Source organism: Telopea speciosissima, chromosome 2 (genome assembly GCF_018873765.1).
Source record: "Telopea speciosissima isolate NSW1024214 ecotype Mountain lineage chromosome 2, Tspe_v1, whole genome shotgun sequence".
Taxonomy (NCBI): Eukaryota; Viridiplantae; Streptophyta; class Magnoliopsida; order Proteales; family Proteaceae; genus Telopea; species Telopea speciosissima.
Genome location: NC_057917.1, coordinates 17,490,839 through 17,562,927, shown reverse-complemented (window position 1 = coordinate 17,562,927; position 72,089 = coordinate 17,490,839). Strand labels below are relative to the sequence as shown.

At 41.9% G+C, this 72,089-nt stretch overlaps 1 protein-coding gene across 1 annotated transcript; it reads left to right on the top strand.

The window, feature by feature from the left end:
• Positions 1-35,555: 35,555 nt before the first annotated feature.
• LOC122652145 (DEAD-box ATP-dependent RNA helicase 6-like) lies at positions 35,556-71,578 on the top strand. The gene is made up of 9 exons (XM_043845817.1): positions 35,556-36,018; positions 36,720-36,780; positions 52,271-52,505; positions 64,177-64,415; positions 67,735-67,986; positions 68,072-68,252; positions 71,115-71,203; positions 71,295-71,368; positions 71,467-71,578. The coding sequence occupies exons 1-9, from the start codon at positions 35,795-35,797 to the stop codon at positions 71,543-71,545; spliced, it is 1,434 nt and encodes a 477-aa protein (XP_043701752.1). The 5' UTR covers positions 35,556-35,794; the 3' UTR covers positions 71,546-71,578.
• Positions 71,579-72,089: the final 511 nt, after the last annotated feature.

Genomic DNA, 72,089 nt, shown 5'->3' with positions numbered 1-72,089 from the left:
GAGAAGAAGGGGGCTAGGATTTGGTTTTCTTCACTGTGAGAATGGGGAATGGGGGAAGGTTACGGCTGCTAGGGTTTGAATTAAATGGGAAACGAAGAGAATGGGATTCTGCGTTTTTTCTTGTTTTTAGACTTCACTTCATTTGGGTTTTTTGTATTAACTATTAACTTTGAGTTTTGGACCGGTTTCTACAACAACAACAAAAAAAAAAGGTTTTGGACGTGTCTGATCATTTTATAATTTGATAGTTAAAGCATAGTTGGACACTTGAATCAGGTTTTAACTCGGTCAAGATGAGTCACCAAGTTGATTAAAAAATATCATAAAATCTGATCAAGAGTCATGGACTCATGGACATTCGTCATTTGTCAATCTTAGAAAATGACCAGACGCGGTGTTGATCAGTCTATATTTCCCTTGAATCGGTGATTTTGTCCTATTCCAAAAAAAAATTACCGAGTTTGGTCATTTATAGTTGGCTCATTGCAATCAGTCTAAGTTTCGTTCTCTCTTACTCTCGCTTTTTGCTTCTATAACATCTATGTCTTACTTTCCCCGATTTCCCCTGATTGTGGAGGTTGATGCCTTGATGGGTATAGTATAGCACTAGAGGTCTAGAGAGCTAAACCAAATATGGTTTTTTGGTTTTGAATCGACCCACGTCATAATTTTACTAATTCAATTCTCTATTGACATGGTTTGATTTTACTGGATATAAAATCTGATTCTTGCTTTGTTTTATTGGTCGCTCGTTGATGTTTCGCCGACAACATTGTTGGCTAGGCGTCGCCTTGTAGATCAAGGTTCTCACCTTTCTTATTGTTTTCTTGTTTGTTTGTTTTTAAAAATATAGTAGGAAAATCGAGCCTTATTTGATTCGACTCGTCTTTCGGAAAGAAAAAAAAACCTGGTGACTCAGCCTTGTAAAACTCGGTCAAGATGAGTCACATTTTTTTTTAAAATTTTAAATGCTATAAATATGATTATATTTATATCATTATATGACTTGGACAATTTATGACCCTCGTTGTCACTGGTCCCTTGTTATTGTTGGTCGTTTGTCGAGTTTATCACGACTCAGGTAAAATACCGAGTCTTATTTGACTCGGACAATTTTTTACCCAATCTAGTCAATTTTTACCCTGACCTAGTCTATATAGTACAGAGTGTACAAACTCTGCACTTCTATAATCTATATGACTGTTGACCAGGTTTTCCAAAATTTTGACTCAACTTGGGTGACTCACCCCAAATAAAAACCCGATTTTTCAACTATGCTATAAAATAATTATATAATGTACTTAGAGGTCAAATTTATGAACCCTATTTTTTATTTTAAAAAAATCAAAATAATAGAAAAAGATTCGTTGGTGACTTGGTATCATATTATGATATTTTGTAATATAATATCTCATATAATATTATATCATATTATAATTAATTCATTATATATAATCAAGGCCAAGACCAGGACTAGGGTCAAAATCAGGGTCAAAACCAGGGTCAAAATCAGGGCCATAATCAGGGCAAAAAATCAAGGCCAAAATCAGGGTTGGGCCGACCCTAGGACTCAACCCTGACCTGACCCGACCCTGACTCAGGGTCAGGAATTTTTTACCCTAACCCGCCCTCAGGGCCAGAAATCTTAGCTCAGGCCCTGTTCGGGCTCAGGGCGGGTTCGGGCCGACAGGGCCAAACTTGCACCCCTATGTGGTATGCTCGCAATGACCTTTTATTCTCTCGCAAAAGGTGGACTCCAATGGAAGTAATTGTTGCTGCACAACGGGCATGTGATGAGTTTCTCCATTCGGCCCCTCCTCCTACGACCATGGCTACGATCTCGACTTCGTTACAGTCTCCCTTATGGAACCCACCACCTCCTTCAGTTTACAAACTTAACTGTGATGCCTCAATAATTAAGGATAAGCAACGTGGGGGTTGGGATTTCTCATCAGAGATCATTTGGGCGCTTGTAAGATTGCGGTCTCCAATCCAATTGCTTGTGATAACGTCTTAATCGATGAAGCTATGGCAATCAGGGAAGGATTACTTGAAGCAATCTCTAAAGGAACTTATAGTTTGATCGTTGAAAGCGATAATATGGAGGTCATCTCATTCCTGCAATCGTGCAATAATCGTCCCACTTTGCAAGTTCGTTCCATCATTGATGATATTCACCATCTTCAATCTTTGTTTGATAGCTGTATTTTTCAGTTTATTCCAAGGGCAGCTAATTCTGTAGCTGATGGTCTTGCCAGGAGGGCCCTATCCTTAACGAGTAGGATGGTTTGGCCTAATTCCGATCCCTGTTTAACTAACCAGTTGGTTACAGTTTCCAGGAGTGTAACTCGTTTATCTGAGTAAATTTCCCATTACCAAAAAAATTGATTAACAATGTAATTATTGCGAGCTTTCCAAATTTGCCAAATTAAAGTCACCCATTGTAAAATAGCATCCTCCGGGTCCAGGAATAAGAAAGAAACAACCAAAAATTGTTGAACAAAGTCAATCATAGAGTTTTCCTGCAAAAAAAACTCAAGTTCACTCTAAAGAAGAGGCTTTCCAACATTCTGAAGCAAAATCACAGCAAATCAGCGTATGAACAATTGTTTCCTAAACCTTACCACAAATATGACACAATGAACTAGGAGATATATGCCTCGTGAATAAAATTTGCCTAACAACAATTGGACTAATGCAACATCTCCAATGAAAAAACCTTGAACTTAGGAAGCAATTTAAAATTCCACAATAATTTCCAAAAAGGGTGCCAAGTCGAAGAGGAACCAAGAGAGTCAGTCTATCTTTGAATGTTCAAAGCTAACAAATAGGACGACTTACAGAAAACACCCAGATATCAAAGCTTTCTCAAACCAAGAATCACATCTGGGAGTTAATCCAAGAGGAATATTGAACATTGCCACAACCTCTAGGGATGACAATGCTTTATGAACTAGATCTTCCCTCTAACAAGCAAATCTGGAATCTGTTAAATCTGAAACAAACTCCAGTTTTAGAGTAGGAGAACTCAATATCTACCATTCGTAAGAGATGGTACTCATGCATCCTAATAGAACTTTGTGAAAGCTCCATCCCCAATCTTCCTGCATAAACTTTGGATAGGAGTTCACGGCCTTTCAAAAGGTTGTGCCAAGCCTAGGAGCAACACTTTTCATGAGGTGCATTAAGAAAATCCAAAATAGATATATAACATGTAGGGGTGAGAGGGCTAAAGTTAATGTTGGATTTCCCAAGGTTTAGTTATTGTCCAGACACATTACAATCTTGAATAGTTTTAGAGATTTCTCGACATTCATGCAGATTTGGAGAAGAAAAGTTATCTCCTGTAAAGAAAAGGTAAAATACTTTAGGGCTCAGTCTATTGGTTTGAATGCTAGAAATGGATAAGGACTACTTAACCTAAATTAATATTGAAGAGATGGCTTCTTGATATAAAAGAACAAGATAGGGGGCTAAGTGGCACCCCTGTCTGAGCCCTCTAGAGGGCTTAACTGAGCCAATAGCCCCACTATTTAATTTCACATGAGATTCGACCATAGAGACACATTACATGATCCAATTGATCTAGATCCCATTAAAACCCATTATAAGAAGTTTCTCTAAGAAAACCCACTCAATTCTATTATAGGTCTTACTAAGATCCAATTTCAAAACCATATAGCCCTTCTTACTCTTACTTTGGCGCATTTGATGCAATATTTCATGTACCACATAGATATTATCAGAATGGCACGAGAAGGGACAAATGCACTCTATAAAGGACTAATAAGGCTATTTAACAATGGCTTTTCAGTCTATTTACCAAACATTTAGTAATAACTTTGTAAATAATAGAGCAAAGGGTGATGGGTCTAAATTAGATTATACTCTCAGGGTGATTTGTCTTAGGATGAAGAGAATGACAATCTTATTGAATTCTCTAAGCATAAATCCATTGGTAAAGAATCTGTGGACAATTTGAGTAATTGTAGGGCCAACAATAGACCAATGAACTTGGAAGAATCTCCCAAGGAATCCATCAAGGCCAGGGGCATTTTAAACCCCAATCTGAAACATGGCAGTCTTAATTTCCTCACTAGACATGACAACTCTACATTTTAGGTCGATGTAACTCTAGGGGTCACACAATCAAGAAATATGTCCACATTTACAAGATTAGAGCTACTGTACAGGTCAGAAAAAGAAGAAACAATGTGGGAAACAGTGTCACGTCTATACTGAATCCACAAACCCGAGCTGTCTTTGAGTCTAGTGATGCGATTAATTTAACCTTCTATAGGAAGTACAGGTATGGAAGAAAATGATATTTTTATCACCAGCTTTCAACCATTTAATTCTAAACTTTTGCGCCCAATAAAGTTCCTCTTAATGTATAAGGTTCTCAAGCTTTTTACATAATTCTAACCCTTGGTCAAATAAAGAGTCTCTTGAGGGATCAAATTGGATTTTTTCCAGTTCCCCCTTAACCTTACAAATCTATAGTCTTGCATTCTTAAATTCCTTTTCTACTCCATCTTCTCAACTGAGAAACACATTCTTTTAATTGTACCCTTCAAATTGAACAAAGAGGAACCCATAGGGCTAATATGTCGAGCCCCAACAATAATGTGCTATAAATCTGTGTGATCCTCCCATTTTGCCTCAAATATGAAGCTAGGAGGGATATTTCTACTAAGGATGGATGATGTTAACGACTGAAGGAGTATGATCTGATCCTAGCATAGTATGTTTATGAACATTGACATAATTTAACCGACACAAAAAAAGCACTATTCCCAAATACTTTGTCAAGTCATAATTAAATCAGAACCTTTTCTTTTATTTGACCACGAAGACTGAGGACCCATGAAAGGCAATTCAGACAAACTACAATAATTAATACCAATATTGAAATCTAAAAGTTGGGAGAAAGTTCTGGGAGTACCTCCAAACTTTTCAGATGGCTTTAAAAACTCAGTAAAATCTCTAAGATAGATCCACACATCAGATATAGACTAGCCCAATCCCCTCCAAAGATATGTCTTTGGTAATGTCAAGGATCTCCCTAGATGAAGGAAATGCGAAGGGGGACTGCAAAGAAACTAGCATTAGCAACAAGATTAATAGCTTGAATATGTTTCCTTGATTTTGATTTCTCTCAATAGAGAATATATAAGCAATACAAGTGGTGAGATCCTAGTTGATCTAAGCTAGGAAAGAAATACAGAGAATATTGTGTTTACATGTGTAAGAGATTGTATCAATATAGGGAAAGATTTTATCATCACATGTGAAGATTTATTATCACATGTGATAAACTGAGAAAGGAAAGAAATATGATACGGTTGGTTCTTTCTCTCAATACACCCCCTTAAGGTGGAGAATCAGTAGGCCAAATCTTCAACTTATCCCTCAAGAATGCAAAGCGCGTTGAAGCAAGAGGCTTAGTAAGAGTAGCTGCAAGCTGATCTTGTGTAGAGATAAATTGAACTTGCAATTGCCGTTTGGACACACGATCATGAACAAAATGGAAATCTATTTCCATGTGCTTGATGCGCGCATGAAACACTGGATTAGCAGAGAGATAGGTGGCACCAATATTGTCACACCATAAGATCAGTGGACCAGCCAAGGGGTAACCAAGCTCACGCATAAGGGACTCCAACCAGACTAGCTAGGCCGATGCATCTATCAGGGCTTTGTACTCGGCCTCGGTGGAGGAGCGTGCTACAGTTCTTTGTTTCCTAGAGGTCCAAGAAATTAAATTGGGACCAAGAAAGATTGCAAATCCCCCTGTGGACTTGCGATCAGCAGTGTCACCAACCCAGTCAGCGTCAAAGAAGGCCTGAAGAGAGTGAATAGGAGAGCGCTCAATAAGAAGGCCATGTGATCGGATACTATTGAGATAACGAAGAATACGTTTGATAAGTTGCCAGTGGTCCTCTGTGGGAGCATGCATAAATTGACAAGCCCGATTGACAGAAAAGCTAACATCCGGTCGAGTGAGGGTGACATATTAAAGAGCACCAACAACAGACCGATATTTAGTGGGGTCAGACATGAGAGCACCCCCTAAATCTGAAGGCTTAACTAATGTAGCCATAGGTGTCTTGACCGACTTGCAATCAACCATACCAGTGCGCTTTAAGAGATCAGAAATATATCGAGATCGGGTCAAGACTAGCCCATGGGAATGAGGAACAACTTCAATACCCAAGAAAAAATTGAGCTTGTCAAGATCTTTGATGGAGAATTCCCCAGATAGTTGTTGGAGGAGAGATGTAACCATGTCAGTGTCACTGCCTGTTATTATAATATCATCAACGTAGATAAGAATATAACAGACATGATTGCCCGTATGTCGAATAAATAGTGAAGTGTCAGTCTTGGAGCCATGAAAACCAAGACGAGAAAGAAAGTCAGACAAGCGGGCAAACCAGGCACGGGGTGGCTATTTCAATCCATAAAGTGATTTATGCAATTTGCAAATAGGATGGGGATGAGATGCATCAATAAAAACCCAGTGGCTGAGTCATGTAAACTTCCTCAGTCAATAAACCGTGCAGAAAAGCATTGCTAACATCAAGCTGTCTGATGGACAACCCTTGGGACACAACTATTGAGAGAACCATGCGAATGGTAGTGGGCTAAATAATAGGGCTAAAAGTTTCTCCACAATCAAGCCCGTGCTGTTGGTGAAACCCCTTAGCTACTAACCGCACTTTATAGCGCTCAAGAGACCCATTGGCCTATCTTTTAATATGGTACATCCATTTGTAAACAATAATATTCATATGGGGTGACCTTGGAACAAGAGACCAAGTCTCGTTTTGAAGTAAAGCATTAAATTCTTCTGTCATTGCAACCCACCATTTTGAAATCTTATTTTCCTGTGAAAAATAAGTCGGTTTAGTAGGAACAGTAATTGCAATGAGAGCATGTGGCTTGGACCTCAGTTGCATGGGATGGCGGGTGTGAGGTTGGGAGGGTTAGGGTGCAGCCGGGGTGGGAATGGTTAGGGGTGGGTAAAGCTCATAAAGGGGATGGGTTTTAAGGAGTGGGGAGTCAAGGGAAGGGGTAGGGCTAGGGACGGCTGGGGAAGGCTCATTGAAAGGGGATACAGGTGTAGGGTTGGTACACCCCACTGGGGATAATGGTGCCTGGGGTTGCAGTGCTGGTAATGGCGTGGACATGGGAGGAGGGGGGGAAGGAACCCGAATAGGGGCAGAGGCCCACGGTGAAGAGATAATAGGAGAAGAGGGTGGGGGTCCTAGAATTGAGACAGAAAAGGGGAAGGACCCCTCATCAAACCTAATGTGGCACGCAATGATAATTCGATTAGTGGTAAGATTGAGACAGTGATACCCAAAATGAGAGGGGCTATAGCCTAGGAACACATATGGCGATGAACGATAATCCATTTTATGCTCATTAAAAGGACGCAAGTATGAAAAACAGAGGCAACCAAAAACTTTAAGAAAAGAATAATCCGGACTGCGATGAAAAATAAGTTGAAAGGGAGAGATCCCAAGAGAGACCAGAGTAAGCATGCGATTAATCAAGTAAACAGCCGTTTCAAAAGCCAAGTGCCAATATATGTGAGGAACCGACCCATGAGCTAAAAGAGAGGGTCCTGTCTCAACGATGTGTCTGTGACGACGTTCAACAAAACCTTACTGCTCATGAGTGTGGGGGGCAGAAATACGACGAGAAATTCCAAGTTTTGAAAAATAAGTAGGTAAAGTGCGATATTTGCCTCCCCAATCAGTCTGAATGGTTATTAATTTGCAACCAAGCAGACGTTCAACAAGAGCTTGAAACTTAAGAAAGACATCAAAAACATCAGAAATACGAATAAGTGGATAAAACCAAATAAATTTAGTGTTATCGTCCACAAGAATTACATAAAAACAATGTCCATCAACAGAAGCAGTAGGGGAGGGACCCTAAACATCACTAAAAATAATATCCAAGGGAAATAAACTCCTATGATCCGTTGTAGGTAAAGATAAATGACTCGCTTTGCCCAATTGACAAGCCTTACAAATACTACTAAGACGAGAAGACTGAGAAGGTAAATTATTTATTTTTATCATATAGCAGAGAAGTTGCTCATGTGGGTGTCCTAGACGATGATGCCAAATGTCAAGAGAGGTGCGAACAGCATGGTGGGTAGATGGAGAACGTAAGGGGTGAAGCTCGTAGAGGCCTCCTTTACTCGGACCGGAAAGGAGAATTGACTTGGTGACCTGATCCTTCACAAGAAAGTGAGAGGGGTGAAACTCAAAGAATACATTATTATCACAAGTAAATTTTTGAACAAAAAGAAGTCATTTAGACATAGAAAGAACATGTAAGACATTATGTAAAGAAAATAAACGAGAAGAATTAGAAGGAAGAGAAGAAGATCCAATGTGAGTGATGGGTAAGCCCTTACCATTACCAACATGCAATTGATCCTGACCATTATATTCATCATAGTGTGATAGGGATGGAATATCAGGAGTTACATGATGACTAGCACCAGTGTCAGGGTACCAGGGAAGTGAGGGAGACGGTGATGGGTTAAGCAAAAGGGGTGGAATGGGATGATGGTAGGAGGGTGGGTGGGTAGCATATGACGGGTATGTGGGGTAGGTGTAGTGAGCAGCTGACAGGGAGTTAGGAGAAGGGTAAGAAAAATTATTTGGGGGAGGATAACCAGGCTATTGATGATAATAGCACTGATCCGTGGAGTGATTTGTGCGCCGACAAATAGAACACCAGAAACCGCCAGGTTGCTGATTCGGGAAGCCACGACTGCGACCACCACGGCCCCTACCCCCAACCACCACGACCACCCCGATGAGGAGAGGGAGAACCACGAGGACCAGGGGAGGAGAAACGTTGAACAGTATTTGCAGTTGGGGAAGATCCAGTGGAAGTAGCATTAGTGACCGTAAGCTTATTTAGAGATGTGCCATGAAGAAACTCATGGCTTAATAACATCACATGAAGATCATCATAGGAGATGGGATCAGTCCTTGTCAATAGAGAGGAGACCATGTCCTGGAACTCAGCCTTGAGGCCTTTGTAGATATGCAGATTAAAAGTGCTAGGGCGGAGAGTGTGACCAGCAGCATTTAGTTCAGCAACAATGGACTTTGCACACTGCAAAAATTGTGACATAGGTTCATCGAGTTTCTATTGAATCTCCTATAAAGCCATGGTGAGGGACATAATATGACTTTCAGAAGGAGAAGAGAATACAGTAGAAAGGGTCTGCCATATTACTTGACTAGTACGCTTGGCAAGAATAAGTGGAAACACCTCCTCAGAGAGGGAGGCAATAAGGAAGCTTCGAATCAGAGAATCCTAGCGATGCCAAGAAGCAGCTGCAACAGATTCACTTGGACAGGGAATGGTTCCATCGAGATAACCAAATAAATTCTGCCGATCCAAAAAGGGCTCAATTTGAGTTTGCCAGAAAAGAAGATTCTTGGATGTGAGCTTGATTGAAACATAGTGATGGGCATTATGAAAGGAGGAAGAAGAACCGGTGGTGAGAGATGATGAAGGCTCAACCATGGTGGTGGAGAGAGGGGAGCATGATTCGTTTCCCATGGAGAGGAATAGAAAAAAAAAAAAAAAAAAAAAAAGGAAGGGAGAACTCGGTGGAGTTTAAATGGCTCTTGATACCATAATAGCTTGAATATGTTTCCTTGATTCTGATTTCTCTCAATGGAGAATATATAAGCAATACAAGTGGTGAGATCCTAGTTGATCTAAGCTAGGAAAGAAATACAGAGAATATTGTGTTTACATGTGCAAGAGATTGTATCAATACAGGAAAAGATTTTATCATCACATGTGATAAACTGAGAAAGGAAAGAAATATGATACGGTTGGTTCTTTCTCTCAATAAAGATCAAACATCATAATTGGAAAAAAAAAAAAAAAAAACAAAGGAAATAGACATGTCAGAAATCCAAAACAAGGAAATGCCACCAAAATGCCCATCAAGCTCTATGATATGACTATTAGAGAACCCCATTTTGCATTGAAGTTTGAGTTGTTGATCTTGATTTTGTTTGGTTTAAAAAAGAATCACCATACAGGGTCGAGCTAGGGCACATAAATGCCCCAAATATTAAATTGTCAAGGGCCAAACATTTCCCTGATAATTCCAACATAAAAGACTCATGGCCCCTTGGGGGACTATGGAAGGGCAGCCACTCAACCCCTTTGTAGTAAAATAGAATAAAAAACTAGAGGCAGCCTCCTGCTTGAAGCTTAAGTGTTACCTTCTAGTTATAATCTTCTTTCGTGACTGATAAATGTCACTCCAGCAGAGAAGGTCTACAGGGACCTTGGAAAATACAGTAGGGGGAGAACCAGTGGGGGGAGATACGAAACTTTTTGAGTTTGTGCAGAACTGGGCTTAGAACCTCACACATCCTCCTTTTAGTACACACTACTTGTGGGGAACACTCGGGGTTATCCAGTTCCTCAATAATAACATGAGAGTCTTTTATAGGAGATCGAGACCCCTCAGTAACTACTACGACTATGTTTGGTTGGAAAGGGAATTAAAGGGAAGGGAAGTGAAATTTTCATACATAAAAAAGAAACTTCTGTAATCATTATCCCATGTGACTACATCACTAATAGTCTAATACTAAATCATGCCATATTTGGTTATTAAATTTTACTTTACATTGCATCCATTTCTCTTTGGTTTAAAATGTAAAATAAAAATTACATGTAAAATGTATCATTACTAAATACGGTAAAAAAAATTAAGTAATATATACAATCACATGGGATAATGATTACAAAAGTTTCTTTTTTTAAGTACAAAAATTTCCGTTCCCTTCCCTTTAATTCCCCTTGCTACCAAACAAAGCCTACAATTCTGGAAACCAGAGACAAAGCAGTATTAGTTGCTACCTTAAAAGGCATTCTCAAGGAGCACAAGGTCCTGCAATGGGAACTGTGATTAGGGGTGTCAATTCTAGGACCAGCCCTCCAGGCCCGACCGGTTAAAGCCCGGCCCGGCCCGGCTTGATTACTAAACATATCGGGCGGTCCAGGTGTGGGGTCCTAGCCCGTCGGGCACCCAACCGGACCAATCGATTCAAGGCCTGACCTAGACTGCCCGATTACAGCCCGACCTAGCCTGACCCTTTAACTTATAAACTTCCCCTCCCCTTCCCTCCAAATTGCCTTTTTTTTGTTTGTTTCTTTGTTGGTCTTTGACATTTATTGGTTAGATGGTTAGATACACTTAACGTAGGTGAGATGAGGCTTAGTTTTAGTTTTTATATCTTACTTTGTTAGATGTGCTTCTATTCAGTGTTGTGTTGCTATTTTTTTATTTTCCTCTACTTACTTTGTTAGATGTGTTTCTATTCGGCGTTGTGCTGCTATTATTTTTCCCTCTACTTACTTTGTTAGATGTGCTTCTATTCGGTGTTGTGCTGCTATTTTAGTTGGGCTAAGCTTTATTTGACTTTGAGTTGAGGTGTACCATGACTGCCCCAACGATGTGATGGTTTGAACTTAAAATTCTGGTTGCATGAAAATTAGTAAGCCCACACCGTTTAGAGTTAAATCGCTCATTATACCGTTTTGGACCCGATTTAGGCCCGTTTAGCCCGAATAAGGCTAACCCGATTAAAGACCGAACACCGACCGACCAACCAAAATGAAACCGTATCATGCCCACCCTAGGCAAGCCCGAATGCCTAAATGGTCGGACACGGTGCAGCCTGTAAAATTGGTGAGGCCCGGCTAGGCCCGACCGGTTGACACCCCTAACTGGTGATAACTCTTTCTTTAGGACGTGATTGGTTTGGCAAACCAACTGGTGGTGTATCAGTGGATACATGAATCTGAATTTAAAAAATTGTTTGGTTCAAATTGTTGGTGAACGGATTCGGGTTCATGAATCTGAGTGATTCCACTTTTTCTATGTAAATGTGCATCAATTTTCACAAAAATCTAACCCTACTATAAATACCATTTTTGTTTGTGAATCTACTATGATTCACAAAACTATCGGGCAGAAGAACCACAACCCTTGATTGTTCATCTCATGAGAAGGGAAGAGAACAATAGAAACGGAAAGTTGCAACTACGAACCCTGAGGTAAGATCACGACTCTCTCTCTCTTTCTCTCTCTGTCTCTCTCGTTATCTCTCTCTGTCTCTCTCATTATATCTCTCCATCTTTGTATCTCTCTCTCTCTCTCTCTGTCTATCTATTGCTCGCTATATCTCTCTCTCTCTCTCTCACATTCTGTCTTTGATTATGTATACCTAGGGTTTAACCTTAGCAGGTTCTGAGTTTTGAATGTTGAAATTGCAGGTCAGGTTCTGGGTTTTCCATATCCTTTCCATATTTTTCCATACCTGAACCTTGTCAATCCTCTATCTATTTGGTTGCAAATCTGTTCAAGCTTTTGTTTCTAAAATAAAAACTAATTTTATGAACTTCATTGTTGCAGGGAAAATAGAAGAGTGTCTTAGATCTTCATCCTGCAACTAGGGTTTTAGGTGTTGCCGAAATAGTGATCTTTTGTTCTCAACTCTCGCTTTAGGTACAATCGAGATTTCATGCCCTCACCCTTGTTCCATCATTCTGTTATATTTTGGACCACCTTTTTCTTTTCTTGTTTTAATTCATCTTTTTTTTCTTTCTTTTAGCTTTTGCTGGAAATTGATGGTTGGGTTTCTTGATTTTGCACACCCCCCCTGAAAAATACTATTTTTTCTTCAAGTTTCTGCTGATTTGAAAGATGGCTTTCCATGGAATGATTTGAAATTGATTCATTATTGAATTGAGTGTGTTGATTCCTATTGAGATGCTTACCTTGCTCTTACTCGAATCAATTGGGAGTATATATTTGATATCCCAGCCTGAACTTAGGTAGGAATTGGAGTTTTGATGAAGTTCACATTTGGTATTTGGTGGATTTTGGTTGAAATGCAAGGCTGTGTACATTATATGGTCTCATTTTTTTTAATCCCGAATATTACCTGGGACCCGGGCTGGCCCCCACCATTTTATTATCAACATTATATGGTCTCATTATATGGCTAGTAATTGGATGAATCATTGTCTATTTGTGTCCCTTGTAGGTGGGAGAATGCTATTTGTTAAGTGAAATAACAAATTTCTAGGAGCTGACTTGCTGCTTGATGCTTGATGCATCTGCAAACGGAATAGGAACTGAATTCAAGTAACAGAACTAAAGTGTCCGAATATTGAAAGCCATTTGTATTCTTGTTGTTGAGTACGAACCGTAGGGGGTATTAAATCATTACCAGTAAATCTAAGTACTACTATCCCTTGTAAAACTTTTTCATCAAATGTGCATTTATAGGGGAATAAGGTAAGGCCTTGTTTTGTTAGTAACAAAGTGGGATTTGGAGAACTAATAATCATGTGTGGTTTTTTAGAGGAGTCTTCTTAAGTGGCTGAATACTAAAACAGAAGTTGGAATTTTTAGTGAAGGATAATTACTAGAAACCGGAATTTTATCTGATGCTGATGCCATTGGATAAATTCCTTCTTACCATCCCATTTTGCTAGTTAATTTTTTGTAAGGGTATTTATGTAATACCCCTTCATATGTTCTAATATAATCCTACTTGTATTAATACTCAGGCTATGAGGGGCAATCTAGTAATTAGTCCATCTAACCTAAACCCTAGTTTTCCTATAAATACTAGCTAGAGGTAGCAGTCTGGGTATTCCAAACTAGATACTCAGGGTGTAATGCTTTAAACAACCTTGTGCTTAAACCCTAAACCATAACAATCTTAAAGCATTAGGATTTTCGTTTATCTGCGTTCAAGATCGGCTTTGAATTTTTGGATTTTGGAATCAAGTTTGCGGTTGATCGTACATCAAGATTCTATAGATTTTTCTTTTGAGAGATCGGCGCAGGTTTTTCTTTTGAGAGATCGGGTTCAGCTTCGACTTTTAAAACACATCTGCAAAATTACTCTGTTTTTGTTCGTACGCGTCTGATTTTTGAATCACTGCTTCGGACGTGACAATCTATAGTTTTTTGATCAGGTTTTCCCTGATTATTTTAAACCAAAAGAAAAAGTCCTTGCAATCCATGTGACTTTACTTATCAAGTAAGTCATCCTCATCGAGATCCAGGTTCAACCGTTCTCCTCCATCTTCACCATTCTCTGTAATTTGTCAAATATGAATTTCATAAGATAATATGAATTCAATCATTTGCACAATAGTATCTAGTTCAACAATAAGAACTTAGTACATTCCATATATGGCTGAAGGTAAATAAAAAACAAAAAGCATCATCATCAAGTTTATTTACAAGAACTCGATTCTATATAGTCTCTATCACAAGGACCATACCATGTTTCCATTTGGAATACTATGTTCGTCATATCAGTCATAGATTTATGTTGTATCATCAAATCTGGAATGGTACACCATACTATGAAAGACATGTCATCAAATTTGGAATAATATAAAGACTAGCACAATATCATTGAAACATATCAAACATTTTCCATATTTCTTTGTGGAATAACAAAGTAAGAAAACTTCACATGAAAAATTTGCTACACCATCAAGTTTGGAATGGTTTCACAAACCCCCATACTTAGTAACCTAACTAAGTTATTTGAAACATGTAAACTGTCCCGAATGCTTTTCAAGGCTAAATGAGATTCGAATAATTAAAAATAATACTGGGTTAGGTTAAGACCTAACTAAATGGTCTTTAACCCCATCTCCCCCGTAGTTTTGAATGTTCGATATGTGTTCAATCCCTTTGTAAGGGCATCTGTTATATTATCCTTTGATCTCACATCAATCAAAGTGATAATCCCTTGTTTTGTTCGATAATTCAGCATGACCTGTTTCAGCCTGATGTGTCTCCTCTTACCATTAAAGAGTGAGTTATTCACTATTGTCTTTGTTGCTTGATTATCACAGAATATAGATATAGAATTTAACTTAAAACTCCTCAATGGAATATCCATGATCAGATCCTTTATCCACTCTGCTTCATCTCCCGCAGAAGCTAGAGCATAAAGTTTAGATTTCATAGATGACAGAGCAATACCAGTCTGTCTCTTGGATGAGTAAAGTCACATGGATTGCAAGGACTTTTCCTTTTGATTATTTCTTTTGGTTTAGCCACTTGCATGTGGAACTTCGAATTTATTGTTGGGTTTAGTTTTGACCTAAAACCCTAGTTTTATTTCATGAAGTTTACTTATTTGATTTATTAGATTATTGATATTCAGCTTATTCAATTTATATTGATTCAATTACTGATTGAACAATGGTTTCTATACATGTGTGGTGGATATATGTAGAACATAGAAGGAGATTGTAAGGGTATTTATATAATATCCCTTCATATGTTCTAATATAATTCTACTTGTATTAATACTCAGGCTGTGAGGGGCAATCTAGTAATTAGCCCATCTGACCTAGACCCTAGTTTTCCTATAAATACTAGCTAGAGGCAGCAGTCTGGGTATTCCAAACTAGATACTCAGGGTGTAATGCTTCAACCTTGTGTTTAAACCCTAAACCATAACATTTTCTTGATTGGAATATTGATATCAGCAAGGATGCCCCAACTTGTAGAGAGTTGACTTGGCATGGGTTTCACTGTCAGTATTTTGGCCTCTTTCTTTTAAAATTTTCAATACTCTTGGAGTAATCTTGTTCTTTCCTGATGTTTTTGGTAAGATCTAAGTCTGCTACTAGAATGAGCATGACAATCTTTGTCATCGACAGAATCCACCAATAAGGGTTGCCAGAAATTCTGCAATTGAAATCTTGAACACCATGATCTTTGACATTAGATCTAGAGCCCTGTTCAATAAGTAAGAGCTTATGTTTCAGATAAAAGAAGAAGTAAAAAAAAGATTTCAACTCAACTAAACTGCCAGTATATTTGGGATGTTTACTTCACTCCCCCTCCCCCCCCCCCCCCCCCCAATGGTTCTTGTGAACTGTGGGCTTCAATTCAAAATTGGAGAATTAACTTGGAAAGGATTTGAATGAGTATGGTGGTAGCATAGGATTTGTTTTTTGTTAGTTATCAAGTTGGGTTTTGTTAACTGGACTAGGTTTGGAATTTGGGCCTTAGAATGCCCATGAATTAGTCTTAATGTGTATTTTATTATAATAAGAGGATAGAATGTCAAGGTTTTGTGGCAAGGTCTCATGGTTATTTGTAAATTCCAAGCTCCACTAGATGGGTCTTTAGCTCAAAGTAGAGCACTTGGAATATGAGTATGTTCCAGGGATGGTGGTTCGAATCCACCAAAGCCTTTTTTATTCAACTATTCAAAGCATAGTTAGTTATGACAATAATATACTCAATTTCAAATGGTATTTTGCATTATCTTTTTCTCTCTCACACTTCAATTTCTTTCTTTGGGATATATGGATCACAAAAAGATGTCATTAAAACTATTCAAAAGCTTGACTTCAACAAAGGAGGCAATAAAACCATGTGTGGGCTTTCTGATGTGTTCGGTTTTCTTTTTTTAAATTTCATTTTACAATTTGGTAGTTGAACTATAATAACTACTCAAGTGATAATGTCTGGGAGGAGGGAAGAGGATGTCACCAATAGTATAAGAACTTCTTTAATTGTATTTTATTCATGTAATGGATGATAATGACAGTTATTGGATAGGAACTCTATTAACTACTATTTTAATTCAAGTTTAAACATTAGTTGCATGCAAATTTCTTCATAATTGTAAAGGATGGCAATCTGACGAGAATAAAAATCCCACAGTCAACTTACGTTGAGCAGTTGGATAAGCTGAGGCTTGCGCTATTGGGGAGGGTAAACTTCAGGTTTACAATGATGATCAGGCTTCATGAGGCAACACGGTCTTGGGCGCTGAAGGACAGTGTTCTTCTAAAGTCCATTGGCAAGGGATTCGTAATCTTTCATTTCAGTAATGCAGAGGACATGACATCTATATGGAGGCGAGGCCCGCTTCGAGTTGATGGCCAAACGTTGAGATTGCAGCAGTGGAGAAAAGACTTTAGGGTTCATGATCAATCAATCACCCACAGGTTAATCTGGGTTCGTTTCTCGAATCTACCTCATGAATATTGGCACGATGACATTCTTCTTTCCATTGCTAAAGCAATGGGATGGCCGGTAGCTATTGATTGGCGTACAAAGGACTCGCACTATGGCCACTTCGCGAGGGTGTGCATCGACGTTGATGTGTCTGTTCCACGGGTGGAGGAGGTCTTTGTTGAAAGGGAGCAGGAGGGCACGTCTGAATTATTTGTTTTCAAGCAAGAGGTGGTTTTTGAGGAGCCACCGTCTTGATGTGCAGGTTGTCACCGCTATGGACATAAGAAGGAGGACTGTCAAGCGAAGGAAAGGGTGGAAGCCACAGCTGAGCCAATTCCAGGGGCTTCTTACATTGACCCACAGCAGCAACGTTCCAGGGAGGAGAGCCAGAGAGATCCACCGGCAGGGGAGACGATGGAGGGCAGTGATGTAGAGCGCCAAGGGTGCACACATGTACACGCTGTTGCTGGTTTGGGGGAGCATAATAGGGAGTTACAAGCTCACGTGCATGAGGTGGAGTCCAACTCAAATTCTGTTTCACGGGTGAGTGACTTGCTTCCTGATAATAACATGGGTGGAACGGTTAGGGATTTCATGTTTCACGTGAGTCTTGGCTTGGCGATTAGAGATGACTCTCTGATGGACACGCAAGCCCCTTTGGGCCACAACCACGTTCAGATGTTGGCCGGTTCAATTCAGTCCAGACAGGCAGCAGAGAACCGAGTTGGTTTACTGCAGGAAGGGGGTTCTCTTGAGGTGGTTTTATCGCCTATTTCTGTGGCAAGCCATGATGAAGGTAGAATCGCAGTGGTAACGCATTTTAGTTCTGCAGATCTGGCACAAGGTGGGGTAAGTATGGATGAGGCACCCTTCGTTAATGTGAAGCGACGAGGGCAGGGGCGCAAGAATCATATCCAACAATCAAATATTATGTCAGGTTCTCGTCGACGAGGGCAAGACGCCTTGGAGACTACCTTGGTTGACAAGGAACTGCTTGGAGTACGAAGAGAGGGTGCCTCTAATGAGCACCAAGACATCTCATCAGACTTCTAATCATGAAGTGTCTCTTCTGGAATGTAAGAGGAATTGGAAACCATCGGGCTCACGCGCATTTGTGATGCATTTTAAAGGAGAATAATCCAGACTTTTTATGTTTGGTTGAACCCAAGATTGAAGTTCATAACTGCCCTTTGCAGTTGTTCGCAAGGCATGGGTTGTAGACTGAGGTTATTAGCAACAAGCGTGACACAGGGGCTCCAAATATTTGGTTTTTATGGAGGGCAGGGCCGCCTAGGCCAACAGTCATTCTGGACTCGGACAAACACATCTCATTGTAGGTGGAGTTACAGGGAGTTAAAAGCGTCATCTCGGTTGTTCATGCCAGTTATTTTTTAGCGACGCGGCGGCAGCTTTGGTGTGATCTAGCTTCAATTGCAGGGGTTAATTGTCCATGGTTGATGGTTGGTGATTTTAATGCTTATTTATTTGCTTCAGACAAACGGGGTCCGGGTGGCTTCAATTGGGCTCGGTGGAGGATTTTGTTGCAATGGTAAAATTGGCTTCTCTCTTGCAGGTACCTTCCATTGGCATCAAGTACACTTGGTCTAACAATCAACGAGTGGGTAATGTTCGGGCAGTTCTAGACCACAGTTTTTGTAATGAAGCATGGTGGAATCAATTTAAGGGGAGTGTGCAGCGGGTGCTCGTTAAGGGGTCTTCAGATCATTCCCCTTTAGTCATCTCGTGTCAAAAGATGGCTTGCCCTTCTAATGCCCCTTTCAGGATGCAGTGCTTCTAGACTAAGAATGAGAATTTTTGCAGGTTTGTACAGCACTCATGGGTTGAACCAGTTAGAGGCACTCCGCTTTATGTGGTAGCAGCAAAGCTCAAAAGACTTAAGGGTCCACTGCGGGAATGGGCACGCAAGGAGTTCCCCCACATAGACAATGAGGTTGCTCAGTCACGAGAGAGTTTAGAGGCATTACAGGCTGCTTTGGATAGTGATGGGTTCTCTAAAGAGCTGTTTGACAGAGAATTACAGGCTAGAGGGAAATATGATCAGACAATTCTGTTGCAGGAGAAGCTATGGAGTGAGAAGTCCAGGGATAAGTGGATTAAGCAGGGAGATAGGTGCTCAAAATACTTTCACATGCCTGCTCAGATCAGAAGGGTTTGAAATAGCATTCGGGAATTAAAGCTAGAGGATGGGGTGGTGTTATCGGATGTTGGGGCAATTGGAAATTGTATGGCGACATATTTTGAAACCTTTTTCCGACGTGGGGTGACCACCAGGAAAGAGAGTTTACTTTCACCAGTTACAAAATTGGTTTCTAATGAGGACAATGAGATGCTTTCCAGGATCCCCTCTCAGGAAGAGATTAAAGCAGCAGTGTTTGATCTGGACCCCTCTAGTGCGCTAGGACCGGATGGGTTCCCAGGCACCTTCTACAGAGTTTGCTGGGAAATTGTGGGAGCAGATGTATGTAAGGGTATCCAAAACTTCTTTAGGGAAGGAATAGTCACAAGGGGCATCAACAACAACTTTTTAAGCCTAGTGCCAAAGGTGGAGAATACAAACAAAGTGGGGCAGTTCCATCCAATATGCTTGGGGAACTTCTCTTTTAAGTTAATCCCTAAAATCATGGCCACACGGCTGTCCAAAATATTGCATAAGCTAATCTCCTCTGAACAGGGCGCGTTCCAGAAGGGTAAGGTGATCTTTGAAAGCATTGGCATGGCATCAGAGCTAGCCAACATCATGTCACGGAAGTGCTGGGGTGGTGGATTGGGCATGAAGCTGGATATTTAAAAGGCGTTTGACTCTCTTGATTGGGGGTTTATCTTTGATGTCTTGAGGGCTTTTGGCTTCTCTCATTTATGGATCTCATGGGTTCAACAAATTTTGCAGTCTACAAAGATCTCCATCCTAGTTAATGGAAGACCGGTGGGTTTCTTTGGGATGGAGAGGGGGCTGCATCAGGGAGACCCTCTATCCCCGCTGTTATTTATTCTCTCTGAGGAGGTCCTGTGTCGAGGTCTAACAGAGTTACGCAGGAGGGGAGAGATCACGGCTCTTCTAGGCCCACGACAGGTAGATACCCCATCTCACCTCCTATACGCTGATGACCTATTTATTTTCATGAAAGCAGGATTGAAAAGTGTGAAGCGGGTGAAGCAGTTCTTAGAGGACTATGGGTCCTACTCGGGTCAAGTGATCAATCTTTCAATAAGCAAGGTTTTTATGGGAAGAATTTCAGTGTCCAGAAAGCAGCAGTTGACTGCAGCGCTCCAAATTCCTATCTGCAAGCTACCTACTCGGTATTTGGGAGTGGACTTAATGCAAGGAAGGGTGACTAGGGAGGTACTCATGCCAATGATAGATAAATTTAAAAGAAGACTATCAGCTTGGAAAGGGCGCCAGCTATCCATGGCTGGCCGGGTGGAACTCGTGAGATCTGTAATGTGTAGTATACCGATTCATATTTTCTCGGTCTACCTTTGGCCGGCATCAATCATAGACTGCTTGGAAAGATGGATCCAAAATTTTATTTGGATGGGTGAAGCGGACAAGTCCAAGGCCATTACTATTTGATGGGACAATCTATGCAAGCCCAAGGAGGAAGGAGGATTAGGCATTCGTCATCTGCGAGAATTAAATTTGGCTCTAATTGCTAAATTTACATGGTTAATAAAAATAGAGAAGTCAAATTTTGCTGGTTTTTTGAGAGGGAGGTTGTTGAAAAAGGACGGAACTCCAAAGAGTGTTGTTGGATCGTCAACAGTGCTCCCTGGGCTATGAAGGGTTTGGGAGTTTGTTCAATCTGCAGAGCACTGGATTGTTAGAGATGGAACGTCTATACGGTTCTGGTATGACAGATGGGTAGGAGAGCATAGTGTGGAAGACCTGTTGAAGCCTAGTCGGATCCCACAACATCTCACTGCCACGGTCTCAGATTTCTTGGAGGGAGAGCATTGGGAATTCCCTAATGCCTCAGCTCCAGCACTGCAGGCTATTTTCACAAAGATCAAGGAGTTTGGAATTGCAGCTTCGGAAAGGGATGATTTCCTGGTTTGGGCTCACTAAAAAACAGGGAGTTTTACAGTGAAGTCCGCATGGGAAGGTTTGAGGTTGAGAGCTGCCAAGCCAGAGTGGTGTTGGGCGATATGGCAGAGGGAGCTACACCCTCGCAGCTCTATATTTGGGTGGAGGATGGTCCATGGTGCCCTCCCCACAGATGAGAAAGTGAGACAAAGATCAGTTCCCATAGTCTCAAGATGTGAGCTCTGCCATGCGGCAATTGAAACCAGCCATCACATCTTTATAGACTGCCCTTTCTCTGTTCAAATGTGGTCAAAAATGCTTAGCTACTTTAAGGAAAATTAGACAGGCTTCCCAACGAAAGACCTGTTCTTTTCTTGGTGGAGAAGGAAGGCAAAATGCGTCTCATTGGGCCGAGTGTGGGGATTACACCTCATAATAGGCTATCAGCATCTATGACTAGAGCGCAACAGAAGAAGGTTGGACAACCTGAAGGGAACTCCGAGGTAAGTGGTGAAACGATGCTTGCGTGATCTCTCAAACAGTTCTTGACTCGGTGGGGTCAAAGTGAAATTGGTGGAGGATCTAGTCATGGCCAGGCAATTTCAAGTGGCAATTGCAAGATCGTCGGCATGCTCAGCTTTAGAAGTAAAGTGGCATCACCCACCTCAAGGTTGGACAAAACTTAACATTGATGGCTCGTCATTTGGAAATTCGGGGAGCTCAGGCGCAGGAGGGATATTCAAAAATCATGTGGGTTCTCCAGTCAAATGTTTTGCAACCTTTCATGGAGTGGGAACGAACTTTAACGCTGAAATGGCAGCCTTTTTCGAAGGAGTCAAAGAAGTAAAAGAGTTATAAATAGATAGATTGTGGGTGGAATGTGACTTTACATCTGTGGTATCTTCAATTCTCTCAACTACATTTCCTTGGTACTTCATGCAACAATGGTGGAATGTATCCAGCTTTCTATGTTCCATCCAATGGCGCATCACTCACTATTTTCGTGAAGTAAATTCTGCAGCGGACGCCCTAGCTAGAAGAGCAGCAACCCTTCAACAATCCTTCTCTTGGACCATAGCCCCTTCTTTTGTTCACCATGCAATCGAGTGGGAAGCGTTGGGTAGACCCTATTACAGATTCCACGAATGAAGGTTCACTAGATACCTGAATTGCTAAGGATGGATAGGAACGAACATATTTGGTGTTCGTCTTTTCTCATGTAACATTCTCATTTTATTTCTAATATATACATTGCTGATATTTACCCAAAAAAATTCTATCTGAACCAAACAGTTTTTCATATAAATTCAAATAAATCCAACTAACAAACTCAGGGAAACCAAACAGTTTTTCATATAGATTCAAGTAGAATCCAACTGACAGACTCACGGTAACCAAACAGTTTTTCAGGAAGATTCAGCTAACAAACTCAGGGTAACCAAACAATTAATCTGACAGGACAACAGATCAAGTGGTGCACCACCAATGGATGCCTCACCAATATCAATGTAACCACCACTTGGTTTACGCAACCAAACACGCCCTTAGAGATCCCATAACCAAGGCCCCAAAAGGGATTCATCTAGCTGCGGGCTCATCAGCTCTGCCTAAATCTTCAGATAAAACTGTCCTAGGACCAGGATCTTATGATTTAAAATGAGCCAAGGACCCAACTGTGTTAGGTCCACCTCGAGGAGAGGTAGAGGCGCCATGCCCCTGAGAAAGCCGGGTCTTAAGGGAAAGGACCACATGAAGTGGACCCAAAGGCACTACAGATCATAGTTAGTAAATAAGCGTAGTATACGCGTACCCAAATGTTTGGATGAAAAAAATGCCATATTGCATATAATACTTTAGATTCGGATAAATTCATGTATTTTAAGGGTTGCTGATTGATACTCGAATAATACGTGTATTATATGCGTATTATACTTTTACATGTATATTAAAAAAAAAAAATTCAGTCTTAACCGTTAGATTAAAAGAAACTTAAAATCTAATATAACCGTTAGATAAAAAACCTAAAATCTACCCAAGTACCCAACGTTGTTCATTCATCTTCTCCAGCGGGTGGTTCCCTTCCTAGTTCCCCTTCTCCATTCCTCTCTATCTCGTCTTCCTCTTCTTGCGTTCTGCCCTGCCGACGATTGCAGTGGTGTTTTTTGCGGTCATCAAGCCGACGATTGGATCGGTGCTTACGGTAGTTTCCTAAAACCTTTTCCCCTCCTCCATTCTTCTCCATCAATCATGAGACACGCATGTAGTTGTGTGGTTTGGGCTTGAGTTTATCAGGGATGTTTTCTCCCATCATGTGGAGGGTGCAAACTTAGCCCTTGTAGGGTGGTGTTTGAGGTTGAGTAGTGAATCAGAGCTTGGACTAATGGTGATGGGATCTTGTTACATGTTTCTGTTGATTTGATTTCTAGAATTGGAGATAATGGGTTGTACTGGAAAGAAGAAGGTAAGAAGCTTGACCTGAACATCAAGAGGAGGAAAGCAAGGAAGAAACCAAAGATGAGAAGCTTGACCTAAATAGGCAATTGAGAGTTGCAGATCCCATTTTTGAACTGTGTTCGAATTGGTTTCCTGAGGGTATTTTCCTGTTTGGGTTGGGATTGGAAGTAAAGAGAAGGGGAGAAATTTCTTGGGACTCAAAGTCTGGGTATAGGTGATGGGTGAGACAATTGTTGAGACTTTCCCTTAGCCGTTACAGTGTCTTAACTCCTAATTGAGGGAAGCACAGTCAGGGTTGTGCTCCTTTGGTTAAATTAATTGGATTAGAATCTTTGGATAACAACTAAGTGTCTTGTCTCTAAATCTTTGGAATATTAGAATCCTATCTGTTGCGTCAAGAAATCGTCGAGCAGTCCTGCGAGTGCCGTCACCTACAAAAGGATCAAGGGGTCACCAGAGAGAACCGGTGTGGTTCCGGCCTAGGGCTCTCCGATGCTAAAGTGAGATCTCCTAAGAAAACAGATGAATAGAGATTATTCAAGATGGGTTGAGAGTGTGAGATACCTCCTCTTTTATAGCGGTGCATGGCGGAGTGGAGAGTCCCTAGTTGATGTGGAGTCTTCTTCGTAGATGGAAGAGTGAACCATAGAGTGGATAGAGTCCCTGAGTAGCAGGGCTCCTCCCTGGTTGGTTGTCTTCCCGTGAGACTTAGTGTCCCAGTAGGGTTGTCCTTCTTGATGGATAGATCCATCTATATGGTAGATAGGGTCCCTAGTGCTTGAGTCCATCTAGGTTACGCACGTGGTAGGTGAGGTTCGGAGCCTTCGTGGTGGTGTGTATCTTATTGGCGATGTGGTGGTCATGTAGTCCAGCTTGTACTTGCACCCTATCGAGGTCCCAACTCTTCAGTGGATAAGGCCTGAGGGGGAAGGATGTACAAGTCAACATTGGCCCAATGGGGATGATGGCCAAGTGTGGGTGATGCCCTAGTGGGTAACGCCCAAGTGTGGGTGACCCCCCAGTAGATCTCATGCTGTTGGTGTCCAGGTGATCTCCCGCTGTTCCAAGACACGTGGTATCTTCTAATAGGTTGGGATGATTTGTGGTTCATCATTTGCCCCCACTCTCTTGGAACAATGTGCTCAAGAGAGTCCTCCATACACTTGTAAATTATCCAGGGGGTTGGTAGGAAATAATTTCTCTCAGGGGGTAGGTCTGCGACTTGGGGGATGAGGGAGAGGTTGTGGGTTCAAACCTCTCCTCTCACACCTTTTTACCTTTTTATTTTTTATTTTTTATAGAGATACACATTCTCCTTTTCCCCATTCACTTTCCATTTCCACTCATTTCTTTTTCTCCTCTTGTCTTCTTCCTTTCACTTTTTTGTCTTTTGGCTCTTCTCTCTACCTTGTTTTTTGTCCTTCTTTTGGTGTGCCCCCCCAAGTGTTTGTAACATGTCCTCCTTTGCCCATTAGCCTTGGGACTTGGTGTCTTGTGGCTTGCCTTTGTGGTGCCTTATGGCTTGCTTGTTCGTCGCCGTTCGGCATCAGTTGCACGCCCTCTTGTCTAACGTGCCCGTCATGCCCATTGTGCCCCGTCGCGCCCCCGGACCAGCCACACCTGTCGCGCCCTATCCATCACGCCCGCGATCCGTCACGCCCATCGCGCCTGCGATCTGTCAAACTCATCGCCCCCATTCCGTCACGCCCATCGCGCCCATTCTGTCATGTTGGTCATGCCCTGTCGTGCCCGCTAGTACGTCATCACGCTCGCCTTATCGCGGTCCTTATCACGGTCTAGGCCACGATCACAGTCACTCCCGCCTGCCGTCGTCACGCCTGCTTTGTCATGATCATGGTCTCTTGGTCATTTTTCTCTCCTTTGTTTTTTTTTTTTTTTTTTGAGGTGTCTTTCCCTGATCAGTTCACATGTTGGTGGTTATAGGTTGACATCCCTCTTCGATCATTGGAGATTTGTTGCTCCGAGTAAGTAGCTTGATCCCTCCTTCTTCATTCATGTCCTCTCCTGACGACTCTGATCCGGCGACGGCCCCGCTTGAGTCTCCTAGGGGGTCTTTATCTGGGTCTTCTTCCCCTACGGGTACTACCTTATCACTGCCCTCTGCCCCTGCCAGTGATGGGGAGGAGGAGGTTCCTAGAGGCTCTGCCTCTGGTGTCAGTAGGGGTCGCAGGGTTCCCCATGCTTCGTTTGGGGACCCTCACAGTATGTTGGCCCAGACTGCTAGTGTCTTGACCACCTCGGACCTAGCTTCCATCCGTCACGAGTTTCATATCTCTCCCGAGATCGTTCTTCGTGTCCCTGGTCCTAACGACCGTGCCTACTCCCATAGAGCGGATGAGGTTTGCCTTTACCTTGTTTTCTTCACCTATGGTCTTCGTCTTCCCGTCTCCCGCTTTGTGGAGTTGGTCTTGGAGCACTGGTGCCTTACCCCTGGGCAGGTGCCACCCAACTCATGGCGGATTGTTTTAGGAGTGCATGTGTTTTTTGCCTGGGCGGGGCGTGCTGCCACTGTTCCCTTATTTTCGTACTTCTATAAGCTGAGGAAGGGAGATGGCGGGTGTTACCACTTCACCCGTCGTGTTCCCAAGGGGGCTCTTGCTACATTTGATCCTATTACGGGAATTACCGACTCGGTGAAGTGCTGGAGGGATCGCTTCTTTTTTGTTATGGTCCCTCGATGTGCGTTGCGGTCTACCTGGGAGGCCATTGATATCAAGGGGGTGAACCGCCCTCTCACGCTGAGTGACTCTGACCTTGATACCCTCCGACAGTGCCAGGGACGTGATCTGTTTGACGTCCATCAGTTGGATTTCGAAGCCTTCTTGTGCCTCTGGAAGTTGAGTCCTGGTAAGATTTTTCCTTTTTTGCTTGCATCCACGTTTATCTTCTAATTTGTCAGTGGTTTGACTTGTCCTGTAGTCTTGGTTTGATGTTGTTATATAGTGAGTATACGGTCGGACCTTGATGTTTATCGGTCCCGCATGCGGAGGAAGGGCTCTTCGATCGTTCCTCCTGAGAGTGGTTCTGGTTCTGGAGCTGCTGGTGTCGACGTTCACCCGGTCCCTGCTTCTTCTTCTCTGGCGATCGCTGGGACCAAGCGGAGGGGTGGTCCGGACTCTTCCAGTGTGATGAGGTCCGGCGTACGTGTCATTTTTCCACGCTCTCCTTCTTCGATCGTTGCTGCTTCAGGACCTCCTGCTCTGCTTCCCACTGTTGCTCCCCCAGGGCCTTCTACTCTATCCCCCTCTAAGGGGAAGGGGGAGAGTTCTTCGGTCGGCACAGCTATCGATCCGCCAGTCGCTTCGTCGATGGTGCTTTCCTTGGACCTTGAGGAGGGTGCGACACTGTCTGGGTAGGGCGTACCCTGGAAGTGGTCGGATAAGGGTAGGCTCCCTGCTGTGAGTTTAGCCCTATAGGGGCTTAGTGACGCGTGTTTGGCACAGACCCTCTATCATGACATGGCCTCTATGAGTTATTCTTCTCATTCTCTTTACATCATTGCCACTCTTGTACTTGGGGTGTTCACTGTCTGCTATGTTGGTGATAGGTCCAGCACCATGTTACTGAGTTACTGAGGCGGTGCTTCGACTGGAGGGTTATGCCTTCTGTGAGATCTAGATAAAGCGTGCACTGTAGAACGTAGAGAGGGAGATTCAGGGGCATACTGCTGCCCGCGAGAGGGCTGAGGTGTTTGGGAAGCTCGTGGTGGTGTCCAAGGAGCTCCGAGTGGCGTCTGCTGCGGTGGCCGAGAGTTCGACTAGAGTCCGTGCCCTGGAGGAGGAGGTCCTTGAGTTGAGGGAGAGTCGTGAGGTTGAGCTATCAGTGGCTGGGGAGCGAGCTGTGGCTGAGTTTCGAGGGTCTCGGGCGATGATAGACTTGTTCCACGAGAGTACCCAGGACGTATATGAGGGGGGTGTCCGTGATTTGGCGACTCTTGTTTTGAAGGAGACCCCTGGCTATGATTTCTCTAGATTCTCTGAGTTTACCCAGTGTTGTCTGCGATGACTCACGCTCCCACTGGGGATGATGCTGCTGTGCCTGGAGCGAGTGCAATCTTTCCTGAGTAGTCCGTGGCCTTGCATGAGTAGGGCGTGGTCATGCCCGGGGGAGAGTGTGGCTCATCCTCCTGAGGATGACATGATGTCCCCCACAGGGTCTGACGAGACTCCTACTGTCGACGCCCCATGATTTTATATGTATTTGTGAACAGCGAACCTTTGAGATATTGAACTTGGCTGTACTTGATCCGTCACTTGTAGTAGATTTGTTTTCCTTCTACTTGCCTTCTTACTACGTAGGATCTTGATGGTCTTCGGTCCTTAGCAGTCGAGGGATACAGGAGGCCTCCTGCTGTATTGGTTGTCAGACCTTGATGGTCGTTAGGCCTGGGTGGCCTTATGCTGTGGTGGCCTACGGGCCTTGGTAGTCAACGGTCTTGGGTGGCGTTATGCCTTGGTGGTCAGTAGACCTTGGTGGCCTTACGCCTTGGTGGTCAGTGGACCTCGATGGTATTACGCCTTGGTGGTCAGCGGACCTTGGTGGCATTACTCCTTAGTGGCCTACGGGCCTTAGCGGTCATCGGACCTGGGTGGTCTTACGCCTCGGTGGTCATTGGACCTTAATGGTAGTCGGCCAACAAGCAGGAGTAGATAAGTGTCTCCCAATTTCCCAATATAAATTTCAAATAAAATTTTCAAATAACTCTTAAAAATCCAAATCTACTGTGTATCATGACTGACTGGCGACTCTGCAATTGCTACTTGGCTGACTAGTGACTCTGCTACTTCTACTGCTGCTAGTGTTTCTCTTACTGGTAGTACTTCTTTAGGTGTTCTGAGTTCCAAGTGCGCTCTACCTTCTTGCCCCCTTGAGTCTTCAAGCGGTAGGTCCTTAGACGTATCTGCTTGGAGACTATGTATGGTCCTTCCCAGTTGGCTGATAGCTTTCCTTCTTTCCTTGGTTGGGAAGCACTGGCCCTTCTCAGGACTAGGTCTCCCTGGTGGAACAACCTCTCTCTTACCCTGGTGTTGTAGTATTTGGTGGTTTGTTGCTGGTAGGCTACATTCCTTAGGAGTGTTTTCTCTCGGACTTCATCGATGAAGTCTAGGTTCACCCGTAATCCATCAACGTAGGTGCGCTCGTTGAAGTGTAGGACTCAATGGGACATAGCAATGACTTTGACTGGTGCCAGTGCCTCTTGCCATATGCCAGGCGGAATGGCCTCTCCCCTGTGGGTATCCTGACAGTGGTTCGGTATACCCACAGTACACTTGGTAGTTCCTCGACCCACTTCCCCTTAGCGCCCTCTAGCCTCTTCTTGACCCCTTCTAGTAATGTTCTGTTGGTCACCTCCACTTAACCATTGGCCTGTGGGTAAGCTACCGAGACAAGCCGATAGTCAATGTTATAGCTCTGACAGAATGCCCTGAACTTGGGGTTATCAAAGTATTTGCCGTTGTCCGATACTAGGATTTGTGGCACATTGAATCTATAGATGACTTCGTCGCGGACGAATTTCTCCATTTCACTCTCCGTTATCTTGGCCAAGGGCTTAGCCTCGACCCACTTGGTGAAGTAGTCAATGGTAACGACCAGGTACTTCCTGTTTCCTGATGCTGCCGTGAAGTCGCCTAGGATATCCATCCCCCACATGGCAAAGGGTATGGGGTTGAGGATTGATGTCAGTTTGGTGGCGGGTAGATGGGGTACTGGGGGGAATAACTGACACTGCTCGCACTTCCTGATATACTGTATGGCCTCCTCTTGCATTCGTGGCCAATAGAGTCCCTGGCAGAGGACCTTGTAGGCTAGGGCTCATCCTCCCATGTGGCTATCGTATATCCCCTCGTGGACTTCTACCAGGGCGTACTCGGCTCCCTTAGGTCCCAGGCACCGGAGTAGTGGTGCTGTGACACCCCGCTTGTATAGCACCCCATCCAAGACGGTATACTTTGCAGCTCTCATCCTTATTTTTCTTGCCTCGATCTTGTCTTCTGGTAAGACATTGTTCTGTAAGTAGTTGAGTATAGGGTCCATCCAGCTGGGCCCTTCTTCGATGGCATTGACCTGTTTCTCTTGGTATGTTGGTTCATATAGTACTTCAATGTACACTGCCCCTGCCAGGTTCTGAAATTCATCATTGGCTAGCCTGGATAGAGCATCAGCAGCTATGTTTTCGATCCTGGGAACACAAACCATCTCGAACTTCATGAACCCCTCGATCAATGATCGGGCATGTGCTAGGTATGCCGCCATTCGCTCGTCCTTTGCCTCATGTTCTCCATTCACCTGATTCACTACGAGCTGGGTGTCACTTCGGATGGATAGGTATGTTACTTGGATGGCCTTGGCCACCCGGAGCCCAGCCAGTAGTGCTTCATACTCTGCTTCATTGTTGGATGCCGGGAAGGTGAATCGAAGTACATACTGGATCTAGAATCCCTCGGGGCTAGTGAGTATGAGGCCTGCCCCACTTCCTGTTGCATTACTCGAACCATCCATGAACATTGTCCATGATCCGCGGTCCTATTCCTCTGGTTCCTCTTCCTCTGGTTCAATCTTAGATAGGGTGCACTCGGCGATGAAGTCTGCCAGAGCTTGACCTTTGATGGCTATCCGGGATTGGAACCTGATGTCATGTTCACTTAGCTCTACCGCCCAGGCCACCAGTCGCCTAGAGACGTTTGGCTTATGTAGCACCTTCTGCAGAGGTAAGTCAGTGAGGACCCTGACGGTATGGGCTTGGAAGTATGGCCATAGCTTCCTGGCTGCTACCACTAGTGCGTAGGCTACCTTCTTGATCCTGGTGTACCTGGCCTCTGCGTCAATCAGAATATGATTGACATAGTAGATAGGTCTCTAGACCTTGCCTTCCTCTTTTAGGAGTACTGCGCTTATGATGATCGGGGTGCCGGCTAGGTAGACCTGTAGGTCGTCGTTGGGTTCTGGTCGCCCTAGTAGTGGCGGGCTCTCTAGGTACTCCTTCAGTTGTTCGAACGCCTTCTCGCACTCCTCTGTCCATGTGAAGTCCTTTGGACTTCTGAGGCTCTTCAATGTCTTGAAGAACGGCAAGCACTTATCGCCCGACTGTGACACGAACCTCAAAAGGGCTGCAACCCTTCTATTCAGTCTCTGCACCTCTCTGACTGTCCGAGGAGGTGCCATCTCCTGGATGGCCTTGATCTTGGATGGGTTGGCTTCTATTCCTCATACTAAGACCATGAACCCCAAGAATTTTCTTGAGGTTACCCCGAAGGTGCACTTTGCGGGGTTCAGCTTAATTTGATTCCTTCTTAGTACTGTGAAGGCTTCCTCTAGGTCGGTGAGGTACTGGTGGGCTTGGATGCTTTTCATGAGCATGTCATCCACGTACACCTCCATGTTGCGTCCAATTTGTTCCTCGAACATCTTGTTGACCATCCTCTGGTAAGTGGCCCTTGCATTCTTTAGCCTGAACGGCATGACACGGTAGCAATAGTTCTCCTGGTCCATCCGAAATGCCGTGTAGGGCTCATCATCCTCATGCATGAGGATCTGGTCGTACCCTGAGTAGGCATCCATGAAGCTCAACATCTCATAGTGGCGGTAGCGTTGATCAGCAAGTCGATCCTGGGCAGGGGTTACTCATCCTTCGGGCATGCTTTGTTCAGGTCTTTGTAGTCGACGCACATCCTCCACTTTCCATTAGGCTTAGGTACCATAACCACGTTCGCGAGCCAAGTGGGGAACTTCTTTTTTCGGATGAACCCCGATTGGCTTAATTTCTCTACCTCTTCTTTGATGGTTGCCTATCGGTCGAGGGCGAAGTTACGCCTCTTCTGCTGGATGGGCTTCCTGGTAGAGCATGGTATGCTTGGCATGTCAGAGGTCGACTATGCGAAGACATCTATGTTGGCTTGGAGGAGGTGCCCAAGGTTGTTCTTCTACTCTTCACTCAATAGTGAGCCTATCTGCATAACCTTGGAGGGGTCATCCTTGCTAAGTGGCCATGGGACGAGGTCCTCCACCGGTCTACCTCTCCTCTCTGTCAGTTCATCTCTCTGGTCGCTGACCAGGTTTTCTAGGCAGAGTGCCATTCCTCGGGTGTTGCCATTGTTCTTCTTTATAAAGGTCGCATAGCACTCCCTTGCTTTCTTCTGATCTCGTCGGACCTCACCTACCCCATTATCGATGGGGAACTTCATCTTCAGGTGGAGTGGTGATATGACTCCTCTGAGGGCTATCAGGGATGGTCGCCCTAGGAGGCCATTAAATGACACCACGGACTTGACAACCATGAAGTTCACCATGATCATCACTTGTTGAGGGTATACTCCGAAGGTGACTGGTAACTCTATGGTGCCTCTGATGGAGGCAGTCGCCCTCGAGAATCCATGGAGGTAGGTAGGTTCTGGCTTGAGCTGATCGTCTCTGAACCCGAACTGTCAGTAGGTGTCTAAGGAGAGCACGTCTACAGATGCCCCTGTGTCTATCAGTACCATGTGTACAGGTCAGTTGGCTACCTCCACCTGTACCACCAGGACATCCTCATGTGGGAAGCTTAGTCCTTCCAGGTCTTCATCCGAGAAGGAGATCACCGTCTCGGTCGGCTTCTCTATAATTCCCACAAACCGGGCATGGGCTTTGGCCTTCCTGGTGGACTCCTGCCCCGGTCCTCCTAGTATGGTGAGAATGGGGGCTCCCTTGGTGCCACTAGGCTCTGATGCATCTGTCCTCTCTTCTAGGTGGTCCCGATCTGTTCTCCTTTCTTCTCTTCTGGGTCCTTCTCTGTCTTGGTCACGACCCCTATCACCCTGACCCGAACGACCATCATGTCTTCCTTTAATGTACTTATTCAAACTCCCTACTTCTTGCACAAGGCCTTCTATCTCCCTCTTGAGTTGGTAGCAGTCCTCTGTATCATGCCCATTCTCCTTGTGGAAGAGATAGTACTTGTTAGGGTTACGCTTCTCTGGTCCCGCTAACATGGGTCGTGGCCAAAGGAGTAGGTCACGGCCTTGGATCTGCATGAGTATCTGGGACCTGGTGATGTTCAGTGGTGTGAACTTAGGGCTGCCTGCTCTTTCACTCTTCTCTGGTCGACGGTCTGTCCGCCTAGATGGGCGGTCATCCTTCTGTTGGCGGCGCTCGGTCCTGGACCTCTTACTTTCTTTACGGTCATCTGGTGCTGACCTCTTGCTGTCTTGCGGCTTGGCCTCGATCACCTTCTTCCTGGCCTGTAGCACCTTGGCCATGTTGGCAAATTTGTTACACCGCTCCAGGAGCTCCTTCATGGTCCTGATCTGGTGACGTGCCAGGTCCTTGATCAGGTCTAGGTCCCTAATGCCCCCTGCCAAGGCAGCATGCTGGGTCTGGTCGTCCAAGTCTTGAACTTCCAAGGACTCTTTGGTGAACCTGCTGACATATTCCTTGAGAGATTCCCCAGGGTTCTGTACCACGTTCAGTAGATTGATGGTGGTCTTATTTTGTTTGACGCTGCTCTGGAAGTGGATGACAAATTGTTCACACAACTTCGCGAACGAACCTATGGACCTCGGTCGTAGCCTGGAGAACCATGAGGTAGTTGCACCCTTGAGGGATGCAGGGAATGCTCGACAGGAGATGACGTCCGATTCCCCGTATAGGGTCATCATCCCATTGAAGTAGTTGATATGGTCATTAGGGTCGGTGGTACCACTGTAGAGCTCAAAGGTAGGCAACCTGAACCTGGAGGGCATTGTGGCGGACATGATCTCCGTGGAGAACGGATGCTGACCTGGTATGGAATATGTCTGGCCCTTGGTCTGCTTCTTCAACCCTTCCAGCTTCTCGTCTAGGTCGCACAGTCTTCGATCTAGCTCCTCATCTCGTGTCTGTCCTTCATGCCTGACAGGACATTCATTGTGACCTTGTTCCCGTCCTCTCCTTGAAGTTCCCTCCCGCCTTGAGTGTTGGCGGGATGGTGAGTGGTCGCGTCGTGACGAACCCTGGTGCGAAGGTGAGGGGCTCTCCTCCCTATAGGTCCGGCTACGTGGTGGTATGGGACTTCCTCCCAGTTGACCTTCGAACACGGACCTCCGGATGGATCTCTCCGGGCTTGGCACCCTTGTCCGGGGTGTTGGTGTCCTCCCACGCTCTGACCTTACTAGGAGGTCTGCCGTTCTTCTGGGATGTTAGGATGGATCCCCCTACTGGTGTACAAGACTTGCTCGTCCTACAACTCTCCCCGATCTATCACCCCTGGGAGAAGACCTCCTAGGGTTTGATTCTTGTCGTAGTACAGGCTCTGCTCTTAGTGATGACGATGTTTTACGGCAGTGGGACATCGCCCGCTGCCTCAGGTAGTCTTGAAAGAGTCGCTATTCATTGAGGATCTGTCTCTGCAGGTCATTAATCTGACCCATGGTGGCTGGTGCATTGGGGTCAGGTACCACCTCTATCACTACGTCGTTTGCATCGTCGTTGTTGGGCTCATCTACCGCAACTTGGTCATCATGTGAGATCTCTTCCTCCGGGGGGACATGGTCTTGGTCATTGGCACTGTGCCGAGAGCACTCTGGAGGGGGTGATCCGTTTCTTGCTATGTGGTTGGTGGAGGCAACGGTCTTCCTTCGTGGCGGCATTGTATGAGTATGGAAGCGAGCTAGTAGATATGATGGCTAGCGTCGGTTCCCACAGACGGTGCCAATCTGTTGCATCAAGAAATCGTCGAGCGGTCCTGTGAGTGCCGTCACCTGCAAAAGAACCAAGGGGTCACTAGAGAGAACCGGTGTGGTTCCGGCCTAGGGCTCTCCGATGCCAAAGTGAGATCTCCTGAGCAAACAGATGAATAGAGATTATTCAAGATGGATTGAGGGTGTGAGATACCTCCTCTTTTATAGCGGTGCATGGCGGAGTGGAGAGTCCCTCATCGATGTGGAGTCTTCTTCGTAGATGGAAGAGTGAACCACAGAGTGGATAGAGTCCCTGAGTAGCAGGGCTCCTCCCTGGTTGGTTGTCTTCCCGTGAGACTTAGTGTCCCAGTAGGGTTGTCCTTCTTGACGGATAGATCCTTCTATGTGGTAGATAGGGTCCCTGGTGCTTGAGTCCATCTAGGTTATGCAAGTGGTAGGTGAGGGCCCGGAGCCTTCGTGGTGGTGTGTATCTTGTTGGCGACGTGGTGGTCATGTAGTCCAGCTCGTACTAGCACCTTGTCGAGGTCCCAACTCTTCAGTGGATAAGGCCTGAGGGGGAAAGATGTACAAGTCAACATTGGCCCAAGGGGGATGACGCCCAAGTGTGGCTGACCCCCCAGTGGATCTCATGCTGTCAGTGTTCAGGTGATCTCTCGCTGTTCCAGGACACATGGTTTCTTCTGATAGGTTGGGATGATTTGCGGTTCATCATTATCTAACCTTCATTATTTAAATTTGCCTCCCATTTATGTAACTGCTTCCTTGTTTTAATATGGTTTAGGTGTTACTTAAATTTAGGCACATTAGTAAATGCTATTATTGTGTTTCTTAGGTGTACATGTCTATTGCATAGTGAATATATGCCCGTATTTTTGCTCCTGGATTTTTACAGTGCAATCGTATTATAAACGTATTAAACACGTAATGTATTATTGCTGTAGCGTTTTATTGCATTGAATTTTTGGAAAAGTATTATTGTCGTATAGTCCATTTGACGGCCGTACGTATCCGTTCCCATATTGCTGCCGTTCCCGAACTTACTAACTATGCTACAGATAAGCCCAAAGAAGGGTCACAAGGTCCATTGCCAGATCCTAGAAATAGGAAGCCCAACCGAACCACACCTGCAAAGGTTTAAGTTAAAATTCACCTGAAAAGTGAAAAGTGGTTCGCTGCCCTTCAGAGGCCCACCATTCAAGGCCAGGTCAAAAGAAAGAAGGCCCATCGGTCCATCCAAATGATTTATTATGCTACCCGTCGGCACACGATTGGTGGAACTAATTTTAACCGGCAGGATCAATTTCTGTCCTCCTCTCGGTTTTCATGTCACTGTCGTTTCCGACGCCCCGGTCTGAGGCTCTGAGCTTACCCCCGACCAAACCGCAAAATCCAAGGAAACGAAGAAATAAGATCATGGTGGCATCTCTTCTAATCTATCTGTTTACAGTTATAATCTGATAGAACCCTAGAAAATTTTCAGATCCGAAGAAGTTGGATATATAGTCGAGAAATCGCAAAGCTGAGATATCTGTCGCCATGAATTCAAGAGGCAGGTTTGGTCCTGGGACGATGCATGGTCGTGGGTATCCATACATTCAACCGAATTACGTTCAGAGAAATCCTCTGCATTCAAATCTTCAGCATATTTCGCAACAACAATGGCCTCGACGCAACCAGGCCGAAGCCGAAACGGCTTCCATCGACGATATAAATCCGAAGGAGGAAGAAAAAAGGGTTCAATCCGAAGGCATCGACTTAAGGTACTTCGATATCCTGTTTTTCCTTAGGCACTATCCTTCTTTGTTCTTTTGATCTGTTTGTTCTTCGTCGTTTGAGGTTATTGGATTAATTTTGAATTTCGTTTAGAAAGCCTACAAAGGAATTCCTACATTTTGAATCTCCCTCTTGATTTGATAATCTGAAATAGTCCTCTCTTGAGAATTCACGACTACCTGTGTGTATTTGATTTTGTTTCTTCTTTCCCTGTTCGAGGCTACTGATCCATAGAGTTTGCATTTCCATTGTTCGTTTGTGCGAGCTATTTCCTCTCAAGTTACAACAGTTACCTGCTGTCGTATACTTTGGATTTTGACGGGCTTTTAACTAATTTCATTAACTTTTCTATTACGATATCCTATTTACTTATCTGTTAATTTTTATGGGAGGCTTCATGTTCCCGAACTGCTTTTCCAAATTCAGGTTTTTGTGTCTTCTCTCAATCAATTTCAGTTGCTTCGGGTGAAAATGCAGATTAAAAACAAAAAATAAAATAAAATATTATGACTTCTTCTCATTCACAGAAAGGATACTCTCTGATTGCCTGTTACAATTATACTTTTGTTGAACCATACAAGTTATTCTGCAATTACCTTTTAGCATTTGCATTATTTGATTGTTTTTGCCAATGGATTCTTGGTTAATTGTCAATATTTACTGTATTTCTTAATATTTTCCTTCCCAGTTCACAAAATTGGAAGGCTCAACTGAAACTTCCGCCTCCTGATACACGTTACAAGACAGAGGTACAGCTTTGATTCTGCTGGACTCATTTATACCTAGGGTTATTGCTTGGTAAATTTTCTTGGTAGGGATATTGCTTTGGAACTTCCATATGAGTTGATCTTGATCTCTTCAAACGTAGAATGTGGATGACTGGATGTTGGTTGGTGCTGTAACTTTTTGTTGTTGAGCAAAATTTCCATGTCTGAGAAAGCATTTGACATGTGGTCCATTTGGTTATGTTTGGCTCCTTATGGCCTCCAAAATGTTCTTTCTTTTGAAAGCTGCTTCTATATTCCTTGGTGATTTGTTAGTATGTTTTCTTTGATGCGTGTGTCTTGCGAGAATGATAATCTTGAAGAAAATCATGATTGTACTATTTGACATCTTACACATTGGACAACTGCTAGAAAATTTAATGGTGGTGCTTCATTTTACATATATGCTGTGCTACTTGATTACCTTGAAATGGTATAAGGAAGATTGTAGAAACAGACTCCATTTGTGATCTCTAACTTTTAATAACATAGAGGGAGCTCTAAGAAATTAATGGGTGTGCAAACTGTAGGGTTTGGTGGCTTTTATCTAGACCGGTTGAAGGTTCGGTTCAATGGTCTAGAAGGGCTAATGGAGAGGTAGAGAATTTGTTGGTGTTGGGCCATGATGGGTCCAATTCCATGTGTGCAAGTGCAATATGAGTAGGGGTGTCAATACCTAAACCAAACTGGTAAACCAGCCCGACCCGACCCGGATGATACCGAACCACACCGGACCGAACTCTTATTGGACCGGCTTCGGTCTGTGTGTTTAGAGATCATTCGGTTTCGGGTCGGTTCGGTCTAACCTGGCAGTGCACCGTTAAACCCGATCGGTAGCCACGAACCCGGACCGCAACCGACCCGACCCGACACAAACCCTAGTAAAAATAAAAAACTAAGTACCCTAACCCGAATCGACTAATCCATAAATCCCTTTCACAGTCTCACTCTTTCAGCCGTTTCAGACTTTCAGCCTTCAGGCTTTCGTTTTCATTTTTTCGACTAGACTCTCAGCGGCACTCGAGGTAAGTGGTCAGTTGTCACCCAAGACCTTAACAAGGGACTCTCGACTCTCGACTCTCAGCGGCACCGACACTCAGGCAACAACAATGGCACAACCAGCTCTCGACTCTCGATTCTCACCCGCACTCAGGCAACTGGCAGTGGCAGGTTCGTTTTTCACTTCAGGCTTTTCTTCATTTTTTCTCTCGTTGCTTCCCTCGTGGCTCATGATATGTTTTGCTCTCCTGGCCTTCTCTGGAGGTCAAAGCTTCATCCGACTTGAAAGATGAGTTGTATATTTCATGTAAATGTAGAAGGCACTTTACACAGAGGAAATCCAATGTGGGGTTGTGAATATTATGGGTGCAAGCAGCATCAGTTTTAACCTTTCAGTAGGCAGAATTTCATTTTGAAACTACAGAGTCATGAATGATAATCTTCGTGGATCTGTTGATTCGATGGAAGCTCAACTAATTAAAAGGACCAAGGTTCTCTATTTCCTTTTCTTCTTTCTTTCTTTTAATCGCATATGGGGTTTTAAGTAGAGTGGAATGAAGAAATTGGATTCATCTGGCCGAAATAACTTGTGAGTTATGCTGAATTTGGCTTTTTTTCTTACATGGAGAAACCGTGGGGAAGGGGAGACTTGTAACCTCTAATTGTACTGTTGTATAGGGGGATGAGATCGGCTCAACAAAAGCGCCGAACACTACTAAGGCGCTTTGTGGCTATTGTGTTGAAAATGGTGTTTTTGCCCCCAATTTTCCCCCTGGGTGTGCGTGTGTTTATTATTGGAGTCTGGAAAGGAAAAAAAGGGGGGGGGGGGGAGGGGGAGGAGGTGTTAAGTCACAATGGGAAGTAGGGGAAAATTGGAAAACAGAAAAGAGGGATTGGGTGATCAATCTAGTCCAGCAAGAGGAATTTGAATATTAGAAGTGCGGATATATAGAGACTTGTTCATGTAAATCAAAATAGATCTTACCTTTGACGGGTGGGTTAAGAAAAGAGACCTTAACATGTATTCATCTAGGATCCTTCATCCAGATTATGTTGCTACTTTCAAAGTGTTTATTGGGATTTATTCTGTTATTGCCAAACCGATATCAAACCGTTATCATAAACCGAAACCGACATGAAACCAAACCGCACCGAAACCAAAACCGAACAATCCTTATTGGTTTGGTTTCGGTTTCTCTAAAAGCCACACCGAAACCGAAAAGCCCGAACCGAAACCGGACCGAACCGACCCATTGACACCCCTAAATATGAGTGGGTCTGATGTAGATCACAAATCCATATGTACCTGTAGGAACAAGCCCCAAAACCAGCCCAGCAAGGTTGCGGGATTCGACTGCTGTGAGAGGCAGCCCGGTTTGATGATGTGGCAAATTTTTGTTGGTTCAATGGAGCATCACCTAAGGCAGCCCCAGCCCAGAGAGAAGCATGCAGAAGAAAAGAGACCGAGACAGAAATTTTTTAAAAAAAAAGGGAAGTTACTGTTCATATGAACAGTACCCGAGTTACTGTTCACATGAATAGTATTTTGGGGGTTGATATGGACAGCTGGTGTGAAGATTAGCTGCTGGATGTTGTTGGAATATTCTATTAGAGGCTGCTATTAACTTAGTTTCTATTTTTGTAATAGTGCCTTAGTTATCAAGTCTAGGTATCTAGTAGTTTCTAATTTTGTTTCTTTCTTTTTAGTAGTTACTATATTTACTAGTTTTTTATTTTGTTCCTTACATGTTGGCTGAACTATAAAGCCTAGTTTCTATTTTTAGAAGTTACTATTTCTTAAGTTTCTAATTTTGTAAGCTGACCTATTCCATTAAATAGGCAGCCCTCTTGTAATAGAAACAGAATTTTCTGGCCCAAGCTTGCCATCGAATTATGAGAGATCCTCCTTGTTTCAGCAGCTGAGATAGCTTGGGGTGAGAGACCCAGGCTGAGAGCTATACCATGCTCGATCTCTGTTGAACTACTGCTGCCTGTGACTGTTGCTGCTACTGGAGAACATCATTCGAAGGCTGCTGTGATCCCTCCTTCACTTCTGAATATTTTGTTGCTATTTCTGCTGTATTTGTGAAGGACCAGAAGGCACTCCAAAGATCCAATCAAGTCTGTTTGCTGATTTGTAAGAAGGTCATCTGTACACTCTGCGATTCCTCTCCTGCCCAGGATTCCCAGCCAACTTCAAGTGATCATATCTTTGCAACAAGGGCTCATCTTCAGTTGAGCTTTGGAGGACAAAATCACACCACCAAGGGCCTGACTCAATCCCAATTCCAGCCCAGTCTGCTGGCTAGTTTGGCCTGCAGCGCCTAACCTTCTATTTTGGTGCTTCCCTTGATGCAGGACATCCGGCTGGTGGATGATGTTCACTTCCAGCCTCCATGTTGTTGATTGGAGGGTTAGAAGTAGAGGGCTGTCGCCGCCATGGTTCGAGAACTCGCGAGATCCCGAGACGAGATGCCATACGCATTCTAAAACTACACTCTCTCGGCGAGATCTCGGTATTGTCTCGGTACACATTTTTTCCAGTTTTTTTTTTTACTTTTAAAAGTTCAATATCCCGCCGAGATCTCGGCGAGATCTCGATATCTCGGCGAGATCTCGATATCTCGGTGAGATCTCAGTATCGGGTTAGAACATGGTTTTTTACCCATTTTAATTGCCCATTTGACCCATGTGCCCATTTTATTAAAAGAGGGCAATGGACAGAACTCGGAAATCTCGATAGCTCTGTCCATAGCTCTCTAAACAAAGGGGAAAACACTCAAACAGCTCTCTCCCTCAAATTTCTTCCTCTTTCTTTCAAATCTTGGGTGGATTGCATTGTTTGAAGTGAGATTCAACTCCAACAGTCCAAGAATCATCACCTATTTGTAGGATTCCAAAGTAAAACTCATATTTGGACTTGTTTTTTGGCAAATCTGGGCATGCCGTTGTGTTAAATGGCCTGAAATAGGCTGGATACCAAGTTTCAGACCCAAAATATGTGTAAAACCCATCGAGTTGGGGGTCCAAGTCAAAAAAAAAAAAAAATGCAGCAACTCGCCGAGATCTCAGCTCGACTCGGTTCCTGGCTTGGCCGAGATGCCACCGAGACCCGCGTCTTAGAACCTTGGTCGCTGCTCTATTGCTAATATATGAGCTGACATCTCTTGCATGGAGTTAAGCATCTGGCTCATAGTAGCAAAAATTTCTTCAAGAGAGTAGGGGTTATCCTCTTCACCAAACATAGCTCTGATACCAAATAATGTAGGAAGAGGTTCAGCTGAGGACTGTTCTACAGTAGGATCATTATATAACCATATCAGTTGGCTAGAACAAAGATAACAGCAACAGAAGCAGACAAAATAAAGACTGAAATAATCAGAAAATAGCCAGCAGTAGATTTAGTAACTCAGAAACTCAAATGGAGCTAGGGAACCAATCGAAGGTAGGTCTTATTGGGTTGAATGAACCTTCAAAATCTTAGCCACAAGTGATGGCTAGATGCCAAGATATCAACAAATCTCAGAATTAGAAGGTTAAGTTGAGATTTAGAAACTCACTGATATAATCAAACCTGACCAGGGGATTGGGCTCAATTTATCATCGAAGGAAAGATTCATTAAGGGTACTTCAGCCTCCAAATATCATCAACAACTGATGGATTGATCTAGAGATCAGAGAGCTTGAAGTTTCTGCAATAAAACTCAGATCTGCAGGTGTTATATAACAGCAGGCTTGATTCAGGTCTTTGAAGTATACTCTCACAGTGATTAGTTGCAGTTACAGAAAATAGCACAGTAGTGTTGGTCGATTAGGGAAGGGAGGAGAAGAGAAGATAGAAGAAATAGGCGATAGAAGGTTGGGGGATGGATGGATTTAGCTCTCCCAGCAAGGCTCATTCAGCCCTTAGGATTAGGCTCTCTCAGCCAGGCTCCTTCAACCCTTAGGATTAAGCTCTCTCAGCCAGGCTCCTTCAGCCCTTTAAGTCAATCACTCAACTTGAAAAGAAATCACACTTGCAGCAACGCAAAGTAATATTTTCATTCATCATAATGGTTCTTATGGCTTAAAACAACCTTACAAATATATAGAAGTAAAAAACTTGACTTTAGAAAATAGAAACAACCTAACTTCCACCAAACATTGACTTCTTACCACCAAACCCTTACCTAATTTTGAAATAGGAGCCTCTCTTTGACAATGGAGCCTTCCTATTCCACCAACTCTCCACCTACTACCAATGACCATGACTTTAGAAAATAGAAACAAGACCAACATGACAAGAAACAAGAAAAATTGCCTAGAAAGATGAAAAGGCATAAACTAAAGCCAGCCTTTGTGGGGCCATCTTGACAGCTCCAAGGAGTCCATGTTTTGGGCTGGTTGGGTCCAAAGTGAGGTTTAATTATTGCTGGGCCCAATGGGGAACTTGGGCTGGAATTCTTGCAGGTCTGGACCTTTGGTTGCTGCTGGACTGTGGGCTTGAATTGGGCCTGATCTTGGATCTGGGCTGGACTGCAATTGGGCTGGGCTTGCAACTGGGCTGGGATTGAACCAGCCAGATATCTTGCATCAACTCAGATCTATGGCTGGTGAAGGAAAAAACTCCCAATCCCTTGTGGAAATTTCTGCTACTATGAAACAAATGCTTGACACCATGAAAACCGTGTCAGTTTTAATATTTGTCATCGAGCAGTGGCAACTCTAGCATCAGGTGAACATCGTGCGTACATAAGTAAAATTTTTGGAGACTCAAATGACTGACTTGGAGCAAATTTATGGCACAACACCAAGTGTGATGCCACTACCTTCTGTGTAGCAGCAACAAGACATCCCTAGTGCTCATGTATGGACTGAAGACTCAACTGAAGAAGTCCCTTATCAAAGAATATCTGGAAAAAGTCGAGAATGATGTTAGTGAACCCGAGGTCGAACAAGTCAGCCCCGAACTTGCCCCAATCATCATTGAAGACCCTATAATTGGTCTTCCTCTTGAAGTAGTAGATGTGACAATTTCTGAAGATCCCGTGGTTATTCCCTTTGAAACCAACATTGATTCAAAGGTGGAACATGTTGATTTTATCTTTCCACCTAAGTTTTTCGAGGAGAAAGGACCGCGTCTCGTAGACTTCATTCCTTATGTTTGTGAGATGCCAAAATTTTATTATGGGCTGAAGCTGGGCATTCATCACATGAAGATTATTCTCTGTCTCTACAAAACTCGAGGTTGAGTTTTTTCTAAGAAGGGTAGAGTTGATGCAGGACATCCGGCTGGTTCAATCCCAACCCAGCCCAATTGCAGTCCAGCCCAGATCCAAGATCAGGCCCAGTTCAAGCCCACGGTCCAGCAGCAACCAAAGGTCCAGACCTGCAAGAATTCCAGCCCAAGTTCCCCATTGGGCCTAACAAGAATTAAACCTCACTTTGGACCTAACCAACCCAAAACATGGACTCCTTGGAGCTGTCAAGATGGCCCCACAAATGCTGGCTTTAGTTTATGCCTTTTCATCTTCCTAGGCAACTTTTATTGTTTCTTGTCATGTTGGTCTTGTTTCTATTTTCTAAAGTCATGGTCATTGGTGGTAGGTGGAGAGTTGGTGGAATAGGAAGGCTCCTATTTCAAAATTAGGTAAGAGTTTGGTGGTAAGAAGTCAATGTTTGGTGGAAGTTAGGTTGTTTCTATTTTTCTAAAGTCAAGGTTTTTACTTCTATATGTTTGTAAGGCTGTTTTAAGCCATAAGAACCATTATGATGAATGAAAATATTACTTTGCTTTGCTGCAAGTGTGATTTCTTTTCAAGTTGAGTGATTGACTTGAAGGGCTGAAGGAGCCTGGCCGAGAGAGCATAATCCTAAGGGCTGAAGGAGCCTGGTTGAGAGAGCCTAATCCTAAGGGCTGAAGGAGCCTTGCTGGGAGAGCTAAATCCATCTATCCCCCAACCTTCTATTGCCTATTACTTCTATCTTCTCTTCTCCTCCCTTCCCTAATCGACCAACACTACTGTGCTATTTTCTGTGACTGCAACTAATCACTATGAGAGTATACTTCAAAGACCTAAATCAAGCCTGCTGTTATATAACACCTGCACATCTGAGTTTTATTGCAGCAACTTCAAGCTCTCTGATCTCCTGATCAATCCATCAGTTGTTGATGATATTTGGAGGCTGAAGTACCCTCAATGAATCTTTCCTTCGATGATAAATTGAGCCCCAATCCCCTGGTTAGGTTTGATTATATCATTGAGTTTCTAAATCTGAACTTAAGCTTCTAATTCTGAGATCTGTTGATATCTCGGCATCTAGCCATCACTTATGGCTGAGATTTTGAAGGTTCATTCAACCCAATAAGACCTACCTTTGATTGGTTCCCTAGCTCCATTTGAGTTTCTGAGTTACGAAATCTATTGTTGGTTATTTTCTGATTATTTCAGTCTTTATTTTGTCTGCTTTTGTTGCTGTTATCTTTGTTCTAGCCAATTGATATGGTTATATAACGATCCTACTGTAGAACAGTCCTTAGCTGAACCTCTTCCTACATTATCCCTTATAACTTCCAACTGAACCATCAGAATTGGCTCATATTTTCAGCAAGGGGTCCCCTCACTGTCAGCTCCACTCGATCCAAATTTGGATCCATTCCCACGGCTGGTTTGGTTTCTATACCTAATTCCTTACTCTCTAATTTGGTGACCTACTGTTTCTGGCCATCCAAATCAGTCCCTGTTTTGAGGGCTTGCTGAGTATTCTCGGCCTTGCATTTGGCACTGTTCACAGTTCCTTTTAAGTGGCTGAAAGTTGTGTTTGATCTGAACCCTAAGTCCTATTTTCGGACCTGGTTTGTACCCTGCTGTTAGGGTTATTGCTGGTGGACTGCTGTGTTTTATTGTGGGTTAATTGGGGCTAGGTTACCCTAACCTAGCTTTACATTAGGATCACTTGGGGATGTGTGTATAGTGGATTTTCTCTACCATGAGAAGAAGAAAGAGAGTGAGTGGATGCTTGCAAGGTTGAGTCTTCCAAGAGAGTAGAGGAGGTGGAGTTTTCCAAAGAGGTGAAGTCTTCCAAGTAAGTGGAAGAGTGGTGTCTTCAACAAGATTGGGTCTTTCAAAGGAATGGAAGTGGTTGGAGGCATTAAGCAAAGTGGAGTCTCTAAGGAGAGAGAAAACAACAATGTAGAGAAAGAGTCCTATAATAATTATAGAGGTGTTTACCAAAGAGAGTAGTATTGATCCAAGCTAGGAGCCAAGATGTGAGAATCCAAGTGAGAGTCCAAGAGGTACAATTTTGGTGCAACATGTGTACGAGGACCAAGCAAGGAGCCAAGGTGAAGGTATGTAGAGTGAATGGGAGATAAGAAAAGGGAGTACATGGGGCTTGGGTTTGGGTATCAAATCACAAGGGTTATACTATTTTTTCTTCTTTTGATTCATAATAGATGTAGGTGGTTTTGCCGAACCACGTAAATCTCTTGCCTCTTCTTTGTGTATGTGCTTGTTTTTCTTTTTTGTGTTTTTGGGTGATCTTGCACATACCGTTTTCGTGTGTTGCTCACATCTCAAAGAGAAAGTTGGAAATTCGTTTTTCCAACCCCAATACAAACTACTAGTATGTGAGCATGTCCCTTACACTTGTCCGTATTAAGTAAAACCCTTTTGTTCTTCATAAAATTTGCATCACAACATAGTTGTCAAGGCGTCTAGGCGCCTTGGTCGCCTAGTTGGTGTCGCCTGAAATTTGGACCCTCTCCACCGCCTTGGGTCTCCAAGACACCGTGACAACTATGCATCACAAAAGCTATAGTTGCGGGTGTGTTAAAAGAAACCCAATATCTGAGCATCACCTTTTCCACAAAATACTCCCCATCTTCTGTGAGCTTATGCTCCAAATCCTCCCGCATCCGGACATATATGTGTGGAGAACGGCAAGATTCCAAAAGAAAGTGCCTCACCATACCAAGGTGGTAGCATGTAACTACTAATCCATCCGGAAAACCAAGCCAGATGGAGAAAGGCAGTGGTATGATTCCACCAGGTGAGAAGGCCACAAGAAAAGATATGCATATATTTTATTTTGGGATAAAAAGCCAAAATTGTATTTCTGAACTCTCGGAGGTTGTTCATGTTTCCTTGACTTACTGTTCCATATCAAAAAGTTAGATGAATTAACGTCAATGTGAGTGAGGCACCTCTTCACCATCCCATATCCAGGCTACTTGCAATATTATGGTTTGAAGCTTTTTTCCCCTGATGAATGTTAGATTCTTCAAGTTTACTAATGACTCTTCCACCATATCTTATGTGTACGATGTGACATCAGCACACAGCTTCAAATGAGCCCATACCTCTCTTAACACTGACATCCACCTACCCACTAAACCACAAACATTCTACTTGGACTTGTGACGTCATGAAATGGTCAAGATGCAGGGTTAAGTATTGTATTGTTTCATTTCGGCTTCGGTTGATTTCAATACCATACTTATTAAAAAAAAAAAAACAACAACAAATTGTATCGACCAATATAGGATTGGTATGGTCTGATACAGGGTATATACACTCGATACGCCTCCTTTTAAACCTGCAAAACAGAAAGTGTGAGAGAGATACGAAACTGAGAGCAACCGAAGGCCTTGGAAACTTGTTTTTCTTTTCGATATGAGTTGGAGGAAAAATCTAACAAGACTAACATAAAAAACAACCTTAATCTTCAGTTCTTCTCTATTTCAACAAGTTTAGGGATTTACAACGTTCAAATCACGGATTGAAACAGATTTGGGTGAAAAAGTAGTGAAGTTGCAAATCTCTCTCTCCTTTTTTTTATTATGCATCTCTAGATTAGGTAAAAACAACCCAAATCCTTGCATCAAGCTGATATATATTTACATATTGCATAATAAAATGTTTTATGCTTCAAAACTGTATTTTATATGTATCTTAGCACATCACATCCATGCATATCTTGCATCTCTCCGATATGATACGATACGTTTCCTTTAATCACCCTGCTGATACGATACCCAATACCAATACTTAAACCCTTGTCAGGATGGCGTTTGAAAGATTAGGATGATGAACCCAGGCTCAAACAGTTAAAAGTGCTGCTTTTTTCTTTTTAAATCAGTTAGAGAGATTGTATGATGTATGACCAATTAATATGAATCCATATCCAATAAGAAACTGACTTAAAGTACACATTATCAGCTTTGGTAGACAATTTATAAAATATGAGAGAAATTTGCGGAAAAAAATAGCCCTTATATTTAATACCATTTCCACTAATAATACAAATTCACAGAGCCTTGATTGTGTGCAAAGATGGCTTTATTCTTTTTAAGGATCAAAGCTCTGTTGACATTGAAAGAAGTGGAAGTAATAATTTTCTTTCATCTTTTGGAATGACATTTGATTGGATAATCTTTGATAACTAAAAATAAAAAAGAAAAATACACATGGATTCCTTTGAGACATAAATTTTGCCAGCCAAATGTAATGGGTTTTCACTATTCTGTATTTATTATCTACAGTTTAATGCCACCAAATGGGTTGTCAAGACTTCTAACAAACTTCTGTAATGTGCCATGCATCTTATACTGTTGGATTGATACGGACCATTACTGTGCACATGGCCTTCCTAGATGGTACCTTACAGATAGCTGGTATAGATGACATCACTCTTCCATGTTACTAGGAAGAGGGACGCCCTTCTGGGGATTAGGGGGATTTTTTAACTCTTTTTTTCCTTTTTTTTTGGTTGGGGGGGGGGGGGGGTGTGTGTGGTATTTTAGAAGTGAAAGGTTTAATTGGAAAGGGGCATTTTAGTGAGGTGGGGAGTGAGACAGATGACTGGGATATTTTATTGAGGAGACATATTGAGCATTTGTCAAATGGATGTAAAGAACCACTTTTTACGAGTATAGTATTCTTATGTCTGGGTATAAAATGTTTAGGGTATGAGATACAGGTTTGTTGTTGTGCAATTGATTATATGGGCGCCTGTGTTCAATTAAATAGAAATTTGTTTGTCTCTACAGGGCTTAAGGCCTCAAGTTAGAGATCAAAATTTAGGGATCCCTGGGTGAGGTATTCCGTTTTTGTAGGGCCAGAGTAAAAGAAAGTATAGACTTATCACTGTTGATCAACAAAAGGAAAGCCGCAGCAGCAGGTGCCTGGCTCCGAGATGACTGAACCGACAGGAATAGAGCCACCAAAATGTCGACAATGCCCCGTTCACCTATTAATCCTGATCAGATGGTTTCGCTTCTCTTTTGCATTCTGCTATGAATCATTGGAACATGCGAAGTCTGATCCAGCTCCTATACTTGCTTGCGCAATCCATCCAAGATCAATAGGGGAGAAGTGGATAGAAGGGCACACTGACTAGGCTTGTAAAACGGTACGGTTTCGGTAATACGGTACAGTTTCGGTACGGTACCAAAAATAGGTACCCAATACCGATACCGTACCGTACCGTTTAAGAACCCTATTTTCAATACCGCCACCGTACCGCTACGGTACGGTTTCGGTACGGTATGAAAACGGTATATATACGGTACGGTTTTGGTACGGTATGAAAATGGTATATGTACGGTACAAAAAACGGTATGAATATGAAAACGGTATATATACGGTGCAAAAACGGTATGCATACGGTATGAAAACGGTACGGTTACGGTAAAACGGTACGGTTTTGGTACATACCGACGGTATGACCGTAAAAACCAATACCGTACTGTACCGTGGTCAATACCGTTTGACCATACCGTACCGTACCGTTTTTGCAACGGTGCGGTTTGGTACGGTTTTACACGGGCGGTTTCGGTTTCGGTATACGGTTACGGTTCCAGATTGACACCCTTAACACTGACAGATCTGGTTCATTCACAGGCGAATCTCAATTTGATGTTTTATACAGAATCGAATTATCTTTTCTCCTTTGGGTTGTTGGGAAGAGGTCTGCTTTCAAGAATTAGAAACTTCTTATGGACAGGACCCTTGGACCATATTCATGCAGTTCACCGTATTTCCCAGGGTCACATCATCCTAGATGTCTGTCTTATGTTGATGTTGTGTAGGATGTTTCAGTCATGAGGTATGGATGTCTTTCCATTGTTGTGGGGAGATATGCCAGAACATGGCTTGTTGCATTTGTCTCGAACAAACATCAGTGCAATTGATCAACTTGCTGAAACCACATATAGGATCTTATGAAGGCAGGGATTTGATTATTTTTGGGATTCTATATGTATTGTATTCAAGGATATGATTAGTCAGAATATACATTCTAGGTTGTCAAGCCTAGTTTGAACAATGGTAGGAGTAGTGATATATGTGCTAACTTCCCTCCCCTTGAGCATCAGTTGTACTGTACACCTCTGTGATACATGTACCATGTGTTTTAGCTGAAGGCATACTGGATGCAACATGAGCCGCATGATATGGGATATGGGTGTGGGATTTGGGTTGGATTATTCAAGTTTATACTTTTTTTTTTCTTATTTGGATTTTTCAGATTGGTTATGTAATGGAATTTGTAGATTCATCAGAATAAGCAGTAGATTCAATTTGTGGTCTGAATGGACATGTTGGGAAAGATCGTAGAGGCTATGAAGGTGTAAATGGAGGATATGGCTTCGGAGAGAGGAATGAGGAGGGGATCTCAATTTTAGATTTTTCTGTAGCTTGTGACTTATCCATTGTAAACACTTACTTTGACAAGATAGAGGAGCATTTAGTTACCTTTAAAACTGGGCTTCATAGTAACCAAATATATTTTTTCCTAACTAGAAGGTCCGATAGATTGTTATGTAAGGACTGTAAGGTTATACCAGGGGAATGCCTAACCACACAACATAGATTAGTGGTCATTGATATGTGCGTTACTACACAGAATCGTAAGAAAGGTGACCTTATTTTTCCTAGGATAAGGTGGTGGAGCTTAAAAGAGATACTTTGAAATCTTTTACTAATGAAGAGGTCAAACAAGGAATGTGGGACTTTGAGGTAGAAACAAATACGATGTGGAATGAGATGACTACTTGTATTAAGAAGGTTTCTAAAGATGTCCTAGGCGAACTGAAAGGAAAACATCATTCCTCTAGAGAGTCTTGGTGGTGGTATGATGAGGTTCAAACAGCCATTAAGACTAAGAAGGCTCGTTTTAAGAGATGGCAAAGGACTAAGGATGTAGAGGATGTACAAAGGTATAAATTTGCTAGAAATGAAGCTAAGAAGATTATGGGAAAAGTAAGGGCGAAGAAATATGAAGATCTTTATAACAATCTGAGCACAAAAGAAGGGGAAAAACTATCTATAAGATAGTTAAAGTGAGGGAAAGGAAGAGTAGAGATCTTGACCATGTTAGATGTATTAAATGTGAAGATGGTAAAGTACTAATAAGGGATGAGGACATTAAGAAGAGATGGGAAGGTTATTTTTGCAACCTACTAAATGAAGACACTTCAAGTAATAGTGTTTTGGAAGGCTGCATTATCCATCAAGACACTACATGTTGTAGATACATATGAAGAATTAGGGTGTTTAAAGTAAAAGAAGCTCTAAGGAGGATGAAAGTAGGCAAGGCACAAGGCCCATATGAGATCCCAATTGAAGTATGGAAGAACTTAGGAATTTGTGGTTTATCTTGGCTAACCAAACTGTTTAATAAGATTATGAGTGCAAGGAAAATGCCAGATGAATGGAGGAGAAGCATCGTGGTTCCGATTTACAAAAATAAAGGTGATATTCAAAACAGCAATAACTATAGAGGCATAAAACTAATGAGTCATACTATGAAATTATGAGAGAGGGTTATTGAAACCCACTTGAGACAAGAAACTACTATTATGGAGAACTAATTTGGTTTTATGCTAGGAAGATCCAAGACGAAAGCTATTTACCTAAATAGGAGACTTATGGAAAGATTTAGAGATTGTAAGAAGGATCTCCATATGGTCTTTTTTGACCTAGAAAAGGCTTATGACAGAGTCCCTAGAGAGTCAATCTGGCTAGTACTAGAGAAGAGAAATGTTTCAAGTAAATATTAAAGATATGTATGATGGTGCGGTGACAAGTGTAAGAACTGTGCGGGGCCAAGGTAGTGAATTCCCAATTACAATTGGGTTACATTAAGGATAAGCTTTAAGCTCTTATTTGTTTGCGTTTATCATGGATGTAACTATAGACATTCAAGATGAGGTTCCTTGGTGTATGCTTTTTGCTGATGATATTGTTTTGGTGGATGAGACAAAAGCAGGGATTAATGCCAAGTTAGAGTTGTGGAGATCCAACTTGGAATCAAAAGATTTCAAGATAAATAGAATGAATATAGAGTATATGGTGTGTAACTTTGGTTACAATAGGACAGATAATGAGATGGTGAAAATTGATGAGAGGGAGATTTTGCAAATGGATTATTTTAGGTATCTTGGCTCAATCATAAATAAAGAACGTGATATAGAGGATGATGTTTCATAGAGAATTAAAATAGGATGGATGAAGTTGAGAGGTGTGTCAGGAGTGTTGTGTGATAGGTGTATTCCTTGAAAACTTAAAGGAAAATTTTATAGGACAGTCATCCGACCGGCTATGATGTATGGTACGGAATGTTGGGCAGTTAAGAAGCATCATATAGATAAACTCAGTGTAGTGGAGATGAGGATGTTGAGATGGATGAGTGGCAAAATTAGGAAGGATAAAGTAAGCAATGATCATATTAGAGCTGGTTTGGGAGTAACTTCGATACATGATAAGCTACGAGAAAGTTGTTTGAGGTGGCATGGCCATGTTCAACAGAGGCCTTTGGATGCTCCAGTACAAAGGACTGATTTGATTCATATTGAAGGAACTAAAAGAGCCAGGGTCAGACCTAAAATGACCTTAGGGGAAGTGGTGAGGAAAGTAATGCATAGCTTAGGGCCTTGTATCAAGTATGACCTCGAATAGAGCTGATTGGAGGGCAAGGATCCATGTAGCCGAACCCATTTACTTTGGATAAGGCTTAGTTGTTGTTGTATTTCCATTTTGTAAAATTAATTAATGGATCCATATGGTTGCTTGCTTATGTGCAAAATGTGTATAATGGTTAATTATGATGCATCTCGTGGAACTTATTAGCTGACTTTTGGTAACCTGACACCAATGGATGGTGGATCTTTCTTACACACAGACCAATCCCAAACCCTTGTAATTAGGTTGATGTTGGGGTCTCTTTAGCCTTTCCTTTTTTTTGACAATGGAAAGAATTTCTTGATAAAAAGGGCTTAGTTTATTTTCTTTGGAAAGAGATAATTCACATAAATTTATTCTTTTGCTCCTTTCAATTTCTATTGTGGGATAATTTCCGTTTTTTACTGCATTTCTGTGAAAATATTGTTGTGATTGATGGATAATATATAATCTTTTTTCATTTTGATGTGAAACATTAGTTTATGGGATTTGGAGACTTAGCAGATTGAAATTTTTTATTGACTTATTTTTAGGATGTTACGGTTACCAAAGGAAATGAATTTGAGGACTACTTTCTTAAACGGGAACTGCTTATGGGCATATATGAAAAGGGTTTTGAGAGACCTTCTCCAATCCAGGAAGAAAGTATCCCAATAGCGCTGACTGGAAGTGATATTCTTGCAAGAGCCAAAAATGGAACAGGGAAGACCGCTGCATTTTGCATTCCTGCTCTGGAAAAAATTGATCAAAATAAAAATTCCATCCAAGGTTCGTGCCCCTCCCCCCTGAGAATGTTCATACAGAACCATGCTGAAGCATAGTAAATGATATTTCTTTGATATCTGATGCAGATAAATCAGTAAAAGTTGACTTATTTTTAGTGGAAATAAGCCTTGGGGTGGGTTCTATACATGTTGGGTCTTTGGTCCAATGTGTTTTTATTATAATAAGCCAATTTAATGGGCCGAAAATATGGATAGGAATGATGAGTATGAGATTTACTTTATTAGTTAGTCTAGTTAGTCTAGTTTCTAAGAGCAGTTAATGTAAGACCAGTCCTTAACTAGACCATTTAGAACTAATCTCACAGTAGAACTCACTAACTAGGCTAAACTAGATCACAGCATCTAACTCAGCAACAGAACATAACATTAACACCTCACAGCAAGGTGTTTTGACACTTAGTACTCTTATAACAGTACCTTGGAATTAAGTCTGGCCACAAAGAAACAACCAGTAACAATTTCTGTTCTATCGGCTGGTCAGGAAACAAATCAATAGCCAGAAAAATAGCAGGTAACAAAATTAGAAAGTCAGGAACTCGGATGCCTTTTCTATTGGCTGAATCATGAGTTATGAGAGAAACTCAGAAATAGTAAGTGATTACAAAGTTAGCAACTAAGTATTCTGATGGGAATGATATCCCTAACAAGGGTAGGTCTATTGGTGTTGAACCACTCTTCAAAACATCAATCCATTCTGATGGTCAGATTCTGAATTATTACAGGATCTCAAAATTAGAAAGTAGAATCAAAATAGCAACTCACTGTTTATCGGCAAACCATCCAGTAGATCAAACTCAAATTACCATCGAAGGAGGGAATGTAGACTGGTATTACAGAGTCAATACAACAGATCTAGAAATCCAGGTGGTTGAAGATTGCTGCAGTAGGACATCAACCAGTGGAGCCGCAGGACGTGTCTTCAATCTTTCACCAGGGTTTGATGTATCAGCAACAGATCAGTCACCTTCAGTGTTCCACAGAAATTCCAGCAGGGCTATAAAGCTTCGGATGCTTCTCGAATGGTTGAAAATTTGCAGAAAACAACAAAATAGAAACAAACGAGATCAAGAGAAAGGAGGGAGAATAAGAAGGAATAGGAAGGGTCTCTCACCTATGGTCTCTCACCGTACACTGCCTCTCACAGGAACTGACTCACTCAGCCATGGTTACAAAACCAAGACTTTTCTTCATTCTTCAAATCGGGGGAGGCTCTCTCCCTTCTTGGATTAATATGTTCCAATACAAAATTTAACTCTCCATGCATGGGAAAGATAGAAACTTCTAGATACTATTACAATAAAAGGAAATCCTACTTTCTAAAACTGAAAGCTGAAATTAGAAGTTACTTAACTAACTAGTAGTTACAACTTACAAGTAAATTGTAGGTAATCAAAATAGAAAGTAGATAATGAACTAAAAGATCTCAACAGCAGCTTCCATTCTCCTTCACGCAAGCTGTCCCTGGGCTCACAAAATATTTCCAAATGTCTTCTACCGCAAGTAAACAAAACTTCAACAAAACCTCCACACATAGTCCAAGCTGGGCCCCACGAAATCTGATAAGAATCTCCTCCTTAAAACTGCTGTTCGATGGTTATTTGAGGCAGAACCTGGATGGACCTGTGGGCGTAAATACACCATCACATAAGCCCAAATATGGGCCTGAACATGGCCTAAACATGGCCAGAATAGCCCTTGATTTGGGATGATTATAACCAAACCCAAGTAGGTCCTTAAGGCGCCTGTTTGGACTGCCCTTACACTGCATCAGCGGTCTTATCAAATGAGGAATCAGACCGTTCCTGGTCCCTTTTTTCAATCTAGTTTAAGTTACCTAATCAGTTCAGGATTGGTTTAGGCCTTCAGTTTTTTTGAGTCTTTTATATAAGTTTCTAAGGGGCTGCAACATTGTGCTCGAATTTGAGTAATGAAGTTGGATTTTTTTACTTTTGGTTCTGTGGTGATTTAGAAGGCTCCCTGCTGTGGTGATTCAGCAGGCTCCCTTGTGGTGATTCCAAGGTTGGGGTGCTGGTGGTGATTCCAGCCCTCCTGCAAATCAGATGGTAATTCCTGATCATATCTTTTTATTTCAGCTTTCATTTCAACACCCCAAAAAAATCCTGTCTTTCCAATTGAAATCTAGTTTCCTACTTCAACTTGGATTTCTCCCGATTTCTTATTTTAAAAGTGATATATGTATTCTTATTTTAATTCTCTGTTCTGCTATTAGTTCTGAATCTTGCTACTATTGCAAAATCTGAACTTTCTAATTAATACTGGAAATCCTGTTGCAACTAGGATTTGTTAAATCTTTAGATTTCTGAATTTGTTTTGGCTGTTTTGTTCCTACTTTCCATTACTGGTTATTCAACTGTTAGAGCCTTAATTGATCATTGGTTTGAACCCTCCATTCTGTCCATCGTTTCTGCAGTTATTGAGCTATCGTTCCCCAAGTAGGATTACTCTATAAGTGTGAATCTGACCATTGGATTTTGATCACACTTCAAACTCTTCTACACTAAAATCAGACCCTTCAACTTGATTATTAGCCAAATCATACCTATTGTTATTCTGTTTTGAGTTTTCTTTTCAAATCTGGTTTGTCCTTTTTTCCTGTGATCTTGTCGCAAACTGAACTCCCACTGGATTTCACTGGTTTAGGATTAGCACTACATTAATATCACTTCATTTCTGCTGCACCTCTTTGTTACTTTTGGTATTCTTTATTCAGGTTGCTCCATGATTCATCGTTTCTCGGCATCTAATTTAGTGAACTACTGGGAAGTGGGAAGTCATGGGCGTCTATGGTGTCATACTTGATTATAGGGCTCCATAGTTGTAAATAATATGAAGAAAAGAAGAGAAAAACAGAGGAAAAAAAAGAAAATCAAGAGAGAGAGAGAGAGAGAGACGATGGTGTAACTTTGGGAGAAAAGAATTAAGTCTGTCTCCTCCCTCCAACTTCATTAAATAAACATAATAAAGGGTATAACAGTAAAATACCCACAAAACTAAATAAACCAATACAGGACCAAATTGCCTTCCTTACTCCTTTCTCCTCTTGGTATTAGAGGCAGGCGCTAATACAGAGAGTCTCACATTCTCGATAACACTCCCCCTCAAGCTGGAGCATAGATGTTAATCATGCCCAGCTTGTTACAAATATAATCCATTCTTGCACTCCCCAAAGACTTGGTAAATACATCTGCAAGTGGCTCTCCTGTACGAACATGACAAGGAGAAATCAGCCCTTGTTGCAACTTCTCTCGAACAAAATGACAGTCAACCTCAATGTGTTTCGTTCTTTCATGAAACACTGGCTTTGAAGCAATATGGAGAGCAGCTTGATTGTCACACCATAGTGGCATCGGAGAATCAACAACAAAGCCAAGCTCAGCCAATAACTGTTTTACCCACATTAATTCACAGGTAGGATGTGCCATAGCCCTATACTCTAACTTTGCACTGGAACGAGCAACTATTGTCTGTTTCTTGCTCTTCCAGGACACCAAGTTCCCTCCAACAAACACACAATAACGTTTAGTAGACCTTCTGTCAACCGGAGATCCTATTCAATCAGCATCCGAAAAACCCTCTATCTGCCCATGGCCATGATCACTATAGAGAAGACCACGTCCAAGAGCCTTTTTAAGGTAACACAAGATATGCATAACAGTCTGAGGAGCAGATAAAAACTGACTCACTACACTCACAGGAAAGGCAATATCAGGCAAAGTCACTGTCAGATAATTTAACTTCCCAACTAGCCTCCGATACTTCTCAGGATTAGGCAAGACATCACCATCATTAGCCATAGTTGTCACGGCGGTTAGGCAACCCAAGGCAGTGGAGAGGGCCAAAGTTTAAGGCGACACCAACTAGGCGAACAAGGCGTCCAAGGCGCCCAAGTCGACCAAGGCGCCTAGACACCTTGGCGACGCCTTGACAACTATGTCATCAGCAGTAAGTTTCAAATTAGGATCCATGGCATAGAAGAACTCGTCTCGAGTACAGGTTTCGACCAGCCAAAATAGCGAGTCGGGCTGAGATCTCGACGAGTTGAGGTATTTTTTTTTTCAACTCGATGGCTGGTTTCAGTGGGTTTTAGACCTAGTTTGGTCATGAAAGTTGGTACACAACCTATTTTGGGCCATTTAAACACAATGGCACTATTATAGTTTGAAAAATCAAAGTCCAAATAGGAGTTTCACTTAGTGGGAAACTAGGACAGACACATACTCATGCCAGAAACCAGAACAGATATTTATTTATGCCTAATATCATTTAAGTAAATGAAATAGTATTTCATTTACTTGAGATATTATCATAAATAAGCAAATACCACCCTATTTGAATCCAATAAAAATAGTTTAAAAAAAAAAAAATTCCAAAAGTATAAAAAGTCAACCCCCCAGTTCAAGAACAAAAACTTGATTTTCGGCGATAGGTAAAACATTGCTAAAAACCAAAAGTGCGGTAAAATGTTCATTTGTTTTGATGTCCAAAAAATTATTTTCATTCAGAGTGATTTTGGCAGCGTTTGCACACCAAATTAAGTTTGACTGGTACATAACTTTTTCAATATAAATTAGATTTAAGTATTCTTGGATTTGTTGGAAAGCTTTCAAACAAATCCAACTTGAACTGGGGGGTTGACCTTTTATCCTTTTGGAATTTTATTTTTTAACTATTTTTATTGGATTCAAATGGGGGGGGGGGGGGTATATGCTTATTTATGAATAATATCTTAAGTAAATGAATCATTTACTTAAATGATATTAGGCAAAAATAAGTATTTGTCTTAGTTTCTGGCATAAAAAGGTGTCTGTATATCAAGATTTCCCACCGAGATGACCAAAACCATAAGATCTCGGCCGAGATGGGGTAATTTTTTGTATCGCCTGACATCTCGTCTCGAGGTCTTGAAAAACCGAGAAACTCTTCAAGATCGCGCGAGTTCTTCTTCCATGATCCATGGGAGTATCTAGAGGTTTAGAACCCAACATCCCTATCTCTGAAAGAAGGTCAATAACATATTTTCGCTGTGAAAGCGAAAATCCTTTCTTTGACTGAGCTACTTCCACACCCAAGAAATACTTCAATTTTCCCAAATCCTTGGTTTGAAACTTTTGCTGCAAATGTACCTTCAAACTTTCAATTGCAGAAACATCATCTCCTGTAATAACTATATCATCTACATAAACCACAAGAAATATTTTTCCTGCACCAGACCAACGGAAAAACACAAAATGATCACTAGCACACCGTTTCAGTCCAAAACTAACACAACCGCAGTAAACCTGCCAAACCAAGCCCGAGGGGACTGTTTCAAACCATATAATGACTTCTTCTGCTTGCACACCAGACCAGACTCCCCCTAAGCAACAAACCTAGGAGGTTGCTCCATATAAACCTCCTCATTAAGATCTCCATGTAAGAAAGCATTCTTAACATCTGACTGATACAACGGCCAATGATAAGTGGCAGCAAGGGAAATCAAAATACGGACAGAAGTAAGCTTTGCCAAAGGAGAAAAGTATCCAGGTAATCTACACCATGTACCTGGACGTAGCCCTTTGCCACAAGACCGGCCTTCAAACGAGCCAAGGACCCTTCAGGGTTCACTTTTACCACATACACCCAACGACAACCAATGGCAGATTTACCAGAGGGTAAGGGAACAAGATCCCAAGTCTGATTTTCTTCCAACGCCAACAATTCCTCATTCATAGCAGCCCTCCAACCAGGATGAGATAATGCCTCTGCAACAGACTTAGGAATAGGATGATTTTCATTAGTAGTCAAACATGAATGGAAGGTGGAAGACAAACATAGGACACAAAGTTAGAAATGGGGTGTTGGGTACAACTCCGAACACCTTTACGAAGAGCAATAGGAATATCAAGATCAGAAGAAGGTTCCAAGGGAGAAGAAATACATATTGCAGGATCTGTTGGCGAAGAAGTAGATGGAGCAAAGGCAACTGAAGCGGGGGGAGCCCATACTTTCCATTGGTGACGTGTAAAGGCAATAGGAGGAGGTGTTGGTGATGAGGCAACCTGTGGAACAGGTTTAACAATGGACTGAACAATAGAAACGGGAAGATCATCATCCAACTCAGACACAGTAAAAGAAGAACCATCATATGGGGTGGATTCAAAGAAGGAAACATCAGCTGTAACAAAGTATTTTTGCAACTCAAGAATAACAACGATAACCCTTTTGAGTGCGGGAATAACCAACAAACTTACACTTAAGAGCTTTGGGATCCAACTTTGAAACACCAGGATGATGATCCCGAAGAAAGCAAACACTACCAAACACCCATGGTGGTAAAACAGACAATGGCATAGAAGGAAATAACAAAGAAAAGGGAATACCACCACGTAAAACAGAAGACGTCATGCGGTTAATGAGGTAACACGCAGTCAAAACAGCATCTGCTCGAAAAGGTTTAGCCATTTCATCTCAGATAAAAGAGATCGAGTGACTTCCATTAAATGTCTATTCTTCCTCTCGGCTACACCATTTTGTTGTTGGATGTCAGCACAAGAGGACTGATGAATAATACCACGTTGCACCATAAAATCAGCAAAATGGGCAGAAAAATACTCCTTAGCATTATCACTACGAAGACTACGCAAAGGAGTCTGAAACTGATTATTGACTTCATTCAGAAATACACAAAAGATGGAAAATAATTTTGAACGACTTTTCATTAAATAAAACCAGGTGACCCTGGAATAATCCTCAACAAAGGTAACAAAATAACGAAAACCCAACTTGGACATGACAGGACAAGGACCCCATACATCTGAATGAACTAAAGTAAAAGGTTGGTTAGGCTGTTTATTGACTCTAGGTGGTTAACTCACATAGTGAAGTTTCCCAAACTGACAGGACTCGCAATTCAAACTAGAAAGTGACCGAAAACGAGGATCAAGCAGCTTCAAACTCTCCAATGAAGGATGACCCAAACGACAATGAATCTGGTGGGGTGACGCCACACTGGAACACGCCATAGATGAAGTCTCCTCAAGTATCTAACTCCCCCCCCCCCCCCGGGACTCACGACCTCTACCAATCATCTTCTTCGTAGTAAGATCCTGAAACACACAAGAGTCCGAGAAAAAGGTTACAAAACAGTTATAGGTTTTGGTAAATACAAAACTAAAGATAAAGGCAGAGAAGGTGTGACATGAACAATGCCAGAATCAGTCACTTTAGCTAAGGAACCATGAGCTAAAGTAACACTAGATGAGAATGTTTGGAAGGAGGAAAATATACCTGAGAGTCCAATCATATGACCCGAAGCCCCTGAATCAATGATCCAAGGTCGAGAGGTAGCAGTCGAAAGACATGCAGTGGCATTACTTGTCCGAACAAAGGTGGCGATTGAAGGCTGGGCTGACTGAGAAATCTGGAATTGGGTAAATCGAGCAGACTCAATAGTAGTGGTAGAATTGCAAACTGTTGCTGAGATGATTTGCCATGAAGTTTCAAACAAAAGCGTTGGATATGTCCTGGGTGACCACAATGGTGACAAGTCTTCACCAAACTCGAACTATTAGAAGCACCCTGAGTACCCAAAGTAGGTGGTTTACTAGAACCAGCCCCATGTCCACGACCACCATCACTATTGCTACTATCACTATTACCAGCCCACGGTTGGGTGGAAAAGAGGCCAAAGCCGATGTATCAGTAGTAGTAGTATTCTCATGAGAAACACATAGAACCCTGGAAAATGTTTCAGATAGTGTGGCTACCTTGTCGCTACCAAGAATTTGGGAACGGACTGAATTAAACTCCTTCCCAAGTCCTCCCAAAAGTCCCATAACAGCAAGTTGCTCCCTTTGACTTTGCATTTGTTCCACATTAGACGTAATAGGAAGTAGGGAATTAAGCTCCTCATACATCCTCTTAAAATCATCAAAGTATTGGGTCAAAGGACGATCCTTTTGATAAACCCTGTAGAACTCCTGAGACAAGTCATAAATACGGGAAAGGTTGTTTTGTCCAGAGTACAAAACATTAAGATACTCCCACAACTCCTTAACAGTATCAATGTGGGTCACCAAATCGACAATTCGATTTTCTATAGAGTTCAGCATCTGTCCCAAGATTCTAGCATCAATAGTATCTTATAATGGGTCATCATTAGGTTTATTCTTAAATAGGTGATCTTGTTGATCTCGTCCGGTCAAAACCAACTTAACAATTTTCTTCCATTGTTGAAAGTTGGTGATCTCCTCCAATTTCTTCTCAATAATACGATTGGAGGAGGAAGAGAAAACTTTGGTCATTACAGACTTTGAATTATCAACCATTATTCACAATCAACTCGATGGAGTAAAGATGCCAAAAAAATGGAGATAAAGAATCTGGAAAAATCGAACCTCAAAACCTTGACAAAAAAATCGATTTTTCCAAGTGAAGATGATCCACGCAAAAAACTGCTGCCAAGTAATTTCCGAAAAAGGTCCAGCACACTTCCAAAAAATTCAGTCAAGCAAATAGAGTCCAAAAAATCGATCTCAAAAAATCCTGACAATTGCTGCCGATTTTAATCTTCAGCTTCCAATGCAATCTTCACTCCACCAAACTCCATCAAACACTTCCACAAACGCACAGAGAGGCCTAGTTCTTAATTTAGGACATGAATTAGTCTCTAAACAGGTCCAAAAAACAGAATAGGGTGCTGCACTCCTTCAACCGAAAATTGGAAGAGACCTCAAACCTTCACTTTCCCACGAACACTTCAATCTGCAATATTAGGTTTAAGAAAAGTGAAGTAGACTACCAAAGAGAGCTGTAACAGTGCCTAAACCTCTGATACCATGTAAATAATATGAAGAAAAGAAGAGAAAAACAGAGAAATCAAGAGGGAGAGACGATGGTATAACTTTGGGAGAGAAGAATTAATTCTGTCTCCTCCCTCTAACTTCATTAAATAAACATAATAAAGGGTATAACAGTAAAATACCCACAAAACTAAATAAACCAATACAGGACCACATTGCCCTCCTCTCAGTGTTAGTGCCTGGCGCTAATACCGAGAGTCTCACATTCTCGATAACAGTTGTCAAGGCATTGCCTAGGTGATGCCTTGGCGCCCAGGCACCTTGACAACTAGGTCACCTTGTGTCCACCCCCCCCCTACACCTTGGGGTCACCTAGACACCGTGACAATTATGATAGGGCTACTTCCTGTTCTTCCAGTGTGTATGTGTTCAGAAGGTTTTTAGTTTTATTTTAGGATCTAATTCTTGGCAAGAGCTTTAAATAACATTAGTTTCCTTGTCATATCGCTGTGTGATACTAATCTTATGTAACTCAATTTGATGTTCTATAGGTTTGGTTATTTTGTATAATTAGTTTGTGTGTGTGTGCGCACATGGCTTTCACCCCGTTCAGGTCAGAATACTTTTGTATAGTTTTTCATTCACATACAAATTTCTATAATTGAATAGACTTAAAGAGCGTCCAAGTGCACGAGGCTCCCGTTGCTGCAGGGTCTGGGAGGGGCAATGTACGCAGCCTTACCCCCTGCTTCACAGGACAGGCTGTTTCCAAGTTTTGAACCTGCAACCAACAGGTTGCAATAGTGCAACTTAACCATTGCACCAAGGCTTGCTACGGTAAAGCAAAAGAGAGAACACAAAATGGACTGATTTTGTGATGGAAGAGGTGACATTCTGAAAATTTTGTAAAAAGTTTCCTACATTGCAAATTTTCTGGTACAAATTTTAAAATTTTAGTTCCCATCTTTTTATCTGTGCCTAACCTTCATGATGATAATAAGAGAAAAAAGATACAGGGAGGGCCTGGCCCTTCCTGGATCATACTGGTTAATTGGAAATTCTTTTAGAGCTGTATGAACCATGTTTCTGATGAGGCCTAGGAGCTAACTGTATTGAGATTCCCTCTCTTTTGGTAGTTGGAGGATGATTCTTTTCTGTGTGATAACTTTGCAGCATTTCAGAGGCTCAATCAGGGTAGCTGTAGCTTTTTGCTGTTGCTTTGGTCCAAATTGGAGACTAATCTTGATATATCTGGATATTCTTATATAATGATGAGATCTTGATACAGTGACTTCTGGCAAGCTGTGTGTAAAAAAGAACACACTTACCTGTTGGGAATTCCCTCCCTTAGTTTTCTCAGTTAATAAAGCTTTATTGCTAAGTAAAAAAAAGCTGGATAAAAAACAAAAGTTGGTGCAAAAGAAGGGCCAGTGAATTAGAAGTTTAGAACTCAATCTTGGCGAAGGAGTGAATGCATGTCACTTATACTTGAAAAGAGTGTGGCTTATAATGACTTCTAGAACTGATCTGGAATCTGCATGCTCAAGAAGGGTGAAAAGAGGAATTTGACATGCATTGTCTTCCATCTTCTCTGGTCAGCATGATAAGGTGTTTTGGTGGTTGCCAGCAGGGAACCAATGCTCCGCATGACCCCATCAAGGAATGCTTGCCTTGACCACATGGAGGGCTGATCTGGCTATTTGTAGGGAATCCCTTGGATTAGCCACATGTCAGCATTCATGGCCCACCATGTATTGAATTTTCCCTTGGGTTTTGTGGGTATCAGACCAATTGATTCAAAGTTGGTTTTTTAATCATTTTTCTAAGCTTTGTGTAGCTATATGGTGAATAGTTCTGCTGAAACATACTGCATGAGTAGATGACGATGTGGAAATATTTTCACAAGATTTTGATACCAACTAAGCTGCAATATGGAAGATATTGGCAACGTTAATGAAACCTTACATAAGTGCGTCTCAAGGGAAACAATCAGCAATATCGAGCATTTGAATGCCGAAATCCTATCATATAGACAATTTGTAAAGCTTGTGATGAAAAGGCGAACATTGTATTCCTGACTCTCATATTTGTTGAAGTTAAAAATTTAGCATAGTAGCTTTGCATGGGTGGAATCAGATGATCATCTTTCCAACTGGACCAAGATCATGCAATTGGGACATGATCTGTGTCAATTATGGCCAAATTACAAACAGGATTTTATGGTTCTACTAACAAGAATTTTGTGAGTCTTAGAGCTTTAGGTTAGTTTAAACTTGTTTTATCCCTTCCCAGGAGTTTTATTCAAGAAGAAATCATATGCATCACTGCACTAGTTGTAGAAAAACTAAAAAGGATATTTGATATTTGACAATTGGTTTTAGTAGATCATAATTTCTGGATATGGTTAGAGAGAGAGAGAGTTCAAATGCTTCAAGTTTTTGCTGCACATGTTGACATGTTGTGGGCTCCCCCCACCCCCCCCCCCCCCCAGTGTGTGTGTGTGTGTGTTTATTTTCTTTTGTTTATCACCTATTTCAGTTCTTTGTTGTCTCATCAGTCCTGTTCACTTAATAACTACTCAACCAAATTCTTGAACCCTGAAAATTGGACCCCAGATTAATCCAGTATTTTAGTTAAACAAAGAGATAGAAACCTTGCACTAGTTATTGTGATGCATTGTGGATGTGCAGTCAAGGTGTAGAATACTGTAGCTTTTGCTGTGACTAATCCGATATTTGTGTGCTAAAAATGTAACGATTCTTACTGATATTTTTCTATCTTAAATCCTTGGCTGCTTTTTTTCCCCCTTCAAATCATCTCATGAGTTCTAATTCTTAGTGCACCATATTCTAGTGGTTATTTTGGTCCCTACTCGGGAGTTGGCCCTTCAAACCTCACAAGTATGCAAAGAGCTCGGGAAGCATTTGAAAATTCAAGTGATGGTAACTACTGGAGGAACTAGCTTAAAGGATGATATCATGCGTTTGTATCAGCCAGTTCATTTACTTGTGGGAACCCCAGGTAGAATACTTGACCTTGTGAAGAAGGGGGTTTGTATACTGAAAGACTGTTCAATGCTTGTCATGGATGAGGTATGATATCAGAGCAATTCTTCTGTTATATGTTGGTTCTTGATGCAAATTTTGACACTTCCAACACACTCATGAACCGAAAAGTAACCATCTCTAGATTTTACTACTTAATTTTTCCCAGTGCCTTTTTTTTTTTATTTTTTATTTTTTATTAAAGTGTAATCACACAAACCACACACCAATCCCAGAAGGTTGATATTTATTGCAATGCCTTAATAGGTTCTCCATTTTCCTTTATTGATTTTTATCTGTTAAAAGAAAGCAGTTATGATTAAAATGTTGTCTATTCATTTCATCATTATTGTTTAATCTTGTCTATTTATTGAGAAACTATAGCAGAAATTGAAGGATAAAAAGAAGGATAGCTGTAGGGAATCCACCCAATATGTAGAAGAGAATCCACTCTTCAATTGAGGAAATCCATCCCACAATTGCACATGGCTGTAAAAGAGGAGAAAATCTCAAAGTTTTATTGCATGAATTGGATATCATTTCTGCTATGGTCTTAGTATTTAATGTTTCATTGAATTGCTTTTAATTGGTGATATATAGACAACTTTAACAGTTACGATTGAAATTCAGGATACGTGTACATTCGTAGTGAAGTCAGTTCTACTATTGTTTCTATCTCCAACTGAGTTTTCATTGTTGATCACTACCTTCTTTTGCATCTAATTGCGTACATCATTTGTGATGTCAACAAGGCAGTAATCAGGAGTACATGACTTTAGTATGCATTTATTCAAGAATATTCCCCTTTATTCAATAACTTATGTTTGATAGAGACACTATCCTAATTATCCCTACCATGTGATGCAGTAGTGTTGCAGTATTCCTGTGGGTTGGGTTGTGTTTGTCTGGTTTAGACATGGCAGGTGTACTGTTGATGTGTTACTGTTCATGCCAGATTCTGTTTGGATTATTTCCTTATTTTGATATTATTATAATTTTATAGTTGAGCTGGATTTGGATATTATAAATCCATTACTGTTTAGGTCAGTTTCCTTTTTGATTTGTTTCTATTTTGATTGGTTTCTATTTTTTTAGTTTTATAGTCAGTTTAGGAAACCTCCCATGCAGTTTGTGATTGGGAGATTGGGTTAATCTTTGTTTTTATTTTTATCTCTTGCTTTGAATCTTTGTAAAATTATGTTGGCCTCTGGACAAATCCAACAATTCGATAATGGCGTGAGTTAAAGTTTAATTTAAGTGGAGATTGGTGCCTCTCTTTTCTCTGTCCTCTCCCTCCTCTCCTCTCTCATTTTTGTCCACGGGTATGTTCACAGTCCCGGAACAACCCTTATCTTCTCTTTCTATTTCTCTTATTCTCTCTTTTAAGCCCACCACAAGCAGATCCTCTGATCAATCTGCATTACGAGAGTTGTCAAATTTGTTCTTGAGTAACGTCCCTAAATTTTCAGTTGTGAGAGAAACTCGGGAAAGTAGTAATGAATAATGTGTATGTTGATGTACGTGCAAGTATAATGTTTACGGATATTGCAACAGTTTGATTAAACATGGGACTGCTTTTAACTATTGGACACTATATAGGGTAATTTAATTTTTTGGTAGTCCAAGTTAGGGATGCCCCGTCTGAGGTCCCTCCCAAGTTACAGATACCCCATTTTGGATCTCTCCAGTTATGGGACACTATGCCAAATCAGCATTGGTGACCACATGTCTCCTAAATTTTACAAAATGCTGACTTTGCCTATGACCAAACTCTCCCATTTTGAATTCTTCCATCCCTCCTCGCTCAACAGCCACTCCTATCTCCATCTTCTCCAGCACCGGCGATTCAAGTTTCCACCGTTTTGGTCATTCTTTCCACTTTGCCCATGTTGTGCTATCTGTAACCGGGAGGCAGAAATAACATCCACTTTGCCCATGCCCCACTTTGTGCTATTTATTTGAGAAACAATGATTGTGCTCCAAGTCCAAGGACCTATATAAAATGCCAGTAAGAGACACATACAGCGAGAGAAAGAGGGAGTGTTTGTCTTGATTGTTACTGCCGTTGCCATCTGATACTAATACAGTTGTTGCCTTTCCGCTTCTTTTTATTCTGATGTGGTACTCCATTAGCGAGGGTGATGGCCATAACCACTGCCATTTCTGTAACTCATGACAAAGGGTTCCACAAAAGCCCTAAGTACTTCAAGATCTTACTCTTCTGAAAAATGGGGGAAAAAAATTCTTAGGGGGAAAAGAAAATCATTATACAAAATGGATACCATCTCAAATTACAGTCAGAAAACACCAACAATTCTTAGAAACAGAAGTAGCAGCAGGACTTCAAAGACATAGAACGGAACCTTTGCCTCCTCAAGCTTTTTGTGTCCAAAGATGGCCAATCTCTCCTGAGCAGCCCCAGTTGTAAGACCATCCCTGCCACATTTCAAATTGTGGAGATTCTCTTCCAACGTATGTTCTCTTGCATGCAGAAAGTCCAAATCCATCAAGAGGTCATCCAGTAACAGCCTGCAATAATTGTAATCGAAACAACCAAGAGATCTGTAGTTCAGATTTAGTATCAAATCCAGTCTCCTTCAACACAGCTGCTGCAATCCCAGGTTCGAAAACCCCGTTTAGGATCTCTATGGGCCCACCCAAGTGCCTAAGCAGCTCAATGTGTAATGGTAGTTGCGAATTCTGTTATTTTTCTCAAGTGTATGAAGGGAATGGCAACACAGTAAATAATGTGAATCTTAAAGGTGCTTGGAAGTAAACAGGGGAAGGGATACAAGGTGATTAGAACAAGAGCAATCACTGTATTGACTTTCCCTTGGTGTAATCTTTTTGGTTTGGGGGTTTTGACTTCAACCAATAATTGAAACTCTGAATTTACATGGGCAAGCTTCTTCTACCCTTTTCCATCCCTCTCTGTTTTCCTGCCTCTTAGATCTCTCCGATCTCCTCCTCTCCCACTCTCTGGTCCCTCTCCTGCTGCCCAACCTTTCCCCCTCAACACCGATCCCAATCTCCACCCCCCCCCTCTCTGATTTCTCTCCTTGAAGGTGATGAGTTCCAATCGTGGTCGCTATGTCGCACTCCAGAGGAGTTTTTCCTTTTTGTTGAGGGGGTGTCCAGAGGAAGAGAGTTTGGTAGTGAAAAAATAATTATTAGATATGATGGAAATTTTGTAGATTAACTCCTATCTTTAGTGCTAAGCTACGGCGTTTACCTAAAGGGACTCAGAACGGGGTATCTCTTATGTGGAAGACCCAAAATGTAAATTGAGCATGCATTTTGATTAAATATATAAGATGACATGTTCATGAAATGGGGTCCATTGTGGTTTTGATCAATGATCATACAGGCTGATAAGCTTCTGTCTCAAGAGTTTCAACCTTTGGTGGAGCACTTGATCACTTTTCTCCCTGTGAATCGTCAAATTTTGTTATTTTCTGCTACATTCCCGGTCACTGTCAAGGCTTTCAAAGAGAAGTTTCTGCCGAGACCTTATGTCATCAATCTCATGGATGAGCTGACACTCAAGGGCATAACTCAGTACTATGCATTTGTAGAGGAAAGACAGAAAGTCCATTGTCTCAATACTCTTTTCTCTAAGGTTTGGTTTAAATTCTATATTGAATTTGTTCATCAGTTCTTTGATATGCAAATTTGGAGGAACTTTAATAGTCTCTTGTTTACAGCTCCAAATAAACCAGTCTATAATTTTTTGTAACTCGGTGAATCGTGTGGAGTTGTTGGCAAAGAAAATCACTGAGCTGGGTTACTCATGCTTCTACATCCATGCTAAAATGCTCCAATCTCATAGAAATCGGGTTTTCCATGATTTCCGTAATGGTGCTTGCAGAAATCTTGTCTGCTCAGGTAAGGGTCACCCTGCCATTTTATGTTTGCTCTTCCATTTTGTTTCTTTTCATCCTCTTTTCTACATGTTTCTCCTATTTCAATTTTCAGTCTAATTGAATGCAAATGCTTGGGAAATTGGGCACATTATTTTGTGTTACGACCTCATTGAGTCTCACAAAGTACATATATTTACACTTCTATGTACATTATCACTACACATGTCAGTTTGATATATAATATATATTGAGACCTAACTTTGCCTGTGTTGAAATTTTGAAGGGTTCCGCATAGTGTACATTATGCTTGGTGAAGTGTTAGTGGATTCAATTCCTTAATTGCCCTTCCTATAATGTTCAAGAGTTCTCATAGGATAGGTACATGTATAGTTTACATTTTTATGAAAGGCTCCAGGGTAAAATAGTTATTTTGTGGTAAGTTTTTTCTGAAGCCTGAATTAATGCCCCAATAACAACAGGCGGAGGATGAGCATGGCCAGATCAGAGAGAGAACCTCTTCCTTTCCCCATTTCAACCCTCACACCCCAGCACTTTTAAGTGGTTTTCAGTTTTGCTGAAGCATTCCTGCCAAGCAAGGGTTTGAGAACTTGGAATCCAGGTGCAGATCAGGCTCCATGGATTCGGATTAGAATCGGAGCCGGGATCAGTCAAGTCTTGGTCAGAATACCTTTTTCAGAATCAGGTGAAATCAGGGTCGGGTCGCTGATTCCATTTCGAATCAGGTGATTCACCCGAACCGATTTTTTTAGTCCTTGCTGCCGAGGTATCTTCAATCAAAAACCAATCAAGCCAGAGGTACCACCTTATCAGTCCTGACAACCGAGCGATGAGATATCCTCGCAGTAAACTCTCCCTCCATCTCTAGCTATTCTCACATGATGAAATGCTTTCTGTACTTTGCATGCTCCCCTGGAAGTGATGGCCGTCTTTTTGTTGTACCCCCTGCAAGTCTTGAGACTCATTGGAAGTGATGGCTTGTTCATGATTCCAATAGCGTTGCTGGAAAAATACAGGTATTAAATTGGTCCTTTTTTAGGACTTTGTAATGTAGGACACAATTGAAGGTTTCAATCAGTCCCGTAACAGGATCTAAAATCAGGGGGGTAGTCTAGCTCGATGAATTAGGGCTGGAATGATAGGATGGGTTAAGGGACAGGTCTAGGGTTAGGTTAGGGTGCTGGGATAATAGGTTTGAAATAGTGGGTAGTTCAAAGGCATAAACAAAGATCAACTCAGCAGCAGGTTTTCCCTCTACCAATTTCAATATTTGGCCAGAAAACTGGGTTTGGGGCAGAATTGGAGAGAAATCCAATAACAGACAATCCGTAGGTCAGATGGGGATGGTACTTGGATCGAGTGGGGGTCTTAGAACGTATAAGGTGTGCTCAAAAGGGTGAAGGAAGTCAATGGTTAGATTGGGCTGGGGCTGAGGGAATGTAATTAGAAACTTAGCTCAAAAATAGAAAGTAGCCATGGAACAGCAGACTGGGCAGCAGCAGAGCAGCTCGGTTGAAGGAGTAGGATTTCTAATGGCTTGAAAACTTGATTGGGATGAAGAACACCAACAGAACGCAACCTCCTGGGCTTCCCACCTCAAGGAGTCAACTGGATCGAACACCAGTTCCTTCCTCCTTAGATCAAACACCAAAGAAAACTCAAAAGAAACTGTCATGCATAACAGCAGTAGTTGAGAATAAAATCGTGGGCTATTATGGCCCCTTTGGGTTGCTTTTACAGATTGCAATAAAAGAGAATTGCACGGAATAAAAATTGGAAATTCCCAAAATTAGAAACTTCCAACCTTGACCCTTTACTTGAGCTACAAGACACTATCAGTCAAAGCTGATGTGAACTGACCTTATACCAACTTAAATAATAATTAACAGACTTAGCTCAACTAAAATATGGGACCACAACTTAAACTAGACCAACTGAACCAACCGGTTTCATTGGTTCATTACAAGACTAAAAAATAAAGATATAAGACAACCCAATAGACAAATCATAGCTGCTGCTGCAGCCTTCTTCCGTGAGTACACCCTCAGCTCTGCATCACTTTGAAGATGCAGATTTGTAGGCCCTTGCATTTGAGAGCCAAAACTAAAAATATAATTAAATTTTGAAACCACTCTCTTTGTCCATTGGCTTCACCTCCAAAGCGCAAGCACCCTCTGAAGCTATGGCTCTCTCTGCACACGGACCAAACGGGAAAGGAAGGTGAAAAAGTCGAATTAAGTCGGGGAAACTAGCAATGGCCCATAAGAGGAAAGGTAGGTGGTACATAAAATGCCCTAATTAATATGCATGTTTGTACGTACTTTGTATCATAAAGAGGTAAGGACATTATGATGAAGTGGTTTGCTTCATCAAGCATCTGGTATTTTAACTTTTCCCAACTTGAGAGACCAAGATGGACAGGTAGGTGGTATCATTTGCGACATTTTCTCTTGCACTTTATATCAATTGACATATGGTGTTATGCAGTTTGGGTGATATAATGTTATTGTACAGGCAGGCATAGGGTTTCTTATGATGCAAGACCTCTCTTTTTTGGAGGAAGTGGGGCTTAACTATAGCCTTAATTGTTTATGAAGCCGTTTCTGGAAGTGGCAGGCTTTTGATAATTTGGATGACTGAAAGCATTCCATTTAGTAACTCTAATATGAGAGGTCTCATCCATGCTACTAGACTTAAGCATAAAACCACATTCTTGGAAGCTCTTCTGTTAAATTTGCTGTTGAAGAGGCGTAGAGTTTTGTAGCTTGCAAGGCTTTGGTTTTTTTATTCTTTTGGGTTATGTTTGAATCTGGCGATTATTATGTGAGGTCCCTCATTGGGGTTCTTTTTACTTTCTGTTGGACAGATCTATTCACTCGGGGTATTGATATCCAGGCAGTTAATGTCGTCATCAACTTTGATTTCCCAAAGAATTCTGAAACATACTTGCACAGAGTATGTGTATATATCCCTTTGATTCAGTTGTTCTATTTCAGCTTGAATGTGAAGTGAGCTTTTCCCTCTTTCCTGAAACATTTTCTTACAGGTGGGTCGATCTGGAAGGTTTGGCCACCTTGGCCTGGCTATTAGTTTAATCACATATGAGGACCGGTTTAACCTGTAAGTGTAGTTCCACACAAAACAAGCTATTCTGTGAATTTATTTCCAAGGCTGATGTACCAATTTTTTTAACTGCATCTTCTGTGGTTTGTTGACAGATATAGGATTGAGCAAGAACTTGGAACTGAAATCAAGCAAATTCCCCCACAAATTGACCAAGCTATTTACTGCAAGTAATATAGTGTACTAAGATGATGAGAATCATGGTTCTTTAAAGTGGAGGATTCGCTATGGAAGTTCAGTAAAAGCAATGTTCAGGTTAAGTTCTTTTGCTTATTGGGTGCCATCTTCTTCAAAAATTCTGATTCTTCAAACAATTTATTCCTATTTGTAATGGTGCAGACAGCACTGGAACTGATGAACTTATGACCAACCACCATTGGGTTCCTAGAGGTTAGGATCTATTGCACGTCTCAACTGTGCTTCATGTACAAATTGCCTATGCTCTTTTCGAATTGTAATTATGCAGTGTTCAGCACCCCCCCCCCCCCCTCTCTCCGAACAAAATTAAAAACATAATGTAGTGTTTATAGGACTGAAACCATGGAATCAGTAAGACATTTAGTTTTTGTACTTACATAGGTTGTTATTACATCACAATTTTGCATGAGTGTTACAATGTCAGTTTACAATTTTGTATGCATAGAATTGTAAAAGGCATGGAGCTGGAAAGACCGTATCAAAGGTTTCTTTTTTCTCTTTCAAGTACTGGCAGGAAAAG

Bases quoted from the DNA above. Each gene is read 5' to 3' on its own strand.
- LOC122652145 (XM_043845817.1), top strand. From the start codon at position 35,795: ATGAATTCAAGAGGCAGGTTTGGTCCTGGGACGATGCATGGTCGTGGG. The intron at 36,781-52,270 runs GTACAGCTTTGA...ACTTATTTTTAG, and splicing joins ATACACGTTACAAGACAGAG to GATGTTACGGTTACCAAAGG. The intron at 71,369-71,466 runs GTAAGTGTAGTT...GTTTGTTGACAG, and splicing joins TATGAGGACCGGTTTAACCT to ATATAGGATTGAGCAAGAAC.